Consider the following 72,089-nt stretch of genomic DNA (forward strand, 5'->3'; position numbering starts at 1 on the left):
ACTAGGGGATTAATTTAGCGGTAGTCTCACGGGAGAAGCACTGATTTGAAATTTGCCTTTGCCTACAGCTGAGGAAAATGACTGGTGAACAGGTGTGTTTCTGTCTTACTTTATCTATAATTAACCTTTTTAAGGTTTTCTTTTGCAAAATGTTATTACATATCTAGACAGAAATCCACATTAGCACTTAGTAGCAATTCACTCTCTCTAGGATAGGGAAATCTATAAGCTGAAAGCTCTGCCATTATATGTTGTTTTTGTTTGTTTGCGAGTCGAGTTTTCCTTTGCAAAGCAGATCGAGTTTTTTTGCAAAATGCTGGATTTGTTTGTTTAATTATGGCACAATATTAACTCCATAGGAGCCGCAGCGACGACTCCCCGCGAAGCAAGCAGGGACCCTGAGGGCTGAGGACGAGCTGGTGTGACCGAGGGCGGAGGTGATGGCGGAGCTTGCCCAAGCTGAAGGGGTGGAGGGGCGGAAGGCAGCGGACGGCCCGCAAGTCTGCAGCGGAGGCGTGGCGAGGTCTGTTTGCCAAACAGCCGAACGGCTGGAGTCTAAGGAGGAAGGTGCGCAGAAGCCAGGGCAACGGGCCGAGGTGGATCTGAGTGCTCCGAGACTGGAGGCGGAACCACGGGCTCATACCGCCCAGGAGGGATTGGCTCCTCACAGGTCCAAGGTGGTACCACGCCACTGAGAGATAAACTACCTTATACAAGTTACAAACATTTCAGTTTTTATTTGAGTAATTATAGCCTACCTACAAATAAATAGTGGTTGAATATAATTGTCACATTATGTTCTGTTTAGTGTTGTTTTCATGGTCTTTCAGGTTGTTGTCATTTGTCACGTCTTCGTTCAGATTCCCGCCACTCATCTATCTCCTTGGTTACAGTCATTAGTTAATCCGTGTCAGCTGTTTTCTATTAATTATCCTCGTTTGTGTTTGCTCTATAAGTTCATCCCTCACATTCATTCTCCGTTTGGTCTACGTTTCAAGTTATCTGTGTGTATCCTGCTGCCTGTTTAGACTCATACCTGTTGGGATTATTCTATTAAACTGTGTGTTGGAACTTTATTCATCCTTGTCTTCATCTGCCTGTCTACACGCATACATTACAATAATAGCTCTGTTTTTATTTTTTTTATTTTGACTTCTAATATTATAGTAATGTACCAAATGAGAGGGTTTCTTGTATAGTTTACAGCATTAGTTAGGAGAGACTCCCTCCCCTCCTTATCGGTAGGACCAGGGAGTGAACTGATAAAATGTGTAGTGTAAGTGACTTTAAGTGTCTGCCATATCCATAGTGCATGTTTGCAATTGCATGGTGGTCTAATTACCCCTGCTGGTACATGCCATGAGTACCTTATTTTGCAGGCAGAATGTGTGACCTGGACATGTTTTCATGAGATTCACCCATTTGGAACATGCACTTCTAGTAATTAAACAACAGTGGTGTCTCATTCTGAGAAGAGATGTATTTGTAAAGACAGTAGATAATGTGGCCAGTGAACACTAGTGATCACGTTTATCAGAATTGCTTATAAATGTAGTTTGTTCCCCTGGTAGAAGCAGGTCACAAGGTCCAGCTACAGTGGCAATGTCTTCATGACTGTGGACTTTACAATGACCGTCTTCCAAATGCCCCCCCCCCCCCCCCCCATGCAGAATGCCTAATTGGAGTAATTATGACTGCCTCCCTCCGTAAGCATGTTAGGGGGAATTTGTTTCATTGATTTCTAATCCCTTAAGTATTCGACTGTAAGTACAACAAGAAAATATTCCGTTCTCGTTGACTCGTTTCACCTTTCGAATGTCAGCCTTGCCAATCAGCCGCACCTCATCTCTTAATTACAATTCCGTGGTTGTTTGGCAGGAGGTTAATGAAAAGTCTTCTGATTCTAAATTTTAAATGAACATCCCCTTCTAAATTGTCTGACACACTTCGATAAATTATTCAGAGCTCTTGTTTTACCTCCAGGGCAGGTTTATAGAAAAGTGCAATTAAGAACTAGCTTGAGCGGAGCATGTGCTGAGGATGTAGGGACAGGACTTTGAAATCCTAACCATTCCCAGGTCATGTTTGCAGGGAGTAAACATGGAGTGATCTGTAAGCAGAAGCACCATAGACCTATGCAATTAGAACTGTATGACTTCAAAAGATATTTTGAAAATCAATGACTTGCATTGTATGGACAAATAACATTGAGACATTTAAAAAATATATATATATATATATATTTTGTTGCTTAGAAGAAAGTCATACAGGTTTGGAACGACGTGAGATTAAGTAAATCATCACCAATATGTTTATTTTTGAACTATCATTTTAATTAACATTTTAATTAAAATGAGCAAATGCAAAAAACTTTTTTGGTCACATATAATTTACATTTATGAAATTAAAGTGTGCTTATTTTCTGTTTTATGTGTTTTTTGTGCAAGAAGACTTGTTTGTTGGCATTTAGAAGAGATTTATGTATAATGTGCTTGTGCTTCGGTTGAGGAAGGACTAATGTAAGTACAAATTGTTCTGAGTTCTGCTTTAGTTCAAGAACAGTTTCCGTTTTGTGCTTTGCTCCAACTCCAGAATCTTTATGTGGTTATTTTATTATTTTGCATAAAAAAAAGACTTTTAGCATAACGTGCTATCACTTCATAGTTGTAAACTGCAAAAGATTCAAATAATTTAGTTTGACATCTCTAATTTAATTGGTTTACTCAATTTAATTTCGTCTACAAAAGATGTCCATTTTAGTGTTACACAATGTTAAAGGGGTGATCGGATGCACATTTTCCACAAGTTGGTGATTATTTGGGTCTTCATGTAAAGTTTGTAACATACTTTGGTTAAAATTACTCAATGGCTGTGTAAAACAACACCCTTTTTACCTCCTCTAAAACAGCTCCGTTCACAGCGACCTGTTTCGGTGCATGTGTCTTTAAAGCGGCTCTATGCAGTTTTGGCAATTTATTCGCTTTTTGTTCGCAGGTTTCTCTATAGAGCTCCCCCTACAGCTTCGGAATAGATATTTGACAACACTGTCGTAAAAACTCGTTGGCGACTCTTCCCCCTCCCATCTTCTCCCTCTGGTCATGTGCATTTGTTTTCAAAAAAGCCGGCGAACGCACAGAGCCATGTCCACTGAGGTATGGATGATACACAGAAGGCTAGCATATAAATGTATATGTGTAGTGCCGTAAAGCAATTTGTTACATCGTGAGACCTGATATCACGCGATACTTCCGTGCTCGCCGGCCCAAAGTTGCAAGGGTGGTTTTTCCACTCACAGGCACTAGGGGGAAGCGAGACGGCCACCATTCAATAACCATTCCAATGAATCTGAAGCTGTTCAGTTAAGGTAAATTAAGCTAAAAAAAAAATGCATAGTTCCCCTTTAAATGATAATGAGCAACTGGTCACCCCACCCCTCTCTTCCTTGGGGTGTGTCGACACAAGACACGTAAAGTGCTGCCTTGGCGCACAGTATACAAATGGCTGAGGGCAGAAATATGCTAATACGGGACAGTCCGTCAGTGGTCGTGGGCGGAGCATGAGCAATATGACATCATATTGCTCAGAAAATCCAAATGGCTTGATTATTGAGTGTTTAGGCTTTTTGAGGATTAAAAAGAAAGGAGTGAATGGATTTTTTTCATTGTATGGTGGTTATGTCCACACACTGCAAATACACATTTATATGCAAACACCATATATAAGTGAATTTTGCATCTGATGACCCCTTTGAGAAAACCTGTTTTTAATGTGCAGGACCTTAAATCCAATTTTAGCCAGTTATGAGTGACATATCTTCATTACATTGCATTGTTTTTTTTGTAATGCTATTCTTTTTAGTTTGAACCTCATTGTACATGATCTTAATGTGTCTTACATCATGTGAATATGGTAAACTGGGACAAAAGTTTCCTTGCTTTTCTCAATGATCGTACCTTATGTTTTGAGGCTCCTTTCATTAGTGATATTTTCCTCCTTGCTCTTGAATTAAACATCATTCTTACTGTGAAATACAAAAACACTGTACTGCTGATCGAAAGAAAGCAAACAGAGACTCCTTACAGTTACACTTTATTGTCATTGTGTCATTGTTACAGTGTAATTATATATTTAAGTACTGAGTAATAGTGCATGTACTTACTTACTATAGAGTTAGGGTAGGATTAGGGTTTGGTTGAGGGTTAGTTGAATGTAATTATGCATAATTAACTGTTAATACTATTGTAAGTACATGTAACATAATGTAACAAGGACACAGTAAAATAAAGTGTTACTGTCTTTACTAGAAAATCACAGAGATCAGAAAAAAAAAAAAAAAAAAACATCAGGCAGACTTCTGTCGATAAATAAAAACCCAACAAAAGATTAGAATGACTGTAATGTAATACAATAAAAAGTTACTCCTTCATGAGAAGTGATAATGAACAAGTGAATGTGTTAAACTAAGCTTTAACTGACATGAAAACAAGAGATCTAACTGTAATAAGTAAGACTAAAAGTGCACTCACGTCTGGTCATAATTTCTGTGATAAGTGTAATAGTTTATACAAACGTCTTTGTCAAGCTCATAATCACAAGTCACTTGACCGTCTCCTACTTGATCGATGTGACGCCATTGCATTGGCTATTCAGGGAACTTCCTCTGCACATATATAAGCATAAAGATGACTTAATGTTTGAAGTATTTTCCTGTTATCAACACTGAAGCTGCACATAGAGCCCTCTACCAAATAATAATTCAGCCAACGATCTGGGAAAAAACAAAACAATGCACAAATACCCAGACCTCTAGCATTTTCTTGTACATCATTTTTCCTGGTTCCCATTGTGCACTGATCAAAATCAATTTGTTGACTCATTCAGCACATAATTGATCTGGATCTCTTCCCAACTTCTCCAGCTCCTGCAAAGAGAGTGAGAGGAACAGAATGAGAGAAAGAAAGCTTAGATCACTGTTATTTTATATATATATTTTTTTATATACTATTCGAGTATTTGTTAATATTTTGAAGTCTCTTGGCTATTTGAAGTCTCCAGCACTATTCTCAAGTGGTTATATATAGAATATATTGGATTAAAAGGGTTTATTTCTTATCAGTCTTTAATGTGTCCTGTAACAGGACATTGGGTTCTTTCAGTGTGTTAGCTTCATTTGGGATGTTAGTTTTGGAGGAAGTTTCATAGACCTTTGTTGGGAGAGTGAGTTTACTGGATTATTCATTAAATATGTGTCTGATTGGTCCAGATGCTACATTAAATAAAAAAAAAAAGAAAGAAAGAAAATTAATTTTAATAGTTATAGTTAACAAGGTTAGATTAGCCTTAGACGGCACTGCCATGGGTGACCCAAAGCCCGTTTATTGTTACAATATTGGCTGGCTTTACGCAACTTAACACCGCATCATTTCCACCAGGACTTGACAAAGTGTCCAAGGTTAGTGGCACTTTGTAGCAAGCTAACTCGATATCTGTGTGCAGAACTGTATATTCAGCTTTCATTATTCTTACTCTTATTAGTTATTTCTGTGAAATAGTCTGTACTTATTACCTATGTTAAGACTATACACATTTTACACTATTTTTATGGTCATTTATGTACAACCGCCCACTATCTGAATTCATTTTCATGCACTATGTTATTATTCCTGTCTAAGTTGCTGATTTTTAGCTGGAATAAGCTGCAATGATGACTAGACTTTTTGACAGTTTTAGACTATAGCCTACAAGAATACCAAGTTTCAAAAACAGTTTGTCTTCTCTGTTTCAGTAGCGTTTCAACGCAGCCATCCTGGAATGTTGGGCAAATATGTTAAAGAGGATCATAAATCATGTTATTTTTTAATATAGGCAAGGTTCAATATGAATTTTTGGCATTACTCTGTTGAAGACTTTTGCTCTTTTTTTAATGATCCATACGACTCATACAGAACAGCACAGAGAATAAAGCTATACAACAACAAGAATCAAGATTCTTTGTTAAAGAAACTCGACTCGCAGACAACATAGTTCAAAGATTACCCTAGAATAGATAGATTCTCCTCACCCAGAACTTTAAATGATCATAGGTCTTAAATCAGATTCCCAGGGGATTCTGGAGAAGCAGAATTGGTGTGACTGAAATTTCGTATCTCTGCACAAGTCTGTTTTTAAGCTAAAATAAGCCTTCAGCACCCCAGATTTCACTTTAAGTCTTACCTCACTCCTTTTGTTCCTCAGTTTTGGGACCCTGTAAAATATGAATGACTCAGAGGTTTTAAAGACAGCATGTGACTCTCTCTGGACGCATTGTTTTCCAGGACTGCACATAGCGTGTCTTTGTTTATCAGACGCTTTGAGTCAACTAAGGAGAGCTGTCATTGTTTTAAAATAGAGACGGCTCCTTTTGGTACATTCATTTTTTTAAAAGCCTCCTGATTTTCAGCTTCACTTCCTCCAGCTCATCCATCCAGGCACTTGGCTTGGTTAAAACCAGATTTTGATCTGGATCTGGTGGCCCACTAGGGAGGAATGGGAAAATATATTGACCCCAGGGAGCTGGTGTCATTTGTAAACTATAACCTCGATGGAGTCATCAACTTGACCAATCTGTTCCTCTGTCCCGTCGTTGCCAGGAAAACAATCGTAGGAGAACAACGCCAGCACTTTTACTCGGAATCAGCACGGCGGACGGTTCCCCATGTACAGCTGCTAGAAGCTAATGAGCAGCAGATGCTAAAAGCGCTGAGGTTTGTGAAGGAGAAAGAGGATTTATTTGACTAGCGAGTTTTGGATATGCAGAAAGGAGTGCTTTGAAGAAACGATTCCATTAAGATGCTGAAACAATAGCATCTGTTTTTGCACAAAGAGGGGAATCTATTTTTGTTCACGCTGTCTTGTTAATGGTTTTTCTTCAAAGGGGATATCCTGTTGGGAAAGTTTCTTCAAGCAAGGGAGCTCTTGTTTGAGGCCAAGATCTCTCACTACGATAATGTCCATTCTTTATCAAAGAATGTTTCATCATTTGTTGAATCATTCTGGGGTTGATCTTTTGTGGAAAAATCATGATATAGACTGAGGTTTGGGCTAATTATCAACTTACAAAGTACAGTATCTCGACGGGCAAGACCCGACGTATCTCTCCCAGATAAAACCCAGCTCAGATCACAAAACAGGAAGACGAATGTTATCCCACATCTGCTAGACGGTTACAAAAACTGCAGTTGCACTGTCTGAAAGACTTTTATATCCACAGCCTAGACTTGTACCCGCTCAGACAGGAGCTGTGCCTCCACGGTGACTCAATCTTCATTAACGCCTTCCATATCTGCCTGCTGTTTATGCCCTTTTCTCAGCTTGATTCTCCCTCCTCCTCCTCTTAAATACCTGCAGAGGTAAAGGCTAAGTGATTGGATAACTGACACCTCTTTTGCAATCACGGCCTGCCATTTTGAGCCTCAAACGCTCTCTCTAATCAGGGCTGGGTATTGTTCTCATTTGTTCACCAGGCCAGGGACAGTGATTGCTCTTTGATTTAGACTGCAGCTGGCTTTTGCAGGGATGCAGAATTACGGCAACTGCCTGTTCTGACTCCATTCTCACAGAAGCGCAGTGGCTCATGCATATTAAGCTTGATTTTCTCCTCCTTTTTATCCCCCCCTCCCTCCCTCCCTCCCTCCCTCTCTCCCTCCCTCTCTCCCTCCCTCCCTCACAGTGTTTTTTCAACTGACTTGAAGGCGTTGAAACTGTTTTCTTTATTATCATGCACATCTTTTTTATAGTATGTGTGTGACAGAAGAAGGGAACATGTTAGTCTCAGATGGTACACCCGCAGACTGATTTATGCACACAAAAATGGCAAATCTTATCAATCTTACAAACTCTAATCTGAATAGGCTGGCATTTGGAATCTGTTCCAGGTGTTTTTGAGCAAATCGATGAGCAAAAGAGTCAATGACTGGCTCCTAAAGACCATCACCACCTACTGGCTGTAACTTGCTGAAACAATCGAGAGGGAAAAAAAAACCTATATAGAGTACATTTTTTTTTTTTTAAAGAAATTAATACTTTTTATTCAACAAGGAGGCTTTAAATTAATCAAAAGTGACAGTAAAGACATTTATAATATTACAAAAGGTGTCAATTTAAAAAAAAAAAAAGCTTTTCTTTTGAACTTTCTCTTCATCAGACAATCCTCATTCACAATTTCCACAAAGATATTAAGCAGCACAACTGTTTTCAGCATTGATAATTAAATGTTTCTTGAGCAGCAAATCAGAATATTAGAATGATTTCTGAAGGATCATGTGACACTGAAGGCTGGAATAAAGATGCTGAAAATTCAACTTTGCCATCACAGGAATAAATTACAATGTATTAAAATGGAAAACCATTTGTGTAAATCAAAATGATTTCACAGTATCACTGTTTAATGTATTTTTGATTAAATGAATGGACCCTTGGTGGGCATAATCATTTTTCTTTAAAAAAACATTTAAATTACAGACCCCACATTTTTCTCTAAAGGAATTATGCAAATTCATGATGCAATTCCTGTAATTGCTGGCTTGGTCAGACAGTATTTTAATTTTGAAGTGGTGATTCTTGGCCAGAACAAACTATTATATGCTGATACTTAAAGTCCAACTGAAATCAAAATTGACCCTATTTACTTTGTTAGCGCATATTACTAGTCTTGTGGTGAAAAATGAATCCGTGCAAGTTAATACACAGAAAAAAATTGTTTGCCATCGTAATCTTTAATCAAAGTCTGAAAAGTTACTTCCGGTCTGAAATGGCGTTCCTTCTCTGATGATGTAGGTTTGACGGCTTGGGTTGGGAAACGCTTAACCACTCCCCTCAAACCGTTAGACTGCTATGAGCGAGAGATGGAGAGGAGGAGCGCTAGAGTAAAACCCTGCCCTCTTTTCAATATTCCTTTTCACTGGGAAATACGTCACAACACTGGAGAAAAGTCGTTTGCAACTTCCAGTTCACACAGACTTTAAACGTGTAGACTAGCAACATATTGTGATTGAAAAATGAGTCATGGTGACTTCATTGGCATATACCTTAAGATAGGCTGATTGCAGGGAAAGGGTCTGTGAGGATCAGGATCAGGGGTGTGAGTGACAGTCTTAGTTCTCAGGCTCAGACAAGATCTCATCTGCTCCTCCTCATCACTGGTGGCTTAAACTCAGCTCAAAGTACTTTTGCATGCTGTGTGCAAGGAACATTTTGGTGTGTACATCTTTTAGAAACATTAGTTTTCAAGATTCAGGATTTAGAATAAAATCAAATTTAATTTGTATTTATATACATTTAAGATTGTATTTTTAAAATACAAAAATACTAGTTCAGGCTCCCAAACCCCAAATTTCATGTCCGTGAGCTGCAGCTGTATGACTCCATCTAACATTGGGTGAGCGAATTTTCTGCATTAATAAGGAACAAGATACAGTGAAGATGTTGTGGTTGATTCTACTTGTTGATTAAGTTTAAAACGGAACATCATTCAGATATATATATATATATATATATATATATATATATATATATATATATATATATATATAGTAGGTTATATAAAGTGTGAGTCAATGCAACTTTTTCTCTATCCTTTATATATCACAGTATGCAAATATATCCATGCAGGTGTTCTTAACAAGTAAGAGCGATAATGGAACATGGACGAATGAGTATCAGAGAGCAGGACATGCTTGGTGTTAAAAATAGTTATTAAAAGTGCAATATGCCACAAAAGGCAGCTTTCTGAGCTTTCTAAAATATCAAATTCACACAAAAATATGTGCAAATTTGAGTATTTACATGAAAAAATCAGTTTATATCTTGAGTGAAGGTAAACAGTTGGGGAAAGCCAATATGTTGAGTATGTGCTTTAGCTCTTAAAGTGACTGTAGCCTAATATACATACAGTGCAATGCATAAGTGAATACACCCATGCTAAAGTTGACTAAAAAGAGGAATAAAAAATCATATTTTGGAAATTGAACTTAATGCCTTAATTTAAAAAATTAGGAAAAATCCAACCTTTAAGGACACCAATTTTCTTTGTGAATGAATAATGTATCGTAAATAAATAAATGTTCTTCCTTAAAATACATGGTGCATAAGTGAGTACACCCCTATGTTAAATTCCCATAGAGGCAGGCAGATTTTTATTTTTAAGTATTTTTTTTTATTTATTTTTTAGGATACTATGCATCCTGATAAAGTTCCCTTGGCCTTTGGAATTAAAATAGCCCCACATCATCACATAGCCTTCACCATACCTAGAGATTGGCATGGTTTTATTTCAGTTAGCCTAATAGCTAGTTTGATTTGCATTGAGAGATGATCTTATGGAAAGTACCCCATGCCAATCTCTAGGTATGGTGAAGGCTATGTGATGATGTGGGGCTATTTTAATTCTAAAGGCCAAGGGAACTTTATCAGGATGTATAGTATCCTAAAAAAAAATATAAAAAAATACTTAAAAATAAAAATCTGCCTGCCTCTATGGGAATTTAACATAGGGGTGTACTCACTTATGCACCATGTATTTTAAGGAAGAACATTTATTTATTTACGATACATTATTCATTCACAAAGAAAATTGGTGTCCTTAAAGGTTGGATTTTTCCTAATTTTTTTAATTAAGGCATTAAGTTCAATTTCCAAAATATGATTTTTTATTCCTCTTTTTAGTCAACTTTAGCATGGGTGTATTCACTTATGCATTGCACTGTATATCTAACACCAAAAGACAAAGAGAAAATCACTCACTGATCTTGAATGAATAACTTGCTATAATAAATATCAATGTGTATTTAATTCAGATTGCAGTTTTATTTTAGATTTGATAACTTTTTTCAATTTATGTTGTATTTCTGTCTTCTATACCTACCTGAAAATCACTCTTTATTTAATTTGTAAATTTGTTCTATTGTATTTATTTGTCAAATTTTGTTTACCGATTGTTTACTTGTGTTCAATATTGCTTGAGAACTTTTTACTTTAGTTAGCCTACTATTCATTTTTGTCTGTGGTATCGAAACGTCTCGGGTTACGTATGTAACCCTCGTTCCCTGAGTAGGGAACGAGACGCTGCATCGATACTCGATACTTTGGGGAATGCCTTCGGCATGAAGCGTCTGAAGTCAACTATGGAACTATTGCAATCTTGATTGGTGCAACGTCACCCGTGACGTCGCATGTGACGGTGATCCGGAAGCTACAAAAGGGTCACAGGAACCAGGAAATGTTAGCTTCTAATTGGTCAAAGCAAGTCGTTCTCAGGGGCGCGAAAAGTGTGGCCGAGGGATGCAGCGTCTCGTTCCCTACTCAGGGAACGAGGGTTACATACGTAACCCGAGACGTTCCCTTTCGTAAAGGGAACTCCCGCTGCATCGATACTCGATACTTTGGGGAACGAATACCCACGCCGCCACACTGAGAGAAAAAACGCCCTGGTATAAAGCATCTGGTACACTCACGGACGATAGAATGAGTAGAGGGCAGATCCAAACTAGCTTGTCATAAGATTTGGTGCAAGAAGGGGAGGTCTGGAGCCGGAGGCTCGACTGACCTCATGGCTGGGAGCCCCAGACAGTAGAAAATATTAGATGAGAGGTGAAGGCAGAAGCGCACCTTGTACTTCAAATATGAGTGGTTTTAGATAACCAACTGTACTCTTAATAAAGGGAATAGCTCCTAACCCTTGATACATAACTAGATGGACTGACTCCTCTCAGCCTGAGTCCTAATGTAGGAACCTCAAAGGCTACGACCTTGACCATCCGACACATGCGATGGAGGATGGAATACCTGAAGAACCTTAACATTGCCTACAAGTACCTCAGTACCGGGCAAAAATAACGTTGAGTGGCTCCCACGCTAGCAAGTAAGAGGGGGCAGCACCACCACTCTTCCAGGGAGTAAGACGAGCAGGAAGCAGACTCAATAGATTCTCCTATATATACTTATATATCTCAAATATATATTTGTATACCTCACCCACAGGACATGATGGGTGCCAGGGATAACCCATAAGCCTGATGCCAATAGGCTGGATGACAGGATTCATCCTCCAATCTACAGGAACATGGAGTTTCAGTGGGAACGTCCTTTCGAGAACACCCTTAGAGGCTTGCGGAGGGCACTGAGGCCGCCACAGAGGCCCTAAGCATGAACAGGAGATCCCGTTAGAGAGCGGGATGGAACACCAGTACTGAAGCCAGTGGGCAGTAATAAACTGGGTTCAATGCCCTCCCTAACTTAATTGTTTAGTTCCTAGTAGAGTGGGGTTCTAGTATGGATGTCCTGACCACCTCGGTGGAAAGGGCAACCTAATTATGGGTGGGACCCCCTCAGGGGCCAGACCCATAGTCTCCATAACTCTGGTCGGGGATGAAATAATATACCATCAGCCTGAGACAGAAGATCTCTCCTAATAGGAATTTTCCATGGAGGACTCTCCAAGAGACTAATAAGGTCCGAAAACCAAATTTGGGCCGGCCAGTACGGAGCTACAAGGAGTAGTCTCACTCCGTACCTCCTGACCCTTTCTAGAACCCCAGGGATCAGAGCGATCGGGGGAAAAGCATACAGATGTGACCACAGCCACATCTGTACCGTGGCATCCAAGCCCAAAGGAGCTGGATGTGAGAGAGAGTACCAGAGCGGGCAATGAGAGTTCTCATGAGAAGCGAACAGGTCAACCTCCGCCCGGCCAAACTCTCTCCATATAAGCTCAACCACTTCAGGGTGGAGCCACCATTCCCCGAGCCTCGGCCCCTGCCTCGACAGGATGTCTGCTCCCATATTTTCAACCCCAGGCATATAAATAGATCTGACAGAGAGAAATTTGTCCTGGGACCAAAGAAGAATTTGATGCGCCAGTCTACAAAGAGGGCGAGATCTCAAACCTCCTTGGCGGTTGATATAAGAGACCACCGACATATTGTCTGTTCTAACAAGAACATGATGGCCTCTGAGGTCTACAAGGAAGTGCCTCAGGGCAAAAAATACAGCCAACATCTCCAAGCGATTAATATACAATGTGAGATGATGGTCTTTCCAAGTACCTCGGGTGTAACGGCCCTCCATAACCGCACCCCAGCCCGTGAGGGACGCATCCGTGGTCAGAGTTTTTCTCTCACATGGTGCTCCCAAAACCGGGCCCTGAGACAGGAACCATGGTTTCTTCCATACGACAAGAGAACGAAGGCATCTGCGCGTAACTCTGATCGTACGAAAAGGGTTTCCCAGAGGAGAAAATCCCTTGTTCCTGAGCCACCACTGCAAGGCCCTCATATGGAGCAGACCAAAGGGTACTACCGTGGAAGCTGCAGCCATAAGACCCAAAACTCTTTGAAAGTGTTTGACAGTGATAGCCTGGCCTAACCTAATACTCTTCATTGTGTTTAAGATAGTATTTATACAAGCAGGAGACAATTGTGCCCGCATTGTGACTAAGTCCCACTCTAATCCCAGGGACGTAGTCCTCTGAAGAGGAGTTAAGGAACTTTTCTTGACATTGAGTCTCAACCCCACGCACCTCAGATGGCGCAAAACAACATCTCGATGTTGAATTGCTAGTTCTTTTTGACTGAGCCAAACTGAGCCAGTCATCTATAAGATACGGACCCCCTGAAGTCTCACATTTAGTGAAGGTGCGAGGGGATAAGGCTAGGCCGACTGGAAGAGTCCAGAACTGATGCGCTTTTCCCCCCAAAAGCGGATCTCGGAAACTTCCTGTGATGGGGTTAGAAGGGAAAGAGGAGTTAAGGAGCTTGTGGATCTATCAAGACAGACCAGTCCTCGGAGCTGGTCTGACTGACAGTCGGTAACTTGAATCTGAACCCCCTCGGAGGTTGATCCAGTACCCTGAGATCCAAAATAAGGCCTAACTCCCCCCCTCATAGGAACTATGAAGTGCCAGCTGTAGAACCCGGGCTCCCGTAACCAAGGAAGAGCCCACTTTGAGGTTTCCTGTGTTAAGAGGGACTAGACTTCCTGTTCCAAAAACCGACCCTGCTCGGGGCTGGCCGACATGTGAACCACCCTTAGTAGATAATATTTGTATATTAGCTCCACCATAAGCAGGACCCCCTAGGCTATATTTTGAAGACCCCTCGGGGTGTCTAAATATGCCATTATGGGGACCAGTCCCTCGAGACTGGCCTCGGCTATAAATTTCCAAATGGCTTTGGTGACCTGAAGCAGCTAACTGGCAGGAACTAACCGAAATATGCTCTCTACAGACCTCCTGAGAGGCGGCGAACTCGACAGTGCCGCAACGTCTTCGGGCAGATACTGCGATTTGTGTTCGCTGGAAGCCGATGTGTCCCGAAGCGCCATCGGCGGCGGGAAGCAAACATCGATTTCCTAAGGGCTGCATAAGGGGGCGAGACTCCTGTACTCGCTCTCCTGGGGGAACGCCCATAAGGGTCTGCGTGTTACGACAAGACCTCTTAGTTGAAGCCTTCTTAGCCCGAGAGACAATCCTCAGACCTGTCTTCGGTATGGAGAGCTTCGTGCGAGAATGTTTCTTCTGGCCCCAAGCCTTATACGGGGGGGCACGAGAGGAAACCTTCTCAAAATATGAAGAGCTGGCGGCTGTCCCATGAGGCTGCCCCCTGGCAGCAACCCCATGAGACCTGGACTGACAACTGGGGATAGCTGATTGTCGCTCTGCCTCCTGAAGCCTCTCGACAACGGTTCTTGCCGCGTCGCCAAAGAGGCCAGAAGGTGAAAGGGGAGCATCGAGAAGGAAAGCCCTGTCTTTCTTCCCGATCCACAAGCGAATAAGCCATAAATGTCTCTCTGAGACGACTAGTGCTGCCATAGAGCGGCCAATAGCACGGGCCGTCTCTTTAATAATACGGAGAGATAAGTCAGATACTCTACGATATTCAGTAATATAGAGTGAGACCCTCCCAGTTATCATCCACCTGCTTGAGGAGGTCAGCCAGGTATGCCTGTAATAACCCCATCGTGTGTGGGCATGCAACAGCTCGACCACCGCCATATATGCTTTCCCTAACAAATTCGATGTACGAGATTTGGAGGGAAGTGTCTGAGCTATCAGGGGTGACGCAATGTCGGGGAGAAAATATTTCGCAAAATATTCCTCAACCCGAGCCATCACCTAATAACCATTTTCATTAGATTCCCTAATGGATGAGTAAATATATACATGGGGGGAAATAATTGAGATGAAAATGGATTTTTCCACGATCTTGATACCTCAGTATGGAGATCAGTGAAAAAGGGAAAGCTCTGACACGAAGATTGTGACTGGGTCTGCAGGAAGCGCTCATTCATTTTATTTTTCTTAGTCGCTTCCTGCTTATTATATGGCCATTTAACATTTAATTTAACCACTGCCCTGATTACAACCTCCAGCAACTCCTCACTAACGGGAATATGGGGTGGCGAATCCCCCTATCCACGTGATTCAGTGTTAATAGATAATATCTAACTCCTCGGAGCCAGATAAATCAAACGCTGTGTCTTTAACACGGTCGGAAGAAGCCGCAGCGCGGGCTTCCGAACCGTGCGCGAGACCAGTGGAGCTGGTTAATAAACACTGAGAAAGGGTCGCAACCGTCTCAGTATCATATGCCAGGCCCACGTGCGAATCACATGCATACAAGCGGCGCGCTGCCTCAACAGACGCGGGACCTGATGCACTGGAAACGCGAGTCTGATCTAATTGATCGAACAAGCTCAAACGGGAGCTGAGCTTTTTCATTGAAAACAGTTTGCACAGACAGCGCCCTCGAGCACCGCCCGTGCATGCTCCACTCCCAGACAAACTACACAAAGCGTGTGTGTGTCATCCTCGCTTAAATAACGTGGGCAAGGGGACGCACACTGCCTGAATAGCTTCTCTTTTTTCGCCATAAATAATACTCTTTTCACGGGACAAACAACACCAAATAGAACAGACAAGATGACATAGAGCGCTTGCTGAAGACCAGAAGCTAACATTTCCTGGTTCCTGTGACCCTTTTGTAGCTTCCGGATCACCGTCACATGCGACGTCACGGGTGACGTTGCACCAATCAAGATTGGAATAGTTCCATAGTTGACTTCAGACGCTTCATGCCGAAGGCATTCCCCAAAGTATCGAGTATCGATGCAGCGGGAGTTCCCTTTACGAAAGGGAACTGTATATTCTATCCCCTTACACTAACCCTGCCCCAAACAGGAAACTGTTTTCCTCCTGGGGACCTAAAATGTCCCCACAAGGACAGGATTTTGGATATTGCCAACTTTGTGGGGACATACACATTAAAAACGTTGCAAAATAATCCTAATTATTCCAAAATTTTGACAGGTCATGTATATATTATTAATATAATTATAGAGTTCAACTATTAATATTATTTTACAAACTATTTAAACTAATACATAGTTTACTGACTATATTTTTAATGTCGCACAACATCCTAAAAATGCTGCAACATCCAGAAGCATTCATTTGAATGCCTGTGGTTGTATTGGCCATGAATTTAAGGGGATACATTTAAAGACAATTTTTTTTAAAGGGTTTTAGTCAACCATCGTGAGCCATCCCTAGTTGAAATGCAGTTACAGTACCCAAACTGTTTAAAAATTGGTGGCAACCATTTTCTGAGGCTCCTCTATCCTAAATTATGCCAATTATCTCTCTCTGTGAGACAGAAAATGCGGGAAATGACAGATAATTAATAAGACATGGAGACCTTTGATTACACAGCAGTATCCACTGGTGGCATGGAGACACGAGCCTCCATTTCACCCTGTCATTATCAAAAGAAATCTTCTGCCGTCTTGAGGAAAACTGATTGTCAAGTCACCTTTATTTATATAGCGCTTTATACGATACAGATTGTTTCAAAGCAGCTTTACAGTGATAATTATGCATTTCTTATGAATTTAGGATGTTGTTCAGTCAGTTGATTCAGTTGTAAAGATCATCTATTATTAAATTAGTTCTGCAGCATCAGTACAGACAGATCAATATTGTTGAATATTAAGTGTCCCCAACTAAGCTAGTCAGAGGCAACAGTGGCAAGGAACCCAAACTCCATCAGGTGACAGAATAGAGAGAAAAAAACCTTGGGAGAAAGCAGGCTTAGTCAGGTGTGTTCTCATCTGGCCAACGAACAAAGACGGTGTGATTATGATTCAGGCTGCATCACAAGTCAGAAATTCAGATTTTTCCTAAAAATTGTTTTAACTTTGTCTCTGGAAACATGGCAGGACATTATTAGTGTAAAGTGCTTCAGAAAACTTGGAGTGTATCAAACGGGAGAGTTGAAACTAAAATTAGCTTCATGTCAGAATGACGAAAATCAGCCTCTCCTCTGGTCATGCTTTGCAGCTAAAACCTTTGACAGCTTGTGAAATGAGTTCACAGGGTTTATTTTCTTGCCTTAAAGCAATTCTGAAGTGAACAAGGGTTAAGTGTCTTGGCTGTTGGCAGTTGTGAGTGGTTAAAGGACAGTGTTCTGGATGGAGGCACATTTTCCGCAGAAGTAAAGTGTCGCTAATATAGGGTTGGCGTAAGGATCTGTATCGTTTAACCGACAGCTTCACAGGCAGTGTCAAAAAAAACATCTGAAGCTGCACACAAATCTTTGAAATAGAAGAGAATGTATGGTTGGTAAAGTACACAACAGCTTGTTTACTTAATAGCTATTTCTTTTGTGTGATATTTGTTACTTAACAGCTCTAATTGCAAGCGAAGACAGTTTTACCTTTGGCCTCACTTCAAATCTCAGATTAATCCTGCAAAAAATTAGTATTTTGTGATCCAGCAGGATCTCATTAGCATTCGTAACTGTTTGTACATAGTGGGAACATTATTTACAAATCCTTTGTTGGGGTTGATATAATATTTTCTTAATGTAATTCACTACTTTTTTAAGAACTATCACAATAGTCTGAATCTTTATGAGAGCGTAAACACACTCACAAATCAGTATAGGCAATGTGTTTCACTTGTTGAGCTTTGATAATACCTTTAATTAAATTCAGACATGCAAAGTGGACAGATGAATTTACATTTATTAGTCCCATTTGGATGTTGTTTATTAATAAATATGACATTAAAAAGTCAGTCTTATTCTGACTTGTTCACTCCATTATTTACAGATAAATTAATTGTCAGCATCATTATTCCAATCTTCAGTGTCACATGATCTTTCAGAAATCATTCTAATATGCTGATTTGGTTCAACATTTCTTATTATTTTTATCAATATTGAAAACAGTATTTTTGTGGAAAACCTTATTTTTTTCAGGATTATTTGTAATAATTTCAGTATTTCATTGAAATATAATTATTTAGTAACACTATAAAAGCCTTTACTGACACTTTTGATCTGTTTAATGCATTTTGCTGAATAAAAGTATTAATTTCTTTAAAAAAAATAGTATTACTTACCTCAAACTTTTGAACTATAATGTACACACATTTGCATGTGTTGTCAATATGTTTATATTGTACGTTTTCAGTGTAACAAATATTTAGAATTACCTATGGCCTGGACATATGATCATGTACAGTATGTAAACCAGAAAGATCTTGCAAACGGGTTATTAGATACAAGTGATGAAAAGCAATGAAAACAACAAAGTTGACAGTTTAGCAACAAACATAACCCCAGAAAATGGAAATTGTGACATCTAGACACATGGTCATGAAATCCTCATCATCACCATCATGTTGAATTGCTGCAGTGACATAATCACATCATCACATCAGTATGAATTAATGATGGTGAGTTTTCCCTGATGATATCAAGCGGTTCATGCCTGCTTTAACTAATCGTCACTGCAGTAATCGCTAACCCTACATGAAAAGAATAAGAAATGAATAACAGTCTTACCCAAGACCAACTGGACATTCGAGATCTATGGATGAAGAGGGACGTTTCTCAATTTTGCAACTTGATTATGTCATCAAGTCTTTTAGTGGAGAATTCTGGCTTCATTTTGCGGCTGTCGTCTTGATTAAATGTCAGAAAGGCACACTGTTTTAGCACAGTGGAGTCGGGCACGCACATATGACTGATTGGCTGTATGAAAGTGGGTTATATTTGAGCGTGTGGGTGTTTAGCTGGAATGTTCAGTGCTCCTCTAAGCACACAGCAAGCTTTCTAATATTTCAATAATTTATTCGATGGACTAGTATCTAGCCAGCTCTATAAGAAATGTACATATTTCTCTCCCTCATATACTTGGACGTGCAAAGCAAGTGAATGCATGAAAATGCATATACTGCAAATATGGAATATATACAGTGATGGTGGTGGTGTGAGAATTACCGCTCTTTATCATGTAGACTCTGGAATGATGCCATCTTTTGCTGTGCGCTATAAAAAGAAAGACACTCTGAATTCCCTCAGCGCCGGGTAAACAGCTTCCCCAACAGCATGATTACCTGTAAGGTCAAGGGCACTTTAATCCAAATGTATTTTCTGAAATCCAGACACAAACAAGCAGCTACGCACATGGATATGCACTGTATGCCATCTCTGTGGAATTATAGTTAACACATTTTTGGATTATCTGTCTGTCTATCTATCTTTTTTTCAATAGTACATTGCAAATATACTAACAAAAATCTTTAAATGCATTAAAAGTATAGCATCATGCCTTTACCTATTTTCGCAATACTTTTAACAAACTTTAAAATAATTGTACTTTAGTATATTTTCTAAAAATATATTTTAGAAAAATATATTTGAAGTGGAAATTCAGTTTTTTTTTAAAGTGTATTTATTTGCACTTTATTAAAAATATATTTTAACTGTGTGCTGGAAAAGATCATTGTAACAATGCATTGAAATTATATTTTCAAAATACATTATAATATATATATATATATATATATATATATATATATATATATATATATATATATATATATATATATATATATATATATATATATATATATATATATATATATATATATATAAAGTAGTATTTTGTACAAAGTATAGCTAAGTTTTATTTGTCTATTAATGTGCATTTGTTATTGAAGACAAAGTGTGCAATTTGTAGTATACACTTTTGGCCGTCGCCTATAGCCTTGTGGGCAAGTGTGCTGATATGTAGTGCTGTTGTGTTTTGGGAAACCCGAGTTCGAGTCCTGGCTCGTGGACCTTTCCCAGTCCCGTCCCCTCTCTCTCTCTCCTCACTTCCTGTCTAGCAACTGTCCTATCCTAATAAAAGACAAAAATGCCAAAAACTATATATATATATATATATATATATATATATATATATATATATATATATATACAATATACACAATATGGTATATTGCTTGTATGTTTCAAAGACTGTAACGTAATGTACTTGTAACACAAATAAAGTGTCAGAGTTTTGTCACTTCTGTTTGGGTTACATCTTGGGTTGGTGACAGAGCTCTGGCATTCCCGGTCTGTCATGCGTTGGGTATAGTCTGGTTTGTTGTGAGCACATGGCTTGTCTTGTTATTCCTTTCCTAAATCTTTATTTCCTGAGGGTATGAATGAAGAACTTGAATTTTCTTGCTTTTTGTAGAGGAAAAGGAAAAGGGAAAAAAAAAAAAAAAAAAGAAAAAAAGTGTTTTTTTTTTCTCTCTCTATAATGTCTGTATTGTTGTATCATTATTTGAAGCTGTAGCCTACATCTGAAACATTCTGCTATATGTGTGTAAGATGAAACTTGCTTGGAATTCTACTTGACAATTGAGGTTTAACTGAGCTAATTGTATTCAGCTGATTGTCTTTAATTGCTGACTTGCTTAAAAAGGGTGAATGTTGTTTGCTAAACGAGCACTGAAGATAGCAATGTGCTGATACGTTTGCTTGCTGGTATCTGTTTTTAACTCACATGCACTTTGCACTTTTTGCACTATGCAATTTATAAAATAATAAAAAATGCTTTTGTAGACTTTCAGTCTTGAGTGGATCAGTGTGCGGCCAGCCACCTTTTTTGTTCTTGTTTTTCCTTGTGCCATGTGCTCTCCTGTCAATTGTCTAGCCCCTCCCATCTTGTTACCTGATTATTGATTAATTTGCCCCACCTGCCTTTCTCGTTACCCTCTTTTGGTTTCTTCCTATTTAGTCTCCCTGTGTTTGCAGTCCTGTGCTGGTTTGTTGTTTAAGTTCCCTTGTGTTTCCTGTTGATGCCTGTCCTGTTTTCCCCCATGGGGAGTTTTTGTTTGTAGTGTTTTATTTCTTTCGTTAAAGGTCCTGTTTTTCCTGTGTTTTTGAAGCTTTGATTGTGTTTACAGTGTGCAATATAACATGTGTTCATGTTTCGCGTGTAAAAAAATACAGTATTTTTCACACAATTTACTTATCTGTATACCGCTGTTTTCACTGTCCTAAAAATGGGCTGATGACTTCCTCGTTCTATGAATTCCCTCCTTCAGAAATACGTAACGAGTTCTGATTGTGCCAGCGGTTCCTGTGTTGTGATTCGACAGCAGCTTAGCGAACGTTGCCCGGAAAGGTCACGCCTCTTACCATAACGTGGAGATGCATGCGCTCAGGGAAGGCCAAACAAAGGTGATTTGACTCCGGGATGAAAATAACAGCGTCTCGACGACATGGTGACAAACACACTCTACAAACGCAACTCTTCCTCTCCTCCTTGGGAGCGCAACAAGACCACGCCCCCTTTTTTTGTGTATTCCTGTGGGCGGAGGTTAGTCAAAAAACTGTTCTAGTGACGTCATTAAAACAGGAAGTAGAGGGATGTAGTCCAAACCGGCCGTTCGCTGTAAGCTTTGAAAGGGGACTTCTGTTAAATAAAATATCTCGTTTGGCATTGAACTTTGAGCTTTATAATTTTACAGGTATATTATGCTCTAACAGCAACATTACACACTAACTAAAGTTTGAAAAATGGGATCACGAAGAACAGGACCTTTAATAAATACCCATTTGTTTTCTGCACTTGAGTCCTCGCTCCTTTCACCAACCAAGTCTGTGACATAGAGTACACTTTAATATCACTTATCAACCATGTAATTATTCCCTACACAGGCATATACTTAAAGTATACTAAGTATACTTGAAGTTGGTCCAATTTAGTACAGAAAAGTACACTAAATACACTTAAAGTTAACTTATCATTAACACACTTAAAGTATACTAAATTAGTCTGCAAGTATACTTAGCATTTTTTTCCCACCATGGGTATCCATCCATCCATCCATCTACATACCTACCTTCAGTGGTCTTCCAAACAGACCAGAGGGACACAGATACTAGGCTTTATCATCTAACAGTATTCAAAAGCACCGGCCGTGCTCACCTTATAGAGACCATACATAATTGCTGTGTGTGGATTTGCACTCCATTCTGTGCAATGTAGCATATCATATCTGTCATTTGTTAACAAAGCACAGTTGTAGTGTTACACTTTTGGGGTAAATTATCCTATAAATGGTTTGATTATATTTGAGATAGGAACAGTTATTTTAATATTGAAAAAGGAGTCACCTCTGGCCCATTAGGGGTTAAATGATTTGCCTTAGGACACAGTAGGAATGTAAAGGGAAATTGGGATCAAACCTGCAATTATGATGTTTTGCAGTCTGTAAACAGACGGGCAGATTTCTGGGACAGTTTGTTCACAATTCAAACTTTCAGAAGTTCAGAACCATCCATGGTGTAGCAGTTAGCACATTCTTGAACACATTGTATAAATATTTGGTAACACTTCAGTTTAGAGTCCAATTCTCACTATTAACTAGTTTCTTATTAGCATGCATATTACTAGGACATTGGCTGTTTATTTGTACTTATAAAGCACATATTAATGCCTTATTCTGCCTGACCATATTCTACATCCTTAATACCTAAACTTAACAACTACCTTACTAACTATTAATAAGTAATAATTAGGAGTTTATTGAGACAAAAAGTACTAGTTAATAGTTAGTTAATACTGAGAATTGGACCCTAATCTAAAGTGTGACCATATACATCGTATGTCGTATGTTTTGTGCACACAGGAGAGTAGACAACCTATGGCCCTGAACCTTTTGTACCTCACTTCCTAATGGTCTGTTTTCCCCCCACATTAATGTGTAAAGAGAGATGTATATGCTGTATGTCAGAGACAGGGCGTCTAAAGGGAGTAGAAAGGGCCAGAGACACAAAGAGAACAGTAATGAAAAGTACAAAGCTATAGTTCCCTGTGTTTTACGTTCAGTCTTGTGGGTGGGTGGGTGGGTGGGTGGGTGGGTGTGTCTTGTGGGTGGATGGGTGGATGGGTGGAGATGGCAAGTGGCCCAACAAGCATTTCTGGACTTAGTCCCAAACAATAGTTATGGCACTGCTGGAGAGAACAATGGTTTGTAATTAGCGTTTGATGACCTGATTTTGTAAATCTCTGTAAATATTTCACAGTTGTTGATGCGAAATATTACAGTCTCTGTGCATTTGTTTAGCTCCTTCAAATCTCTTGATTGCACTTCAATCAGCAATTCCACAGCGTTCTGTAACTTCCATGCTTCTCCTGTTATGTTGAGTTTTTTATTTTCTATTTGTTACTAAGCAACAGTGCATTGACAATTTATGTTGACTGCAAATGTTCTGTTTAGTTTCACAGGTAGTCACAGGTAAAATCATGTATATTAGCCTACTCAAAAATACTTTATGCAAAGTATAATTTCTTTTTCTTTTTTTCTTTTAAAGTTTTCCCTGGATGTTTCTTTAGTTTACTGTTTTTTTTTGTTTTTTTTTTACTGTTAAGTTCATAATATACCCCCTACACTATTGGATAGGTATGAGCTTACTGTTTGAGATTCCAGTAAAAGCTCCTCTGATATGAATCTGCATGTGGTTAGGTTTTATCTTGTCTTGCTGGCAAATGGCTGAGGTTAGGAGTGTCATATAAAACTGTAGAATGATGGATCTCAGTTAAGCTTTAATATCAGACTATAATAAATCACTTATCTACTGGGACATATGACACTTAAGTCAATTTGATCTGATATACGGCAGCTGGTGTTTCATGTTGCCTCTGGAAGTTCGGTTTTCTATGCCTTTGCAGACTCAAATTTGAATCATTCAGTCATATTTCTTGGTGTCTCTCTCACTTTCTATATATTCATCCATCCATATAATTGATCTTGTGTTTCTGTATATTCCCATTGGCAGCACAATAGACAGGGTGGTGAAGATTTGTGGAAAAATAACAGGTTGTGGCAAATAATGAAGGAGGGGTCTAAGCTCATGAATATTAATTATAGGGGTGTGACGGTTAGTATATAACCGAGAGAACGACGGTTATAGTTGAACACCGTCATTAGAACTTTATAACCGCCAAAACCGTGTTATTAAAATATTTTTTACAAACATTTTATTATCATAGAGAATGTTTAAATACTAATTAAAAACAATTGTTAACAGTCTGTTTCATTAATGGTCTACGTCGTTTCCAACTGTATTTGATTTTTTGCCAAGTAGCCTACCAACGCAAGTTTTGTTTTGTACAAATTGTATCTTAATTTTAATAAATGTTTCATCAACCAATTGCATGTATTTAAAAAATAAAAAGCAAATATAGCAGACAATATATTAACCGTGACATTGAGGCGCAAACACGCCGCGTTCACTTGCATTGCATTGTTAAAAGCCTTTCTTTAAAGCGAATTTAGTTTTGTACAAATTGTATCAAATTTTAATAAATGTTTCATCAACCAATAAATGTATTTAATAAATAAAAAGCAAATATAGCAGACAATATAATAACCGGTGCCGGTGCGCCGCATTCACTTGCATTGCATTGTGAACTAGAGCGCATCTCATCATAAATGAATGAAACTCACCGTAGGCCTAAGCCTCATAGGCTACGTTAGCATTAAATATATTTTCTGCATCCTTTCTAGAACAGACAAGGGCTTTCTTGCGGCTCGCATCAGCAGAGCATTGCATCGTCCATAGACCGCAAAACAATCACACGGGCGGGTGGGTCTTTGAAATTTGGTCAAAAAACGTTGGTGCGGATGATGAGTGCGGTTGCGGATGAAATAATACCCCGTCCGCGTATCTCTATCGATAACATTGAACACTACACAAATATTATTATTATTTTTTAATTTAGGCGATCAAGTAGCTAATCAGTGTCTGCTCGTTTATTCAAACTAAGTTGTCAGACTATAACAGACGAACGTCGCAACCCGCGGCGGCGGTTATGTTACGAACCGTCACATTTGACTCACTTCATAACCGTCATCACCAATTCTGAAACCGGCACACCCCTAAAGCTTGAGAAATTATAATTAGCTAAATAATTAGCTTAAAGTTGTTTGTGTTTCACACTAATTTGACATTGAGATGTGATACAGTATCAAAACACAGTACCTTTAATTGTTCATTTATAGTTAATCTGGAGATTGAGATATTATAAAGATGCCAAAAAACATTTAAATGATTAAAATAGTTACATTTGTGTTGATTGTTTATTAAAATAGTGCATTGATTGAGTATTTATTTATAAACAACACAATATTTTTTTTTCTTTATTCACAATTACTAATTACCTTTAATTATTTATGTTTAACTTGAAAGATGCAACACAAATGTAAAGTTAAGTTTTGCATGCTAAACACGTGGAGATTAAGCATAGCACGGTTTAGTAGTATTCTTACTGAAAACAGTCAGATTTCTATCTGTATGTCACAGGATATTCTTTTTTTTTTTTTTTTTTTGTATAAAAGGCACTTTGACTTGTGAAACTACACAAACTACACAAAATTGTAGCCTGTATCTGAAATGTTCTTTTAATGCAAGCCAGTAAAGGTACATATTATGCTAATTATCAGCGTTTCCGACACACATGACAGTCACTGTTTAAAAAAAGACAAAGCCACATGAACTAGGAGTATATAGCTTGTTTTACAGGGGAAACAGAGAGGAAAAACCCACAGATTTTCTCCTTGAGAGTCCTTTCACATCTGAGCTGGAGGAGAGACAGCAGTGGCCCCAATTGCAGCGTGAAAGACACCAAAAGGGCCTCGACGTTCACATGGACTACAGCTGCATTACAATTACTGATGCAGTGCAGCAACAACAACCCTGAGCCTCTGCTAAGGGCATTTATGACTGAGATATTGAAAAAATAAATCATTTTTAGCACATTCGGGGATCTTGAAAATCAGAGTTTTATGGTGATAGAGCAAAAGGTTAATCCCCATGTATGCAAGAAGAGATTAGAGTCAGGGTACAGTCTCAGACCTATTCAGAGTCAGATAAGACTAAGAATCATGGGAGATATGAGCCAGATAGGTCTGTGCATTTGTCCCATAATAGATTCACACCTGCGGTAGATACTGTGGCATACTTTACTGACATTTCTAGACTGATAGCATATTGACTCAATTCCTCACTATCGTTCCTTTGACATCAAAGGAGAAAGGACGACTATAACTGAACAATATTCCCCTCTGCCTTGTTACCGCTCTGTCTAACTCTTTTCTTTTTCCTCTATTCAGCTTCATTGGCAATCTCTATTTTGCCTACAAAGTATTATCCGTTTTTAGCCCATCTCTTACATTGGCCTCACAGAAAGTCAGATGGAAAAAGGCAGAATGAATAAAACCAATTTCCAAAAGCTTGATATAGAATTCAAGGCCCTGCAGATGAGAAAGCAAAGCCCAAACCCCTAAGGAAAAGCTAAAACTCATTCATTTAAATATTTTTGCACAGGAGTTTTCAAACCTTGTGCCTCGTTTTAAGCAAAACGTGAAGCTTCCTTCTGCATGCATGTCAGGATGTCTGTATTGAACAGGTTCCTGTCTCACATTAATCTTGATCAGAGAAGATGCATTTTTTTTTTCAAGTTGTTGAACAAACACAATCCACAGGTTGAGGGTACATTTACACAACAATGATGTACCAAAAAATGGAAGAGATGGAAAAGATGACAACGTTGACGACTAAAGGGCAGATTTACTAAACAGGGCAATTTAGTGTGAGAGCGCAATTGCAAAAAAGCGCAGATGGGAGTGGAAGGTTCAGCGTGTGACGGTTCAGCAAATTAAAGAACTCAGACGCAGCCGAATCATTTCCATAATGACCAACGCAATCTGCCAGATAGCGTCTGGTATAAATCGTGCTTTTTTTTTTTGGGCAGTAAAATAATGACGCACATACCAGTAAATTGACGAGCGCAAACCTTAGTAAATCACCTTGCGTGATACATTTAAATACTCTCCTCCCATAAATTTTGCATATGAAAGGGAAACTCCTACAAATGCATACGTAATAAGGTCAGCCGCAAAAATAATCCTCGCCTTTTCAGCGATAATTTTTCACTGCGTGTCTGTAGTAAATCCTGACAGCAGTTTTTTAACACCAAATGAGGGTTTGCACTGGTGCAAACTGTTAGTAAATCTGGCCCTAAACGACTAAGAACGCTGTATTATGCATGCCAGTAGTTGGCGATGTCACTTTAGTAAAGAAACACGCATGACATCACCGGTTTCACAAATTCGCGTTTTTGTAATTTACACGGAGACAATAACGGTATAGTTTTCAGAAACTTCCATTTTGAAACCTGTTTTCAAAAGTTTGCTTTGTCAGGTTCCCAAAATGCCATTGTCGTGTAAATGAACGGCCAAAACGCATACTTGAATTTTAGTGTCGTGTAAGTCAGATTCATCACACATTGCCAAATGGCCGAAAGCTGGATTTGAGTCTTTACTTGTGACACGCTTATTTTAATTTGTGGATAAAGTGAATATCTGGAAAAGATAACAGTATATAGTATAGACAGATGCCAGTATGCATGTGTGGCTGCCAAGATGACAAATTATTTATAATTTGTTCTTGATATTAGTATTACTATGGTCTTAAAGTTTAATATAGATTAATATTCAATTAAATTAACAGTAATTTAATGTTATTTAATTCAACACCATGGAAAAAGTGGTCAATTCTGCTTATAATATCATCATATATTATGTTTTTTTTATTTTTTTATTATTTAATGATGCAAGAAATGTCAGGTCCACTTGTGCTGAACAAAAGCAAAAACTATCACCTATGTATATACATATATACATATCACCTATGTCTATCACCTTTATCTCCAGGATCCATCTGCATTAGGGGGATGTTGTCTAGGAACAGTGTATTAGATTTTGTGATGATGAGGGTATGAAGTTCTAGCCTGCTAATTGGACTTGGGGGAGAAGCAGCCCACCCATCAGAATTTTGTCCTGACAGCCAAAAAAAAAAGTTGTTAAGATACAAGTAAATTTTATTTCAAGAACAAAATGTTCTGAAATGGTCTTGCACGAATAAAACTTTACAATATGTGTTAATGCATTAAAATAAGTTCTTGCATTTATCATTAATGACATTTTTTTTACAACACGTATCAATCTTTAATCGTTTAATAAAAAAGAACGTAATCCTTATTGTAAAGTTTTCCAATGCATATTATGTGATTACATGCAATGTGGATGTTTATAGAAGACCTGCTGTCAACGAATGACAATTAGTTTGTTACTGCAAGCTCAGTGTGAGAGAATAAAAGCAAATTTGTCTTTTATAATAAAAGCCAACTTTTTTTCTTTTCTTTTTTTCAACTTTTGTATTAATTAAAATAAGAAATTTGGCTTCACTTTAAATCAGGGACATGGCTGCTAAAGTGTTGTATCTTGAAGGATTGTTTTTTTCTTTTAAACTTTAAACAAAATTGTCTTAGCTTGGTAAAAAAGGAATCTCTTACTTTCAAAGCCCAGTATGCACTCTTCTATGGATGAAACAACATTATTTATACGTTTCTTTTATTTTACCCCTCTGTCTCACGTCTTTAGATGTAATCACAATGGTAAAGGAATGATTCGCCCTGAAGCCTTCATTTTGGGTGGTATAGTTCTCCACTTCTGCATTGTATGCTATTAATAGAGCTCCGAAACTGCAGCAATAAATGGGTCACGGTGAGACGGCAGCACATTCAGTCTCGCTCCTCCGAGGCTCTCAAATCTTGCGTTTAGTCCAGGTTAATTAGGTAGCATGAGACTGGAGTGCTGGTTTCACACCACAGCCAAACTTAACACCATCAGGCACGTCTGCTGCTGCACCGCATGCTTACCAGAGAGAAAGAAGAAGATGAGCTAGAGACACTGAGGCATGGAAAAATAAATGGGAGGGTGGGGAATATTAAAGTGTATATTAGCATGTACACATGAATTTAAGAATTTAGAATTTAATATTAGCATGAGATCTTGGTGATCAGAGGCCAAACAATGTTCACTGAAGGAAATGCATTGGAAGTATGTTATAAATAATCCATTGAATAATCATAAATGTACAGTGACCGGAAGGGGACATGTTCGGTTCACTTAGTTTTGTCGTGTCCACAACATATAAACTCGTGGGAACGTCATAATATCTCGTGGGCACGAGATTGTATGTTGAGCGAACGACATCCGTTTCTCGTGGCCACGACTTAATATGTTGAGGGAATGGCATCCGTTTCTCGTGGCTACCAGTTTTATAACATGTGGGAACCGAATCTTCACACGCAATACGGGCTCCTCCTTTTACCCCGGTCATAATTTACTTTGTTATTTGTTAATTTTAGTTTCTCATAATTTGTTTTTGTTCATTGCCTTAAAAGGAACTTTATTCGTGACCCGAGTATTTCATTTAAGCCAGCAAATTTCTGACGAAAAAGCCCATTCAACTTAATAATGCGCTTCAGGTGTCTTTCACTTACGTACCCATGTCTTAATACCAGAGGCCGCACTAGCCTATATCTTTACATGACATTCCTAATTCAAAGTAAAATGTTATTTCATCAGTCATCTCCATCTCCTACTGCTGTATTGACAGTGTTGTTCCCTCAACATAACTCGTGGCCACGAGAAAAATATATCGTTCCCTCAACATATGATATCGAGGCCATGACTTTACATCGCGTGGCCATGACATAATGATGTCGTTACCTCAAAATAATGATCGCGTGGCCACGATTTATTATCATGTTCCCACGACTTAATGACGTTCCCACGAATTAATATATCGTGGCAACAACATATTATCACATTCCTAGGAGTTTATATGTTGTGGCCACGACAAAACTAAGTGAACCGAACATGTCCCCTCCCGGTCACCGTATAAATGCAAGGAATGTATGTCATAAATAAATCCCTAAAATAATCACAGGTAAAAATAAATAATTTCTAAAATAATCACAAAGCATTGTTTATTAAAAAAAATCCAGAAAGACGCTTCAATTCAGAACACGAGAGACTTGAACCTGGCGTTTTTCTCTCAATCTTGGGATACGCTTACATTACAACGGTGTACTAAAAAAATGGAAAAGTTTTTCCTTTGCATTTTCAAAAACAATGTCGTCAAAACGATCCCCGTTCATACGGATCTGGCGAAAACGTCTAAAAGCGCTGTATTATGCATGCCAGGCCAGTAGTTGGCGATGTCACTTTGTAAAGAAACTACGTACCTATAGACTGAACAAGTAATACGCATGTGCATGACGTCACCATTTTCACAAATTCGTTCAAAATCCGTTTGCACATACTATTCTCCTATATCGCTTCTTTTCTTTATTTTAAGAGCAGACTTCATATTTATCTATTTTGGGTCCTAAATAGGGAGACGGCGAGCACATGAACCATTGTGCGATGCTGCTTACAGTATATTTATCAAGCAGTAAAAATGCCCCATCCCGCACCCAAAACAAGGCCTTTAAACCACCCTTTACAATCCGAATTAAATTTTAATCAGATTTGGGAAATTTATTCCGATCGATGGTTTACATGTGACTTTTTTATTCCGACTGTGCTAGTAGTCCTATCACAATCGGATAGGATCCATGTAAATGCAGCTACTGAGACGATAATTGTATCGTTTTAATCCCATTTTCAAAAGTTTGCATTTTCTGGGCCCCAAAACGCCGTTGTCGTGTAAATAAATGGCCAAAGTGCATAAAACGTTTTTAGTTGAAACCGGTGTAGTGTAAACTGCCTCTTAGAAAAAAAAAAAAGGTTCAATGGGGTTCTATACACAACCTTTGCATTCTTGACTAAATTTTAAAGAGCACTTCATGCCAAAAAGGTTCTATGTAGAAATGCCTTAAATTATTGCGTAATACTTTCATGTCTAATGGATTATTTCAATTTTGTTCTAGTGATAAAGTCTGTTTATGAGCTGTTTAATTCATAAAATGTAATAAAAAAATAAAAATGAATTAAAACAATATGTATTAATTAAAACTAAATTCACGAAGTGGTGGTTCCATGATGGGAACCCCTAACCCCTATATGAAGCACATGACAGAACCCTTTAAGGTTCTATTTAGAACCTTTTCTTATAAGATTCTAAGAAAAGGAAGAGTTAAGGCCCGTTCACACCAAGGACGATAACTATAAAGATAACGATAAAGATATAATTCTAAAAATCGTTCTCCATATTAAAGAATAACAGAGTTCACACCACAACTATAACGATAAAGATATGAGGAACGATATCGTTGGGATCACTTTCAGAACGATTTTTTTCCAGCTGTCGAACGATAAAACACTGACAGCCAATCAGAATCCATTCTAATTTAAAGGTCTCGCGCATTTAAAATGGATCTGGATCATCCGGGCGCGCGCGTGCTTAGAATAAAAAGACCGTTATCGGTCGTTGGTGTGGACGCATATATAGTTATCTTTATCGTTATCTTTATAGTTATCGTGCTTGGTGTGAACGGGCCTTTAGAGTAATTTTAAATCCATCCATATTCATCAATCTTGTTAGAGGTCATGCCAATATTTCCCAGATGCAATGTCTGAACGCGGCGCATGTCACAATCTCTGATTCATGAACTAATGATGACTCTATGAATTTAATGATTCATTAATGATGAGTCGATCAAAATGATTTATGAATTTGAACTCGATTGTGAGTAAATATCTCAGATAGTGAGATAAATGAGATAATTGTCCTTAAATGAACTAGCCTGACATCGTCATACTCAAATTCTAGTCAGAATATGCTCTAATATGGTCTGATACTGCTCCATTGGGCTGTGATTAAGGGGCGTGTTTCAGGAAAGAAAATGCCTCTGCACTCAATTGGATAGACCTACAACCAATCAGAGCAATGGAGTAAGTGATGTATGTTCTTCATTCATCTTTCCGATCGACAAATGCCTTGATCTCGGTTCTCTGTTCCTCTTTTAAAATGAATGCGCTGAGCCTGTCGATATCTTAAATAACAACACATTCTCACACCCAAGGCGTCACTTTTTGTCACTTTCAACCATGCTTCAATATCTGACGCTCAAAGCGCCCCCTAGCGTCCATATGTGACGCTTCGGTTATGGGTAGCTTTAGGCGTCATGTAACTGACGCTTTCGGAAGCGTCAATATTCGACGCACAAAGCGCCCCCTAGCGTCCATATGTGACGCTTCGGTTGGGTAGGTTTAGGTCTGTGGTAGGGTTATGCGTCTCAAATGGACGCTAAAGGCTGCTTTGAGCGTCAGATATTGAAGCATGGTTGAAAGTGTTAAAAAGTGACGCCTTGGGTATGAGAACGGCCTGTAAATAACATGCAATGCCGGAATCTACACCTCAATTCTCCAGCGGCAGTCATCTTTGTTGTAAACGAATTCAACCCAAGCGCTCTTTGGTGACGTGGATAATTACGTTACTGTTGATCATCTGTCCACTATCGTATAAAGCCCGCCCTGACAATTTGATTGGTCCGAACAGCTCTGGTTCAAGCATAGTTGCTCCACAACGGATCAAGTCCAGACCGAACTTCCCGTCCTCAATTGTTGTGGGCGGGGCTAAGTTCGGCTGGCATCCAGGCTACAAATGAACAGTTGCTGTGATGTAAATAATTTGGTTTTGTTGTTGTAATGAATTAATAGTGATATTCTGGGGGGAAAAAGAAGAAAAGAAGAAAAGAAAAAAAAAAAACTTAAAAGGTTGTTCTTGAACACATGAAGTCACCTTATACTCCCTTTGTACACCTTTGTCTCCCTTGTTTCCCTTAAGTTACAAAACCATTTAGTGAATTCACCTCTAATAGCTTGGATTTGCTAGACAGTGATGTGTTACTTGAAGCTCTTGAGTATTTCAAGTAAAACCAGATTGTAGTGAAATTGAGAAAAATAACTGATGCACACTTGAAGAAACAAATGGGGAGTGACAGTGATGTAATCCACTGCAACAATGGTGAGATGCGATGCAATGGGATTGATCCTAACTGTTTAATATTAAACTTTGGCATTGTTAGCATGACTTCACAGAGTGGCCTGTGGACCAAAGACATTGATCAGTCACATCTTTTCCTGCTCTGAAATAACAGAGAATTTAAAATATGGAGCATTGCATGATTTCAGCACTGATTTTCACATTCCTCTACAGAAGGGCCATGCCCAGTCAAAGCTCACATTTTGAACCAAGTAGATTTTAAAGGCAACTTCCAAAAAGTGTTTTTGAAAATAAAAAGTTGTTTATTGGAGATGTCGAATAGATTCCTTAGGCGTGCCGAAAGAACACTACAGATACAGTGTAATCACCATGGGAAAATCTCAGAGTAAAACTGGGAGCTGTGAAAAATATGATACACCAGTGTTTTGCCAGATGAGAAGTTTATTAGAAGTTAGAAGTATATGAGAAGTTTTTACTCTTTTAATTCCTTTTATAACTTTTAATTTTCCTTGCTTTCATTTTGTGATTATTTTAATTCCTTTCTGAGTAAAGCACTTTGAATTAGTGTATGAAATGTGCTATATAAATAAACTTGCCTTGTCTTGTGTAAAACGATGTGCCATAAATCGCACGTTCACATGTGTAAATTTTATCAGAGCAATCACGTCACACCTTCTGCAGATAATTTGCTCTGTAAAGCAAGAATTTTGTCATCATCTACACCATCACACTCTTGTCACATTAAACTCATATTATTTTTTATTTTTTTATTTTTATTTATTTTTTATTTTTTTCTGTGTAGGGGTGTAAGAATACACTCGGCCAAAATAGAGTTAAAATGGAATGCTTTTATTATCATTTTATTATTACTGCTAATTCATAATGATTCATTAAAATGCTAAATTTGGTATTACATCAGGGGTGGACTTGAATAGACTTGGACTTGGTCTTTCTCCCCCATTCACATGGACACTAAAAAAAAAAAAAGAAATATTCAAAGCTAAAAAATTATCTTTGCTCCCCCTGACTACATACATTTAGAAAGTTTGAAATATGTTTTTCTTTTTTTTTAATTAAATATTGAGTCTTATTTAAATGTATTATTAAAGTCCCCCTGTGGTGAAAATCAAGCTTTTAATGTGTATAGGTCTATGTGGTGTTTTTAGTATGCTTTAAGACAAACCATGTACAAATTCATAAGTCAGCACCATTGCTGAGTATTTTCTCCTTAAAACTGCAGTGAACGTAAGACAGTCTCAAAAACGTGGTTTGAAATCGCGGGTGTTTCTGACGTCACCTTGTAACCAATCACATTAACGTGAGATCGTCAACGAGTGGATCTCTGAGCTGGTGCGAGTGAGTGGAGGCGGGGCTAATTTGCATATTCATAGAACCACATATACTAAATGAGGCAAGGGGGTAGAGTTACATTTAAGCTTTTAGACTTACATTTTTCAAGGAACAAACATTTACATTTTGGTGATCAAAGATGAGTTTTAAGGGATATAATTATTGACTACAGGGGGACTTTAATAATTAATAAAACATGGAAGCTCAAATTCCTTCAATATTTGATGTGCTGTTACCATATTTGATGTTAAATTAAATCTGCCAAAGCTTTCATTTTGGGTGAACTATGATACATATATGGTGGAGTAAGCTACATACAGGTGTAAACTGGGCCAAAAACGTTTTGAGCTTCCACACTTCCAGAGGTAGCAGAAAAAGCCCATACATTTACCCACCCATAAACCCTCCCCTCGAAGAAATCTGGAAAAAGTGTTTGAAAGTGGACATAAGAGACGCTGTCTCCCTTGTCTATACTTGTGAGCCGATTGACCAAAACGCATCTTAACACCTACACCTACAGTTTTAGTTCCTTATTTAGAGTATTATTTCATAAAATTTCCATAAAAAAAAATAATTAAAAAGGTATATTTCACCCAAAAATGAAAATTCTGTCATCACAATCATAGCCGTTAAAGCCTGAAAGTTTATGTGTATAAATTCTATGTTGCATCTAATCTATATATATATATATATATATATATATATATATATATATATATATATATATATATATATACTGTATATATATATATATATATATATATATATATATATATATATATATATATATATATATTTATTTATTTATTTATTTATTTTTTAAGCTACTTTTTGTAATGTCTATGATTTTCTAATGTAACACAATAATGACTTTAAATTGTCTTTTGGGGGTAATGTCTCTTCCAGATTTGTTGTGTGATTAATTTGCGATTAATTAGGTTAATTAATTGCCACATCATGTAATTAATTGCTTTAAAAAAAAAAAAAAAAAAAGAATCGCTTGACAGCCCTAATTGCAATGTATTGTAACAATATGTTGTTACACCTCTAGTTTAGTGGCATTTTCCTTGGTTAATTTAAAAACATATGCATGATGCCCTTGCTGCTTTGCCATTAAAATGCTATTTTAGGTTTTGTTTTAACGTAACTATATTTAAACCTAATCCAGCACAAGTCATGCAGAGTATACGGAGACGACATACTGTGCATGGCGATTCTGCTAATGTTGCTGCCTAGCTTTTCTTTAATGGAAACAATCTTTCCTGTATTTATGCAGAATTTGCAATGTATCATTTCAGAATGCATTCGATTACTTTCAGAAGAAACGCATTAGTTATGTGAGTCACATTTGCAAACAAAAAAATAATAATTCCATTCCAATTCTCATTCAAACAGTTAAATCATTGGAAAGTGCTGGTATCTTGAGGTTAATGCTATGATATGAGAACCACAATGATCATGTGGGTAGGGAAACACTATAACCAATACATAAGAACGGATGGTGCTCGTGTTTGGAGGAGGAGATCTTACGGGAGATCTGGATGGGTCAGACTGGGATAACGGGCCTTATTTTGTGGACATAAGCAGGCGAGATGTTTTTCGTATGCGGGTCTCATCGGCATCGCTCACTGTTTGCCGTGGGTAATGAATGCAGAAGCCTGTTATGAACCGCCCAGCAATAAGTGTTGGCAGATTGATTGTTGCTGGGAATCAGAGATGACTTTGCTTGCACTTATCCCGTAGAATAAAATAATGTTTCTCATCACAATGGATAATCTCCCAGTTATCCATTCCCCCTCCGAGCATCGCAGATTGTTGGCAGCGACAAGGAGCAATCTATCTCTGTGTAAAGGAGGGTAGAGGAGGGGCAGGCAGAGGTGCGAGAGAAAGGAAAAAAGAAGAAGAGAAGCAGAGGACACATGACAGACGTTCTCAAGGTCTTGGGCCGAGGGAAAGAGCAGCTTGACACTGCCTGACTGTCAGCCTGATCAGCTGAATAGAAGAATAACTGTGATTTTGCTGTCTGGTAAATAAAGAACTGTAGTCAATTCATCTGACCAGAAGAGAAACATTGTCAAGAGAATCAAGCAGTTAAGAGATTCCTATGTTGGAGTAGATGTCAGATAAGAGTTTAAGACTTAAACTTAAGTGGATGAAGAAAGTAGATGTTGTGAACAGTGGTGTAAGTTTCACCAAAACCTTGACAACTTAACCTTCTCATAAAATTGTGACGGTTATGATTGATGATTCCAAAACTGAATTTTCAGCTCAATCTAGTCTTCAGGGTCACATGATCCCTCAGAAATAATTTGAATATGCTGAATTTTATGCTCAAGCAGCCCGGTCTCATCCCAAAACGTCATATACTGACGGGTCTTGACCATACGGCAACATACGACGAAAAGGGTACCCCTAAAACGTCCATATGAGACGAAGACATAAGCTCACCAGCAGCGCCTCCTAGCGGTACCCTAACGCATACCTAAACCTACCCATAACCCGAATCGTCACATATGGACGTTTTAGGGGTACCCTTTTCGTCGTATGTTGCCGTATGGTCAAGACCCGTCAGTACGTGACGTTTTGGGGTGAGACTGTGTTAGCTCAAGAAACATTTCTTCATATTATCAATGTTGAAAACTGCTGCTTAATATTTTCGTGGAAGCTGTGAGACAGTGTTTCTTGTGTTTTCAGGTGGTATAGGATTGAAAGGCAAAATGAATCAGCACTATGAACTCATGAGATGGTAATAGCACTATAATTATATAAAAAAATAAATTTTTGTCACCCAACAAAACTGTAATGTCTTCCTCTGAAATATGTTACAGCAAACTTTTCTCATTCTGTATTGACTCACTAGTAGTAGGCTGTTTTAAAGTTTAAATTCATGCATTTAAAATCATGTTTTTATGTGTTGTTTCTCAGGAGAATTCAATACTGTAGTAAACAGTACAATGACTTTCTCTAGAACTGAGGAAGAAAAGCAAACAAGCTCTATCCAGGTTCTGAAGCACTTTTGGCAGCATGCATATAATATTGATTACCTCAGACCCTCAGATATTCAAAATGAATTATAATAATGTTAATATAAAATCATAATTTGAATCATATACTGGGTTTTGGGGCTTTATGACAGGATTAATAAAATAAGTAATGTCTCTATACTTTCAAAAAAAGTGTTTTTAACATTTATCCCAGGTACAATATTTCATGCCCCATTGAAATTGCATTACTTTACACACAATTTTTGCTTGTTTTGAGTAGGAGTCTTCCGATTGATCGGCCACCGATCGATCGGCCACCGATCGCTATAGGCTGGTAATCGCATTGGGAAGTTTGTTCGATGGTCTCTAAAGGTTGATCTCATAAACGGATCTTGTGCTGACGACGCAATAAAGACGCGAGCCTGCCTTGAGAGATATGGCATGACATGCAGTGGCACTGTATCAATCTCTGGTCAGTCTCTGTCCGGCGTGGGTAAAATACCTACAATGCTGAAGGTGAGGTACAATTCATATTTCTTTACTTACAAAGTAATTTGAAAACTTTTTGTGAGATGTAATTTCACAAACAGCGTTAGTGAATCACTATCCACACTCTCTCTCCATCTCAAAATGTGCAATGTCTTCATATCACCACTTTGCGTCTGCACTATAAGTGGGCTGCAGGCTGCACAGTTGAGAGGAATTGTAACTTGCACAATCGAGGCAGTCGCATTGTCACTAAAGTTTATAATTTGCCTTTCTTTTTAAGTATTGCAGTATTTAAACCACTCAGCAATTGCAAGCTCTCCTAGAGACAGTTAAGGCACACATAAGGCCGCCTTACAAACAGCTTGTAACTGTGCTTAAATGGTCAAATACATGAAAATGTATGTACAAAATTTACCATCTTAAGTATGCACATAAACAGTCAGTTTTGTCTTAAGTGAACAGTTGAGAATGTTGTGTAACAGTATATTGGATCCGTGCAGCTCTTAAAGTGACAACAGCCCAATAATCCTGCTGCTGTCTCCGATTTTTTTCTTTGTCTTTTGTTGTTTGATTGCACTCACTGCTCTTGAATGACTGACTTTTGTAACATCAATTGTAAGGATTAATCTGTATTTCATTTATTCAGGGAAGACCATCAAAAGTATTATTTTACATTAGATTCCTTATTAAATTTCTTTAGTATTACTTGCCTCAATACTACTGTTAGTTACTACTGTATTTTATTTTTTATCTTTATTCTATTTTATTTATTTGTGCTACTGCTTTTCAATTGTTTCTTATTTTATTACTGACTATTTAACTTGTCTTTTTTGTAAATTCAATTCTGAGATTTAAACCAGGTTTGTGCTGTCTATATAAGCTATTGTGCAACAATTGTAAAAACTTCCCCTTCAAATGAATTCCCCCCATTGAAAAATTAAATTCAGGCCCTGAATGAATGTCTGTAAAAATCCTGATTGGAGCATCCCTACAAATAATTCTACATGATAAAAGGAAGGCTTAAAATAGATCGGTATCGGAGATCGTATTGGCTTCCTGCATTCCACAATCGGTGATCAGCTTAAAAAAAATCCTTATAGGAGCACCATTAGTTTTGAGAGTTGAAATTATGTTGAAATGAGTTTTCTATGATAATTAGCATAATACATATCCTGTTAATATAGAGAGTATAATTTGAATTGGGTCAGTAAGACTTAAAATATCTGTTTTCCACATGAATGTTTAAAAATGTAATTTGGGATTGCAAAACTGAATTTTCACATTTTTAAATTACCAGTCCTCAGTTTGACGATCAATCAGAAATTATTGTAACATTAAATGTATTTACTTGCGCACTTTGCATCCTTGCTACATAAAAGTATCAATTACTGACCCCATACATGCAGTATATATGTGTGTGTGTATATATATATACTGTATATGTCCCAATATGCTAATGTGTACTGAGAAGGTTCTCCAGTGAGCTAGAGTGTGATTGAGCTCAGTAAAACTGTGCGGTGGGAACTATGTTAGGCCTGTTAATGTATGGTAATTCTACAGCTGCTCGCTAACAGAGGAGCCGGTATTACCCAGCGATACCTTTGAACTCCCAACATCTCGCCAGATGCATAATTAAGAGCAAAAGAGCTGCAGTTACATTTGCAGGAAATGGTAATTATGGTTCCCTTCTTCATCATTTACACTCTTAATCATCTCGCTCACCTCCAGTCATCACCTCTGTCACTCTGTCTCTGTTTCTAACTCTGTTTTTTGTCTCTCTCTTGTTCATAAACACACACATATACACACAGATTCGTGTGTGGGCTGTCATTTCATCAGATCGCTTTGTCTCTGTCATTCCCCTTCCCTCTCTCCCTATCTCCCTCGCACACACACTCAAACAGAGGTCCATTAGTTTCTCTAATGAGGGCCCTCACACACGGTTGCCGTTATGGCCTATAATCACCCCATTGGCGAGTGGCGGTGAGAGGCAGAGCTAATAAGCCAGTGACCACCAGGAGTGGGGGTCTCTTCAAACCCATCAGGGCAGAAAAGCAGAGCCCCAGGGTCAAAACACCTTTTCACATGTTTCCTCCATCCTATTCGTTCACTGCTTTATAACGCCATCCATTTTCTCAAGCCCATTGATCCTCAAGGGATGAAGCCTGTAGGAAAAACACACCACTGACATTTTGCATGTGACTGCACGTGTTTCCATATGCAGCACGTTTGTTTTCGCATATCTACACTGAGAGGGAGCTACACGATAAATGCTTGCAATTTCACATTACACGCTTAGACAGCTATTAACTGGAGTGATTTGGGTGTTGTTGTTTACTCTTACAACATTCTTCCTGTGAGCTATAGGAAACTAGCTTCAGGTTTGTTTATTGTCAAACACAGCTACTTGAATGAATCTTCCAGGTTTAAAACATTTTGTTCTATATCGACAGTGTGTGGAATGTACAAGGTTGAAGAAATTAATATTTTATTCAGCAAAGACACATCTTTAAAACTGTCTTCTGAAACATTATACATGTCTGTACTTTTTCAAATAAATACTGTTCTTTTGAACTTTCTATTTACTGTATTATAGATTTATCATGGTTTCCACAAAAATAATAAGCACAACGTTTTTTTGTTTTTGTTTTGTTTTCTCAACATTGGCAATAAGAGATGTTTCTTGAACACCAAATCAGCATTTGTGTTAGTTAACCTTTATTTAACCAGGCAAGTCACTTGCAAGACAAGTGCAATTATAGCAAATCAGCCTGATTTAGGATTTTGGGTCAAATAGAAAGACTTTCAACTTGATTTGTTAGAAAAGGACAATTGTTTGTGCTGCAGTGACATAAAAAGGACTAAACAATAAATAACACTATGAAAACATAATACAATTTAATACATACATACATACTACTACTACTACTACTACTAATAATAATAATAATAATAAAACAAGAATTGTTCATTGATTTTATTGATACAATACCTTTACTCAGCTCACATATTTCCTCTGTGAGAGAATCACATTTCCCCCAAAATATTAAAGGCATAGTTCACCCAAAAATAAAAATTCTGTCATCATTTACTCACCCTCAAATTTTTCCAAACCTGTTTGAATTCCATTGACTTCCATAATATGAAAATAAAAATAAATAAATACTATGGAGGTCAATGGGATCCATCAACTGTTTGCTTACTGACATTCTTCAAAATAGAATGAACTAAAAAAATTAAAAAAGTGTGTTCAGCAGAAGAAAGAAATTCATATGGTTTTGGAACAACTTGAGGGTGAGAAAAAGACAGAATTTTTATTTTTGAGTGAACTGTCCCTTTAAAGGGATAGTTCACTTTGAAATTAAATTTTGGTATGTTTTAGCTTACCTCAAGGGCATCCAAGATGTAGGTGTTTTAGTTTCAATTTTGATATTTTTAGGTCAAACCGTTCTTGTCTGTCAGTCGTATAATGTAGGTCTATGGTTACTATCTGAAAGAGCATGCACAGAGAAGTCCAAATTAAACAATTCCCCATCGTAAGTACACACTGATGGCCTAAGACATGAAACGAGCGCTTTGTGTGAGAAAACGAACAGTATTTATATCGTTTTTACCTCTTGTACACAACCACATCCAAGTGATCTGAGGGCACGCGCGCTTCAGGCGCTTTCTTCTTCTTGTTTTTTTTTTACGGCGGATCGCAAACAAATATGTGCATTACCGCCACCTATCTCAGAAATGGACCATTGACACTTTCCTATACTTCTTTAACCTATCAACCGACATAAATTCCCCTTATTTACCCGCAGAGAGGCTTCATAGAATTTCATCCGGCGCTGCGGAAAAATGACCATTTCCCCCCCCATGACAGGAAACAAAAAACCTCATTTAATTCCGGCGCTTGTGCAGCGCGCACAAGTCACACACCAGGAAGCACGCGCGCCCTCAGATCACTTGGACGCTTGGACGTGTTTTTTTTTTTCCTGTCATAGGGGCTGAGAGTGGACGGAGGAGCTGAACACGCAGCGCCGGATGAAATTCTATGAAGCCTCTCTGCGGGTAAATAAGGGGAATTTATGTCGGTTGATAGGTTAAAGAAGTATAGGAAAGTGTCAATGGTCCATTTCTGAGATAGGTGGTGGTAATGCACATATTTGTTTGTGATCCGCCGTAAAAATAAAAAAAACAAGAAGAAGAAAGCGCCGGAAGCGCGCACGCCCTCAGATCACTTGGACGTGGCTGTGTACAATAGGTAAAAACGATATAAATACTGTTCGTTTTCTCACACAAACCGCTCGTTTTGTGTCTTAGGCCATCAATGTGTACTTACGATGGGGAATTGTTTAATTTGGACTTCTCTGTGCATGCTCTTTCAGATAGTGACCATAGACCTGCATTATACGACTGACAGACAAGAACGGTTTGACCTAAATATCAAAATTGAAACTACTGCGGAAACAAAGACACCTACATCTTGGATGCCCTTGAGGTAAGCTAAAACATACCAAAATTTAATTTCAAAGTGAACTATCCCTTTAATGTAAAAAAATAAAAATACACTAAAAATGTTTTTTGCCGTGATAATATGGATACACTATTGTGAGGTACAATATTGCATTACTTCCAAATAACAATTCCCCCAGCCCTAGCACTTACTAGTCTAGGGCCCTGTTTCACAGACAGTGATTAGATTAAGCCAGGACTAGGGCTTAGTTCAATTAGGGCATTTTAGTAGCTTTTATAAACATGCCGTATAAAAAAAAATAAATAAAAAAAAACCTTACTGGTGAGTATCTTGAGACAAAACAATGCACTGACATATTTTAAGATATATCAGTGCAAGTTGCTTTCAGTTAAAGCAGCTCAAACATGCATTTTCGTATAGGGCTAGGCTTAAGCTTTGAAACCGGGAGTAGAAGTGGAAAACTAGTCTCAGACTATACACCAGAGTCATGCTAATATGTACAGGATACAGTTTAAATATTGTGGCTGTACTTTTATAACAGTATTTATTTTAATGTTTACTCCCTGGATGGCCTTTGTATACTGTTTAAAACTGAGGGATGAATCAAAATTATTTTCTGTACTAATGTACATTGATACAAATTTGGTTGATAGAGCTTACTGCTATTGAAGCCCATTCCTTTAATGAGCCGTGTGGTATGAAACAGACTTGGTATTAGTTACCTCACACAATCTCAATAATATCATATTTATGATGTGTATTATTGAGTTCGTAATGATATTTTCTGTCTCTTGTGCAGAATGATAAAGCAGAACACTGATTCGTGTTATAGCCAGTCAATTGGGAGAATCAATGTTTGTTGAATCATTTGAGTTATTGGAGCTGTGTTGGTGTAATGCTTTTATAGCGTGTCTATAGAATTGTATCTGTTGCAGCACATAATAAACCCATATGGAGTTGGCAAGTGATTTTACGTTTCTCGAGGGCACATAAGTCCAAACATCTGTTATATCATCTTATGTACAATTCACAGGCAAATGTATGTTTCTGCTGGTCGGTGACCACACTCCAGACACTTTTTCTCCATACGATGGTGCTCTTGATGAATTCATTAGGCTACACAAAAGTAATTTGTGTCTCACGAAGCAAATACATTACCAACCAAACAAAAAACTAATATTCTTTTCATGAGTGTTTTCGCGAATCGCTCTCTCGCTATTCAGCTGATTATTTTGGAGTTAATTACTTAAAATGCAATTTATCATTGTGCAGTGGTGGCATGGTGGCTCAGTGGGTAGCACTGTCGCCTCACAGCAAGAAGGTCCCTGTTTTGGCTTTGAGCCAGGAGGCCTTTCTGTGTGGAATTTGCATTTCCTCCCTGTGTCAGCATGGGTTTCCCCCACAGTCCAAAGACATACAGGTTAGGTGTGTGTGTGTGTCAGGAAGGGCATCCGATGTAAAACCTGAGCCAAATCGAGTGTGTGAAGCGGACCCTGCAAATGAGCGGGTATAACGCCAAGGAAGAGAGAGCAATTTATCATTGTGCAAAAAAAAAAAAAAAAAAAAAAAAAAAAAGAAACCTTTTGTTTCAGGTTGTTATGTTGTAATGATAAATATAGCGGTAGAATTGTGTGTATTACCAAAGTCCCTTTAAGGCAAGTCGTTTCACTCGGCGGCCATCTTTAAAGCGCCTCTCAGGCTGCTATTTCAGTCATACAAGTACAGCTCCTATCTCTTTGAATGGGGAAACATCAAATTCTCCAAAGCTTTTCACCAAGCTTACGATTACATTTCATATTTGAAATCACCAATGAAATATGACAACAACTGCCTCATAAATTTTGTTTCTAAATGCTCAAATCATGACAATTTTTTTTTTTTTTTAGGTTGGACCAGCCAATGGCGTTTAAGACTGTTTCTATAGCATCCGGAGCATCTAAAGGCAGGTGCAGTGATGCAATGACATTACCAACGCTTCCAAATGAACCCCTGATATATGAACGCAACACAGATCAAAGACATCTAAATGAACCAAAAACATGACGTGGTGTCACAAGATGTGACCCTAAAAAGGACAGAATGCTAAAGCATACCTGTTTTTTCTTGTCAAAGGAGCTACGTTGCCCATTACAGTTTATTACAGGCATCAGAACCGCGTCTCCCTGCAGCAGATCTTCATTTGTGTGCAAAAGAAAAATTCCTGCCGCTGCTTCGACTCCTTTACACATTTTATAAACACTTCACAAGTTCTCAGCTGATAAAAAAAAATCCCTTCTTATGTACGTACATCCAACAAGTGCAAACTTTAGCGTGACGCAATTAGTCACGAGACATACGAGAGCCAATGCCATTTCACAATCAAAGCTGACATAATGCTTCTTCTGGCAGCGATTTTTGAATGTGTCAGGATCTTTATGAGCTTCATGGCAGTGATCACTTTTGAGTCTGTTCCTCACACAAATCAATCGTTTGCCCTCGGAACTCTTGGAATATTTTTACTTTTTTAATAAATTTATATAAATGTTATATAATGTATTGTATTGTATTATATTGTATAAATGGGTAGGTTTAGGTTTCCATGCTCAAACATGTATAAAGAGTAAATAAAAGATAGTGTAGATAAAAAATTAATTTCAACCCCAACATATGTCATAATAGCAAAATTATACACCAATACATATTTCATCATGGTGATTAAAATTCCCATGCGCATCGTGTCCGTGTATTGATGGCAAAGGTTTCTTATTGAAAGCAATGGAGTACCCTTGCATGTCGAAAAACGGTGTACCCTGTCCATTAAAAAGTGACACAGAGAGGTCACCAAAGCATCAATATGCGACGAGTTGGGAGTGAGAATGTGTTAGCCTTTGAGATGAATGCTAATGGAAAGCTTCCACCAGATATTGATGTAAAACCATAATAATTAAAATCCCTAATTGATATTAAACTAGGAACCCTGCAATTACATGAGGCTTAATTTATTGCGGTCATGAGTGTGTGAACACTTTTAAAAACCAGAGAAATGTTGGTTAATGTTTCCTGTGTTGGTAAAATTAATTGGTTTGAACGGCATTACAAGTTTAAGATCAAGGGGTCTTGGAGTCAAACCATCCCCCAGTCTAAAGTATGCATAATTAAAAACTCTTTCATTGCACTATACTGCTATTAGTATGTATTTTTGATGCCTGTAATTAGCAGAAACGTAACAGACATGGAATATAAATGAGGACTACATGCAACTGGGGCTAGCGATCTCTTAGTGGAATTACAGCCTAATGTGATGTTTTTCTTTTTTTTCTTCCTGATCTGGCATATCTCATTAACGTGATTTGTTCCTCATCATCAGGAAAGTATTCGTCATTTTGCTAGTGATTCATTTCATCTCTTTTCTTTTTCTCTCTGATATTAGTTCCACACATTATAAATTGCTTCACTCCCATCGTACTCTTGTGTACCACGACAGGGAGTTCAAATCAAATCAAATCCAAAGATGTATGAGGGATAATTTAGCTCTTTTCAAAATGCATACCTTTGTTTACATATACGCTTGGTTATTCTGAAACAAGATTAATTTTCTGTGAAGAAAACCATTTCCTGTCAAGATCAAAAGAGAAACTGAATTGCATTGAACCTGTGTATTACATTAGGACAATTTTGTTGTAGCCATATGCCAGTGAAGAATGGAAACTCACTTTTGTGTTCAAGCAGGCTTTATTGTCATGCGCTTCATCGTCTCTTCAATACTAACCTGTATTTTTTTTTTTAATATATTACTTTTGGAAACTGCACTCAAACTGAAGCAGCACTGTTTTCTTTCTTCTGTTTTCCAGGCAAAAAAGCTCTGGGCATAAATGTAGAACAGAAGAAATCTAACGGCTGCATTTTAAAGGGTACATAACATGCACAGTTTCACCTAATCTCATGTTAATCTTGAGTACCTATAGAGTAGTAGTGCATCCTTAATATCTCAAAAAAGTGTTTAGTTTTATTATATTTAGAAAAGAAAAATACAGCTTTCCGATTCTCTCCGGAAAAAGCCGAGGTCCTGGAGGCGGAGCTATAGAGTCAAGCGGTAGTTCTTGATTTCCAGCAAAAGACAGAAATCTGATCCAGTTGTACTTACATGAATGGGGTCTTTTATCACTGGGACCGCTCCACGTTTTAATAGCAAACGATTTGCAAATCCAGCGTCGACCTGAGCCTTGTTAATAAAACATTCGTCACTGAAACGACCAGAACACACAACCGCACTTCCTACACTCCGTTGCTGCCCCGGAAAAACAAACTGCATCCACTGTTCCTGTAACACTGGGTTCTTTGGAAAACTGAACACGGTAAGCTTTCCCTCACATCCAAATACACACTTTTTTGGAGACATTCTTGAACAAATCCTATGCAGCGCTGCCGATGATTTCCTGTTGAAGCGCGTTGATGTGCGCGGTCTCGCTCTCCTCTAGTCGACGTGCGCGCGGGCGAGCTTTTCCGAGAGAAATGCTCATATAAGGAGTTGCACTCTGATCTACGTCATTAGATCCACGATCTAAAAAAAAACAGCCGAAACTTGTACCAACCCGGAAGTAAGATTTTCAGCATAGAAATTCTCTGTTATTCGTCCAAAATATTTTTTTAAAACTTTGCCCATGTTTAGCATGAGAATCTATCTCTTTAACACTGTAAACAACTCTGAATACATGAAACACCATTGTACCCCCCCTTTAAAAGATTTGGTCACATACCACATGATTATTTTTATTCATTATTTTATTTAATTTCAGTTTGACTGCTCTGGGTATTTTTATGACATTTTTGCCATTTTATTTTATTATTTTTTATTATTTGACTTGATCTATTAATTTTTTTTTAATTAAATTACATTAAATTATTTTATTTTATGACATACTACACGATTATTTTTATTTATCATTTTATTTCATCTCAGTCTGACTGCTCTTTGACTGCACTTTTTCCCAAAAGCATCGTTAGCCAACTATGTTCGCAAGTTCCTTCGTTATCACCATAGTTCAACGAGTTTCCCGAAACCATCGTTCTAACGAACATTCACAAACAGCATCGCAAAGTTGTGTAGTTGGAACGACGGCTCTCGACCTGTGGTTAGAAGCATAGTTTCTAGTTTGCATGACATGTGGACTTAATAAATCCTTATAGCCTAAATAAGCAAGCTGACGTTCAGCACAACCTGTGTCTTTTATTAAGAAAACATACAAATGTAATTTACGTCTTTTAGTTTAAGAGATTTAAAGCACCGTTTTTGAAGACTGCGCATGTGCGAACGTGCTCTATGTAAGAACGAGCCTATGATTGAATCTGGAAATAAAGCAAAATAACTGAGAAAAATGAGAAATAGTCCTCAGATGTCAGTAATTTATAGCAAAACATCTAGCGTTTCGATCTCAAATAGATTCGTTAAAATAAGTTATTACACCACGTGCGTTACGTGGTTGAACAAACACTTTGCGACCATACGGTTTCGGGAAACAGTCGTGACTATCTGATTTCTTCAACAATTTCTTCTACGTCGTTGTTCGGGAAACTTAGTAGGCTACTTGGTGGAGTAATAACTTCTTTTAATGAATCTGTTTGAGATCGAATTAACACTACATGTTTTGATATAAATTACAGACATGGCATTTGAGGACTATTTCTCATTTTTCTCAGTTATTTTGCTTTATTTCCAGATAAAATAATTATGATTTTTTATTTTATTTTATTTTATTTTATTATTTTATGATATACTACAGGATTATTTTTATTTTTACCTTTTTTTCAGCTGTGGGTACTTCAGTGTCATTGTTGTGTCATTTTTTTTAATTTATGTATCTCATCTACAATAAGTTTAGACAAACAGATCTTAAACTCTGAGATAGAAGTTTTTTTTTTTTTAAATGAACAAAAAAAAAAAAGTCATTCTTTACCTTGCAGCATTTGTATTTTTTAAACAGCATAGTACAGTATTGCATAAAGGACACAGATAAATCATTTGAAGTGTGACCTCCTAGTGTGAATCTCAGGGTCAGTACACCAACTGCCACTCATAACATTTCATCCTGACTGCGTGAGCTTCTGATTGATACCTTCACGGACAACTGAGACAACATGTAAAATAAAGATGAAGCTTTAAGGGGAAGTTTGGCTTGTGGAACATCACACGCTGTGAATACACACCATTTCCTGGTATGACTTGGGAAATGCCAGTAGCACTATCAGTCAGATTGCATTCCAGTTCGAATGATGGCCGAAGAATACCGCAATTTAACATGCAAGTTAAATTTGAATCTAAATTGACTCCATATTAACGATTAATTTCCCAAGGTATTCACTAATAGAACATAATAGATTGTTTGATAAATGAATCACTGGTTGATGAAAATGAGCTCATCAAAATGCAAAAACCAGACAATCTCACACGCAGAAAATCTCACGCAGACACACTGATCATTTCTGTTAAATACTAGAAATACACTTCATAACCTAATGTTCACTCTAATGAGCTCGAACTGTTTAGTTTAGTTTTTTTTTTTTTTTTTTTTTTCAATCAATTTCTTTAGTATTCTTGTTAACACTCCGGGGATATTAATTTGATATCCCGTGCTCTTTTGTGATTCAGGAAATGTCGGTTTTCAGTGACATCAGTGATTCTTGCAAAGAGATTAGGCTCATAGATAAAGCACTTAACGGTGCATGAAGCGAAGTAGCTTTGCAAATTAAAATTTTCATTACATGTGGATGGAGGCTTGACAGAACTTGCAGATTTCTTGTCACTTCCTGACTGTCAAGTAGGGCTAAATTAAATTGTTTTTTTTCTATAGTGACTTAATCTTAATGGCACTTGCATATCACAGAATTAAACTGGATTTATTGAATTTGAATGCTGGTTTGTGCGTCTATCATTTTATGTACATATTTGAATTTGAGTTCATTCACGCCAGCAGACTTGTTTTGTATGATAAACACAATCTATTTGCTTGTCAAACATCTTTAGTCACGAGGATGCAGTCATTTGAAGGACATTGGTTTCAAACATGATGCATTTATTTATTTTTCCCTGGGTACACATATTCAAATGTTGGTTGAAGGGCTGATTATTTCCATTCATGTTCAGGATATGCCTGCATCTCTGAGCATCATGGCTGTCCTGGCAGATGCTTTTAACCTGCTAATTGCATTAAGGAGCTTTATGAGCATGTTAGTTTGGAGGGATGCGCAATTATGCTGAGCCTCCTCATCAAAAACATGACTTAATTCTTAAAAGCACATTAACGTTTTGTTGTTGTTGTTGCTGCTGTTGTTTGCAAATATAAATACATGATTGTCATCCATCTCAGAAAAAAAATAAAAGAAATATCTCATGCGGCAAAGCTGCAGACAGGTATGATAATGTGTTTTTGTCACTGAAAAGTGGCCTGCATCCTTCATTACCAATGTTTTACACACGTCTCATGAAAATTTGAGTGCTATAATCGGGTCCCCGGTGCATCTACCAACCCAGAAAACGTGAAAAGTGACAACCCAGTAACTTTGTTTTTGATAGCCTTTCTCTGCAAGCATGTCAGAAAATAAGCAGATCAGATTTCGCTCCCCTTCTGACGGAAGTATTCTTATTATAATATAACCGCCCCTTAATCTACACGTTTTCACCCACGGCGACACCATTACAGTGTAACCAGTTCTAACACAATGGTAAAAGTTCAAGCAAAGCATGCAGACTTTTCTGTCGTTGGCTGCACAGACGAGCACAGGACACTATTTGACCAAAAAATGTCATATAAAGACCTCAGGGACAGAGATGGGAAGTAACGAAGTACAAATACTTTGTTATGTACTCAAGTAGATTTTTCAGATATTTTACGGTAATGCACACTTTAAGGGTGTGTTTCAGTACTAGTACACCTGCTGTATTATCATTACAATGGCACATGAAACAATAAATACAACTCGTCAGTCCAAAAAAAGTACCGCACGAAAGAATTCACTTACCACACTCAAAAACAGCTTTAACTCCAAAACGGCACGAAGTAAAGAAGAAATGTTTTCACGGGTATGGTAGGCATTGCGTGCTGTACGTGCTAATGAAATTTGACGTACATGACGTGAGTGGTTTTCAAGGAAATCTCAGAGTTTCATCCGTCCCGCGTTTCAATCGTCCCGGCTCTCCCCTACTTTACTATTTATTTTTGTTCCGACTTATTACTCTTAAGGCCTGTTCACACCGGGACGAATTTCGCGCGCGATATTCGCCGACGTTTAACGCCTCGTGACTAAACAAAGGGCGCCAATGTGAGTGTGCACACCGGCGCGAAAAACGGCACGCGTAAAAGCGTAATTTTTTTAAAAACGCCTCGGGTTCGTTTTTTTGGTTTGACGCGCCGCGTCAAAAACTATCCGACCAATGAGATTGGCGCTTTTGTTCACGTGTCTGGAGCTTCTGAAGTTACAGTAAAACACAACTTGGGGGCGCTCAAACACAAAACGGTCTTGCCGAGCACACATACCTAACGGCGAAGAAGATATACACCAAGTAGCGTCTACACTGCCGGGAAGAAATAAGACGAGGAAGATGCAAGGCAAGATGATTGTAGAGCTGCTGGTCTCGTTGGTGTCGGAACATAAAGAACTATATGACAAACGCGACAGCGACTACAAAAATCTTGATAAAAGAGAACTGTTATGGAGTGGTTTCTGTTTTACATTAAGCGCCATCTAATGTCAGGGAATGAATTTGCATGTTCACTCGGCTCATCGTCAGCGAAAATCGCTTGGGTGTGAACACAAAAAACGTGTTGAAAAACGCTGGCGAATAACGCGCGCCGATATTCGTCCCGGTGTGTAGGGCCCTTTACTCCTTACATTTTTAACACGCATATCGGTACTTTCTACTCCTTACATTTTAAAAAATTGGCTCGTTACTTTAGTGTCAAATAATTTCAGTGGAGTTACCATTATTATTTTTCGCGTCATCAACCCTTTGCAGGGAGTTTGATTGACAGGCGATCTGACCAATCATAATCCACCTTCCGCCATTTTGTCCGACAAAGCAGTCGGCAGAGCTAGTAGATTAACATTGGATTTAAACTTGAAAAACGAAGTGTACCGACATCTTTCCGCAGTTAAAACAACATTCCTTCTTATGTTCCTTCATGTTTATTTGATGCTATAAATTAACTAGAAGGAAGAGATGATCGGTTCACGAGCAGCTTTAACTGATCGATCTGTCAGACACAAAATGGTATTTGTTAAAATTTCTTTCAAAAATGACTAAATTTGAAAGGTGAGACTTTGTTTCATAAAAAAAAAAAAAAATCTGGTCTGTCCTGTCTGTCAGTGTGTTGCCAGTGTCCTCTCTGCTCCGCGATGTATTTTTCACAGCTGAGAACGGCGTCGCTTGTCGGACATAGCAACGGTAACTAAAGGGGGCGGGTCTTTGCGAACTGTCAATTGGATGGGAAAATACGTTGCACTTAACGCACCACTACAAGACGACTCGACAGATTCGGCGGCATTCATTCGCGCCAAATCATTGCATACATGTAGATTCCTTTAAATGTTAAGGGGATGTTTAAAAAAGAGAAACTGGATCTGTGAATTCTCACCGAATCACAATTGAACTCATATCTTGCTACTCAGTCAGAATCTTATTAACCTGGAGTCCCAGTCTGTCACAATAATAGGCTATGTGATGTTTTAGGCCTATTGGCAGACATCCATTTAAAATGTAGGCAATGGCATATAAAGAACCTTTTTTTCCAAATCCACTTAAGTTTCTCAGGTTGCACTCTAGTAACATTTGTGTGGTCCAGGTAGCTTTGCATAAAAAATGGTTGTCATTCGCAAAGCTACTTTTACTTTTATACTTTAAGTAAATTTCCAAGCCTGTACTTTGTTACTTTTACTTGAGTAAAGTTAAATCAGTACTTCTACTTTTACCAGAGTATTTTTTAACACAAGTATCTGTACTTCTACTTGAGTACGGGAAGTGAGTACTTTTGCCATCTCTGCTCAGGGAACTGTGTCAACTTGTGTAAAAGTTAAACATGACGGTACAGACAAGTCGATGAGATGAATTAATGTAACTCCACAATAATTACATACATGTATTACAATTCAGAAACGTCCAGGTTCAGTCTAAAAGCTGAGATTTTGGATGAGTAAACTTCGCATTTTGTTATGGTATATCCGAAGCTCGTGTAAAGGATCGGCCGTCTTCTGAATGGAGGCGGGGAGCAGCCGCTCATTTACATTTAAAGTGACACACACTAAAATGGCGCGTTTTTGCTCACACCCACAAAAGGGGCAAATTTGACAAGCTATAATAAATGATCTGGGGGATATTTTGAGCTTAAATTTCACAGACACATTCTGGGGACACCATAGATTTATTTTATATCTTGTGAAAAGTTGCATAATATGTAACCTTTAAATACATTATTCACGTTTCTCAAATAATCTCTCTTAAACATAATTCTTGATTCATTCATCATCTTAATTAGTCACTGTTGTCTATGTTGTCATTAGTAAAGAAAATACATTTTCTGCCACAAGAAAATAAAATATAGAAATATAATTTCATGCTTTTTGTATAATTTATTTATATAAGTTTGTCTTATTGTGACATTGCCATTCAGACAGTCTAAGCACTCACTGACCAACAGAATATTGTGTTTGTTATTAAACTAGTTTTACTATAATAACATCCAGGCGTACAACATCTGTGAATTTTGCAGCACCTTCAGGGCACAACATGCTATGGAATAAAGTGAACAAAAAAAGAAGAAAAAAAAAATCTATCTAATCAAAAAAAAAAAAAAAAAAAAAAACACATACCATATGATTAATGGATGGGGATGTCACCGGTTTAGGTCTGTAGGTGAAAACGAAAGGAGGTGTGGAGCATTTGTGCAGGTGGAGACGTTCTATAAAAGACAGACTCAGTTTATTAGCACAGTGCAATCATTTATCACAGTCCTTCAGTGACAGCTTTAAGAGCTCATGCTGTGCAGAAACGCTATCTGAGAATACTACACAAAGAGGGAAACCGTTCGAGAGCGATGTATTAAACCAGTGGAGTTTGAAGAACCTCACGCAAACTTAGTATGACCACTTGTCTTTATTGCTCTCGATTACCATGCGGTTAAAATGCACCTAAACTGAATTCTGACAGTGAGAACGCAGCAAGGAAAGGTCAAGGTTAGTGATAATGGATGCACTGGATACTGAGGAGGTAGAAGGGAGCACTTAGCTGCGCTTGATCATTTTTACGTCGGCATATTTCTCCGAACAGCACGTCTGCAGTGCATCTCAAAGAGAAAAACTGTGCATGATGGAAACAGAAGGGCAGATAGAGCTACGCAGCATTATTTCAGAGTAAAGGTGTGAAAATGTAACCGATTCATTCGGTTTTCTTTTGGCTAGTTTGATTACTGACATTTGCACAATTTTCAAAACAACATTGACTGAACCAAACAAAGTCTTCCGTCAAGTCTTTGTAACGGTCATGTAAGGAGACATAAATTAGACATTTCGAAGCAACTCCATATAATAGTTTAACCCAATCAATTCGTATTTTTACAAGGTGGCTAATACGAAAGATTTTTGCTAAATTGCCAATTTGTATGAATGACCTACCCCTGACCCCACCCCTAAACTAGCCACCTCGTACTCACTCAAATTTGCACGAATTGGTCATGAGATAGCGTTGATCAGTGTTTAAGTCATTGTATTACTACAAGCTATCTCTGCATGAAAAGAGCTGCATGAAGCATACAGGTTTGGAAAAAAAATTGGTGAGTGAATAATGAAAGAATTAAACAAACAAATACAACACCTATTATAATTCACCACACATCCAATAAAACCACAGATAAACTGTCAGGAATTCTGAGGAGGAAGACCCAGATGCAGAATAAGCAAGGGGTGTTATTTATTGACAACAAATAACTGCACAAGATAGGTGAGGGAGGGATACAGTCCAAGCAGTAGGGCAGGGCACACCACTGGAGAACAGGTAGGTCGAGGGCACAACTGGAGAACAGGTAGTTCGAAGATGAGACAGCAAAGGAATGACGGGCAAAGATGGAGACAAGGCAGCGGCTCAGGGAATCAGAGTCTTGACAGTTGGTGATGAGACTGGACGTAGCACCAGGCTAGCTGCCAGACCAGGAGAACCAAGGAACCAATACGAGACAAGACTGAACAGGCCAAGACAACAAGTAATAAAAGCAAAATAAAACTGATAATGAGACTAGAGATAAATAAAGAAACAAAATACTGAAAAAACAGGATCGAGCAAAATAAACATAAGATCTAGATATAAATATCTGAAACTTTCAAAAAGAAATAAAACAAGACAGCAACCGTGTAGGGAACTAAAGAGAAAATAAATAAAAGATTAGGTAATCAAATCAAAAAACAAGCGAGCAACCAAAAATAAAACTTGGAAGATCTACAGGTGCTGGTCATAAAATTAGAATATCATAAAAAAGTTGATTTATTTCAAGAATTCAACTTAACAGGTGAAACTAATATATTATATAGACTCATTACATGCAAAGTGAGATATATCAAGCCTTTATTTGTTATTATTTTGATGATTATGGCTTACAGCTTATGAAACCTACGAAATCAAAATCCCAGAAAATTAGAATATTACATGAAATCACACAGTAATTACACAGTGATACCATGGTCATTGAAGCAGGTTTTGGTTCTTTTGGCAGTGTGGGCAGGTGCAAATCCTGCTGGAAAATGAAGGAAGCATGAAGTGCTCTGGACATGTCCTGGTAGACGGCTGCGTAGACTCTGGATTTAATAAAGCACAGTGGACCAAAGTCCTCTTTTCTGATGAGAGCAAATTTTGCATCTCATTTGGAAACCAAGGTCCCAGAGTCTGGAGGAAGAATGGAGGCACACAATCCAAGATGCTTGAAGTCCAGTGTGAAGTTTCCACAGTCTGTGTTGGTTTGGGGAGCCATGTCATCGGCTGGTGTTGGTCCACTGTGTTGTCCACTCAACGCAGCCGTCTACCAGGACATTTTCAGAGCACTTCATGCTTCCTTCAGCAGACAAGCTTTATGGAGATGCTGACTTCATTTTCCAGCAGGATTTGCACCTGCCCACACTGCCAAAAGAACCAAAACCTGCTTCAATGACCATGGTATCACTGTGTAATTACTGTGTGATTTCATGTAATATTCTAATTTTCTGGGATTTTGATTTCTTGGGTTTTATAAGCTGTAAACCATAATCATCAAAATGATAACAAATAAAGGCTTGAAATATCTCACTTTGCATGTAATGAGTCTATATAATATATTAGTTTCACCTGTTAAGTTGAATTCTTGAAATAAATCAACTTTTTGATGATATTCTAATTTTATGACCAGCACCTGTAGATCTTGACTAGACTTAAAAATCTGGATGGATGGATGGATGGATGGATGGATGGATGGATGGATGGATGGATGGATGGATGGATGGATGGATGGATGGATGGATGGATGGATGGATGGATGGATGGATGGATGGATGGATGGATGGATGGATGGATGGATGGATGGATGGATGGATGGATGGATGGAAGGAAGGAAGGAAGGAAGGAAGGAAGGACAATATAAAGGGACCAGAGCACATGAGGATCAGGTGAGCACAATTAGTGAAACGAAGACTAGACGTGGACTAAACAAGGGGGCGTGGTAACAGGAAACAAGGAGGCGGGACAAGAGGAGCACATGGCAAACACAAACAAAGACAGACCCACGTGCTCAAACACAAGACAAAACTAGGAAACATGAAACAAAGACAACACAACCCTGACATAAACGGGGTTTGCCCAAAGTAACCAATCGAACCCTGTGCCTAAAATGAAACAGGCCTAAATAATGTAACATTCAGTTCAATTTATCTTTTTTTCACCTCTATTGAAACTAACTTGATGTCTAAAGCCCCATTAGCTGCTGTAAATGTCAGTCATCAATATCGTGATGTCTCCATCCTATCTCTCTTACCATTTATTGAATGTGCTATTTCTAAAGCAATGCTCTCCAGGAACATGTATCATGATCATTTTCCTACAGCCCATTGCCCCGAGCTCCTCTGAGATTGAGGTGTTTTACTACATCAGATGAGTGTTTTCTGGGTCCAATGAGGAGCTTTTTGTAGAGTGAGACAGAATGGCACGTGTGGACAGGTATACTGAAATCGTAAAGATGAGAAATAAGACAAGAAAAGATGCAAAGCAGAGTTAAAAAGGTTATTTACTCATTATTTACACACCCTTATGTCATTTCAAAACTGTATATATATATATATATATATATATATATATATATATATATATATATATATATATATATATATATATACATAAAAAATATTACATTAATTTATAATAATAATGATAATAATAATAATAATAATAATAATAATAATAATAATACAATGTCCCCATATTTATTTAGAAAAGGTCTCTAAACTAGAGTTTGCACAACATTTAAACTGCTATGATGTGTTTGATCAAGACAGCCACACCGTAATGCATTTCTTTTTTTCTGGATCTGTGTTATTGCCTTAAATGGTTAGTAATGAGTTAGCCAGACTGAGGTATCATTATCCGCACCACTTGAAGGCCTAATAATGGATTCACTGTGAGCAGTTTCTGATTTAATTGCAGAGTGTATCATTTAAATGTGTTATATTACCTTCACTTCTTTTGTGAGGTGAACAGTGGAACGGAAATTATGTAAACTACACCAAAGTCATAGAAAAGCATGGGAATCTAACAAATATTAAATATACAGTCAGTAATTTTTGAGTCATAATAGTATTGAATATGCTATTTTGTTTAAAATGATGTACATTCACATGAGATGAAGACTTCATAAGGTCCTCATGTTAGATCACATGAATATTACTAACTTTGGGCCCTATCATACACCCAGCGCAATGCAGTGCCAAGCGCGACGCAAGTGTTTTTTGCTAGTTTCAGTCCGACACAGTTATCATTTTCACTTCCTGCGCCACGTTTTTGCATTTGCGCCTATTTATGCGCCCAAGCACTGGTCTGAATACGAGATTTTATTGATTTATTTATTTATTATTTGTTATTTAAAGAGCGTGTTAGTAGGCTAATGTGCGCCTATAGGCGGGTCCACAACGTGCGTACACTGCTTATTACACACACAGGGATTCGCAGCAGCACACAAACTAGCCAAATATTAAAAATAAAAGAATTACAATGTAAAAGATTAATATTGTGTACATAAAGATATGGTGGAATCCAGCTTGTCCCGTAGATGGTCTGCTCGTGCTCTTTAACCTCGAGCACGAGCAGATCCGTTTGTGCTCTGGAGAAGCATTCAGTCTTTCTGCTTGCAAATTCCGTCATATAAATAGCGATCCGCCAAGGCTCGAGTGCAACTGGATTTAAAGGGAATGGGAGATGAAACTCTGGTTGGTTTATTTCACGTTACGCCCAAAACACCCATTACTCATTAATGGCTCGTTTCCACCGAGCGGTACCACTTTTTCGGTACCTTTCCGTTGGGGTACACAGTGGTACGGTACTAAAGGGTGGAGCTAGACTCACTGCAGAATGTTGATTGGTTGACAGAGTATCGTCACTTGCGTGTGCTACAAGGGGAATGAGAACATAAGAAGCGCCATTTTTTTATATACAGTTGAAATATAATACTACTGTTATTGTGTCAGGAAATGTAGTTTTGAGTTTTTCAGGCGAGAATGTAGTTGTTTAAAGCTCAAATCTGTGGTTTATTTATAAAGATTTAATACATTTTGATCCAGGTTGTGAGATCCAGGCGATCACTGGGCGCTCGGCGCTCATGTAGTTAGGCTAGTCGTTCTGACGTTTGCCGCTGACTCTGACATCTCAGTTAAACATGAGATATAATTCGTCGATATTTGGTCTCGTGAATCATTTGTTCCCTGACCTCTCATTTTGGCTGAGGGCTAAGTGAAGTTTCATAACTTCATATATTTAAGATATTTAACTTTACCGTTGTAAGATTAGACTAGAGCGCTGACTTTGTATGTTTGACTGAATTGTTTGCTTTATTTCATATTGTATAGCTTCTTGTACATTTTACTTATACTTTTATAATTGCTAATATTGATAAAACTGAAATTTGACAAAAAGAGACTGGGTTGAGTTCCCCTTCGAGGGAACTCGCACTGCGTCGTCGTCGTGACGACACTTTGGGGAACGCCCCCAGCGTAGCGCATCTGAAGTATGAATGAAATCTGTCCAATCCTGATTGGTGCTGCGTCATGACGTAGTAGATGACGGCATAACCGGAAGATACAAAGGGACACCGGCACAAACACACGTTAGCTCCTTTGCGATGAAGCAAGCGCTCTGCCCGTGATAGGTGTGGCGACGAGACGCAGTGTCTCGTTCCCTTCTCGGGGAACAAGGGTTACAGTCGTAACCCGAGACGTTTTGTCATTTGTAATGTTGTTTACTGCAACATCTGTTGTTTAGTACAAATGCACATATTGCCAGGGCTGCGTTCTCCGAAACTACCTTAACGCTACGTCGTTCTTAAGTTGTACCTTAAGAAGTACCTTATCGTTAATACGTGGTTTCCGAAACCTTCTTAGTTAAGTATACCTTCTGTAAGTCATACGTTCGTAAGGTTGGTCTGGAGCGCTCTTAGCTATACCTTATCGCTGCTGACGGTTCATACCGCTAGTGGCCACCACTACGCAAAAAGCTTTTTTACATCGCAGTTTAATTACACATAGACAATTTTATATGAACATTTAATATAAAATCTGATTTAGTATTAAAATTACATTTTTACTTTACTTTAAAATTTTACACATAAAATACTTAAGTTGTTATAGCCTACACCCAGTGTATGGAAGTGTTTTCATTAATAAAGTTTCCACACTAATGGTTGTTAGCTTTTTTAATTAGGCTACTATCCTAAGGCACATCAGCTGGCGAACCATTTGACAGAAAAGGCTTAGGAATCTATATAAAGAAAGATGAGTTTACACAAACTTTATAGCTATGGCAGCAAGACAGCGAGTAATTGTTTTAAATCAAAGACGGCGCCGTCCGCGGAACCAGTTAGTGTATGTCAACTACATGGCTGGTGGATAATCAGCATACGTTGTGGAAAACATTAACACACTTAATGGCCGTAAGGGTTTGGGATTGCACACTTGCTAAATTATAAACACATACTCATATTTATTTCTGCATGTACATATTTCAATGAGCCCCGATAAATGCAGTTTGTACTATTTCTAAAACGCTTCTTTATAAAGAACATTGTTTTCTCAATACTTTACCTATACCGCTGTGAAGGAAAGAGCGCACAATCGATCATCGAGGCATCGATATCAACCTATTCAGCGCCTCCACCATGGACAGCGCCTGCTAAGGTCGAACTTAAGAAGGCTTACCTTAAGCAACATCCTAAGGTATAGTTCGGAGAACACACGTAGGAAATGTATACCTGTAGTTAAGGTGTACCTTTTGAGTCTTCGTAGCGCGCTAAGAGACAACGTTATCGGAGAACGCACCCCTGGACTATATTAAAATGTTTAATATTTTTATATTATATTTAAACGAAAAGAGGCAGGGTTGTGTTTTATATTTCGTTTTGTTATAAATAGGCTAATATTACATGCAGTGAATATAATCAATACGCGTTGCTTAAGTTTTCTTGAAATGAAAACGAAAAGAGGCAGAGTAGTGTTTTATAACATATTTAGTTTTATTGTTGCCTAAAATATACATACAGAGATAACCGGAGTAGCAGAGCGAGCTGAGTGACGCTTTCAAGAACGCGCTGTTCCATTTGCAGAATTACCGGACTCGCGTCCTCGGGAGTCATTCTCCTGAGTAGGACTTGGCAAGTCCGAACTTTGCGTACTTGGTATTGAGAAACGCCTAATGTCGGCGCTTGACTTCTTGTGGCAAACATGTCGAGAAGCAAGAACAAGATCTGATGTATGTCATCCATTGTTGTTTATGTCGCTTTCTTCTTCGCGCGAAAATGACGTCGATCGCTTCTTTCCGACATAGGCTACACCACGCCTATCAAGTAAGGGTACTGTTGGCAGTGGAAACGCAAGCCGATTCATGGTTTACTGACCTGAACCTTACCGTACTGTACTGTACTGTACCATACCGTACCGCTCAGTGGAAACGAGCCATAAGAGAATAGGGACAACTCTTTTAGGCCAAGCGCCACGCGCACCTACCATTTTTCCCGTCGTAGCAAAAGTGGATTCGGAAGTGCAATTGCGCCATGCGTTTTAGACAATGCCCTTGGATCGTTAAAATACGGCCCTTTATCGCCATAATCCCTAATTATTGACCACTTCTGATTATGGAATAAATTTATTAATTAAATTCAGTCTGTTTCTCACGCAGACCTTCAGAAGACTTGTACAGGCTATACGTTTGATTTAATTGTAGTGCTTTTTTGTTGTTTTTGGGGTTTGACACTGCAAGATACTTCAATGTTTTTTATTTTTTTTTATTTTTTTATTTTTTGTTCTATGGGAAAAATACCAGCATATGCGTTTGGTATAAAATGAGAGTGAGTAAATAATAAAATAATTGTCATTTTGTGCTGAAAAGTATTCCTTTAAACCTGTGTTAGGTTTTGATACCAAGAGTTGTGATTAGGCCTTTGTCACGGTTCATGAATTCACTGGTTTCTTCGTGTCTCGTGTATTTGTTGTTTTGTGTGTGTGGGTGTGTGTGAGTGGGCGTGGCTGCTCGTTCAGTTGATCAGCACTCCACCTGATCTCATTCCCCTCATCAGCTACCACCAATCATCTCTGCTATATAAACTCATCGCACTCTCCTTTCCCTGTCAGATCGTTGGTTTTGGTGTCCTCAGTGTGTTGTCGTCGTCAGCTCTTCCGGTTCCAGTTCCTGTTCCAGTTCGTGTCCTGTTCGGTGTTTTCATGGTGTTCGTCGTGTTGGATGTTCACTTCACTGGATTCACCGTCACCTGTCTTCACCTCCACGCTGACCATCAAGTCCCTGCGCCACCAGCCCACCCGTGTGTTATTTCTGTGTCTTCTGACCTACAATAAAGAGTTTACTTGCATATTGCTTCCGCCTCTGAATTATGACAGCCTTGTGCATAATAGAGCTGCTTATTAGTTGAAATCTCTGGGAACACTTCAACACCAAGTAACCTACAGTCCTTTGAGCAGTGCCAGGTCTCTAATCTGATGAAAAGAAAATAAGAATGTCCCAAAGACAGAGGAGCAATACAAATTATTTAGTGGGACAGACTTTCACCTGGCTTAAATCAATGTCCCAAATGAAGGAGAGAGGAGAGATCTACAATTGACATATTCTATATCAATGACCGGTCAGGAATGATTTAACACACATTCAGTCCCCAGGGCAAAAAGCAGGGCCCTAAAAACAGAAAGATGGTTGGGGGGTCCAGCGAGACTTATCGTAGTGTCTTGTGAGCTCTGAAAGAGGCAGAAGATCGATAGAAAATCAGTACTGAACCAGAACTGCTGGACAGACTGCAGGCAGAGACGAATGAGATTCCTCTTACATCACAGCAATGGTTCACAACCACAAATGACCACAGAACTGCATGACTCTCTGATTCAGTCATTTTATTGATAACACTTTAAATTACATATTTACATGTTAAAATGTTCAAATCTGATGAATTTGGCTTGCTTCTACCAAGAGACAATTGCACTAAAATACTTGAATTCATGAGTTTGAATTTGAAATGAATTGAATTTAATAATCAGGAACTTTAATTGGATTTTCAATTGGAATGACAGGAAAAGGAATTTGTTGATTGACTATCTGTCTGTGTCTGCCATCCGTCCGCCCGTCCGTCTACAATCTTTGCTTTCTAGTTACATTTATTTTCTAGTTACATTCTATTTACAATTAATTTCTTTTCAGTTTAATTCTAATTTCTTATATTTACATTACTTACATTCAAATTACAATATATAATACTGCATCCTGTTTGATACATTAACTAAAACTTTTTTTTTTTAAATGCATTTTCTATTAAGTTTTCCAATTCAAATTCATCTACCCAGCTTTCAAAACCCCATATTGTTCAATTTTGTGTTTGTTAGTAAATTGGAGAAAAATTGCTCCCTGAACAAGATATCCCCAATTTAGTGTACATTCTGAATCATTTACCACAGGTGAGGTCAGCTTTAGAAGGATGACTTCAGATTTTCTCCCATTGTCCTATTGTTTGGTTAATAAAAACTGTGGAATTGAAGATGGCTTTTTAGAATTTAATAAGTCATTTTTTTTGTGTACTATTTTGTGTTTTTTCCCCAAAGCAGGCATAACTATGTCTATTGCTCATGTTTAGGATTAGGGGGTGTTAAGGTGAGGTGTGTACTTTTCTAAATGATCAGACTTTTTTAATCAGTAATAAACCTAACTAGATTTTAAACTTCATGTGTGGCTGTCTATGTAAAAGTCACCGCCATGACGGTTGTGATGGCTGTATAGGCTAGTTGTTAAGGTGTTCTAATGTGTTGTTGTTGTGTGTGTTTGTTTTTACATGTTGCTATGCAGTTTCTAGGGTGTCAGGTAGTTGCCAGCACATTTCTGCAGTATGTGGTTGTTAAGGTGTTGTGCCAGGGCATTGTTATGTGCTTTTTATGGTGTTTTTAGCATATTGCTATGCAGTAATTTGAGCTGCTCTTTGGTAGATTGCGTTGGTCATTATGATCCGTGTTCTTTAATTTGAGCATTGTCATTAAAACACACAGAAAGAGCTTTTCCACTCCAATCTGTGCTTTTTTGATTTGCACTCACAGGCTAATTTGCCCTGGGCTGCGTTTCCTAAAAGCATCCTAAGTCTAAGTTGATCGAAGAACAATTGCCACCAATGGTCTCTACGATCAATTTAGGCTTACAATGCTTTTGGGAAACGCAGCCCTGTTTAGTAAATGTGGCCCAATGTATTCGGACTTGGGGTTGCACTGTCACGTTATAACTAAAGAAAACTAAGTGAGGACTCAAATGCAAAAGAATAATGATTTATTTAATAAAAGAAACATAAAGTAAAACAAAAACCCACAAGGGGGAAAAACATAATATAAAACAAAACAACAACTTCAAAAACAAACATACCAAAGGGTCATGGGAGAACAGGAGACGTATACAAGACAACGATCTGACACAGACTGCAAACACAAAGGAACTTATAAAAGGGACAAATCAGGCAGGTGATGAGGGAAAAACAGGTGGGGCAAATTAAACCAATAATGAGATAACAAGGAGGGTTGGGATCAAGACAGAGACCTGAACACAAAACACCACATGTGCTACACGAGACAGGACAGGCATGTGACATGCACAGACTATTTGACTTTAATGCTCTGCCATGGCGCTTTAAGTTTGACGTCGACTAGTCGCTGATCATGGCCTATAGATGGCGCAACAGGATAAGAAATCTTTGAAGTCCACTTTTATGCTCCTTTCCCAACAGTTAAAATGACAAATAAATGCATACTCAAAGAGCGCTCCAGAAGATATGTTTGATTATACGATCTGGATGCTCAAAATTGATCGGGTGAATGCACATTTCTAACAGCTTATTGTACAGGTAAGTTAATCTCTGTTCTAAACTAATGCATGCTGCATTGTAACACACACACACAGACAGTAGCGTGCACATCACATGCAGATCGCGCGCACACAGAAACATTCAGTAGCGTAGAAATGTATTTTCAACACTGTTCTGTGATTTATCAATAAAATAGCTTAGAAACTGAAAAGATCTAGCATCTTAGAAACTAATACCCACATTCACTCTCTCACATTCGAAAAAATTAAATTCGCTCTCTTACTAATGCATTAAATGTAATCTTTACTGTGCTACTTTATTGGGTTTTTTTTATTTATTTATCTGATTTAAAATGAGCAGAAATCTGTGAGAAATATAATGACCCAAAGATAAAAGAACTGTTAAAAATAAGCCATTGTGTAGGAGCAATAGCCTTGTGAGCAGCGCTGTCTGAGTCTTATATGCCATAGATGTGCACAAGAAAAACCGTGTTCGAGTCTCAGCTCGAGATTCAGGCTTATTTGTTCATTAATGACGTCATCAGCAAATAGTCAACGTCGATTCAATTTCCATCACATAAATGTCAACTTAAAAAAAATCGGAAGTCGTTCAACCCCTAATTTGGACATAGTACTCTTTTGTTGTACTGTATATCACATACAAATTGGTAGGGACATATTAAGTTTCGGACGTCAGCTTATGATATTATGGTCTTTAAATATTGTTCTGGTCTCTTTTTTGTCTTTTGTGTATTTTATCAGTATAATATCACTTAAAGGGATAATTAAAAAAAAACAAATTCTCTCATAATTCACTGTGGAACACAAAATAAGATATTCTGGACCTGTATTACAGAAACTTCCTTTCTGAAAAAGATTTGAAAAAGTTGTATTTCCTAAGTGAAATTACCAAACAGATAGGATATGATTAGTAGGATGTTTCTGTAATACAGGCTTTAAAGAATATGTTTTATGCAATGAAAGTAAATGTGTTTCAGTGTTGTTTCTTCAATATATATATTTATTTTGTGTGTGCTCTGCAGAAAAAAGAAAGTCATTTTTGGAAAGTCAGGTTTGGAACAACATGAGGATAGTAATGAGAAAAATAATTAAAACATTTTTTGGGGTGACTAATATCTTTAATTAAAAGCAAATTTTCAATCAAAGTGAAAATCTTCACAATTTGAAAGAGTTTGGCTGATAAAGGGCACTGTATGATCATTTCAGATTATAACTGCTGGACTCTCGGCAGAAGTCAGCATGAACATTGCTATGTCTCAAGCGATTTATTTGAGTCCGCCCGATCGCTTTTGTGACTCACGTTTTTTCTGTCCTTTCCTCCCGGCCTGGCTCCTTCTCTTTCCTGTCATTATTGATTGGAGGTGCCCATGTAGCCAGTTTCCAAAATGCTTCTCTTTAGAACCTAACATTATCTGAGCAGAAAGGCCGCTAATAGAAAACCTCTCTCTCTATCACCCCTGTAGATGTGCAGCACAATGAAGCAGTGGTGGAACATGAATATTTATGAATTTTCACTGCCATTTCTAAAAGTGTCAGGGGGAAGTAGAGCATTTCATGAGCTATTCCAGCCTCTGCTTTATCCAAAAACAGCATGGGACAGAGTAAGTGTGAGAAAGAGAGAGAGTGAGGTAGAAAGAGAAGAGATAGAGCGAGGTGAAAAGTGAGGACACAGTCATGTCACGCATCCTAAAAGATCTCAAATTTAATCAGACACACTAAGAAAAGCTCCCAAGAATGAGAGTATCACACCACAATCACAGAATAATAACATTCTCCTTCTGAAAACTGCAACTCTCAGGACATGTTTGACATTTCTGAAGGTATTTCTGATACGTTCAATAGGAGCACTGAAAATAAATTGGATTCTGGCTTGTCACTAGTGGGAATTTTTTATTTTTTTTGTACATTGTGTTATGTACTGTAATCCATTAAATGCCGTAAACACAATACCAACGCCTTCAAGTCCATTTGGTTTTGTTGGAATGAAAGCGTGCCCCTCAGACCAGGCTTTAAGACATCTTCTTTAAAGAAGTATCAATCAAGCATGAACTCCATCCCAGAGGAGCCGATGTGGTCAGGGAGAGAGGTAAGACGAATAGAAGCTGACATTGAGCTCTAACTGAGCATTATGTGAACTCACCATGATACATGATTCACATACAGCTTATGCTTGCTTGCAGCTTTCCTATGCCTTTACATCCCTGTCAATATTTTTATTCTAGGGAGTATCTGAAGTGGGAGGGACACATTCTTACCCTTATAAATCTGACTCATGAGTATTATTTAGAGATATCTTGCACAGGAGCAATGTGATTTGCTGAAAGGCATGCGGGTGCTAGTCATATTAGAAATGCTTTCTTGCATTCAAAGACAGTTAGATGCAGTGCAGTCATGTTTTAAACGAAGCACAAAGCCCACTCCAAAGGTATAAATCAGTGAGCACTGTTTCTGAACCCCCCTGAAATAGTCTTACGTTTTCTTCTGGGAACCTACATTTCACAATATTCCTCAATTAAATTATTCCGACTCAAAGCATACACAAAAAAAGGGAGCGAGTTGTGGTAGTAGCGTATTGTCGCCATGTCTAAGAGATGCTGTTTTTTCCACCCCGGGTCTAGGTGTAACTTTTCTGAAACACGCTCAAAATGGCTGATCAATCATATAACACACTAATCCAGCTGACCAATCAGAGATCATTGCATTTTTTGGAAGGAGGGGCTTCGTGGCCTATGTTCAGACTGTTAGTCCAAATCCGATTTTTGTGCATATCCGATTGAAATGAAATCCGTGAACGGCCAAAAATCCCATGAATTTTTACAAATCCGTTTCGAGCTACTTTCATATGTGGTTTGAAATCAAATAGCATTTATGGAAATCCATTTCTATCTGACTGCTCGGATCGGATTTCGCGTGGCTTATGTGACTTTCTCACGTCACGTAAAACGTAAAAATGTTGCTGTAGGAAACATGCTGAAAGTCGCTGCAGAAACAAGGTTATTGTTGCAAAGTGCCGGACGAGCAGAAAATGACAATATAACAGAGAAATGTTTTGAAACCGGCAGAGACGATACACCAGCCTCCTGCGGTTCTGCCGCTGCCTCAGAGGACTCAGTTGTCCAGCGTGGAGGCTATACTGATTCACAAGCTCAGGAGCTGATTGAGAAACCCATAGAAACCAATGCAGATATTCCGGAAAACTAAAGAACGACATGGACACACAAATCGGATCTGAACAGTTGCGATACACAGTTTGGACACCAATCATTTTAGATCAGATTCCAATCAGATACACAAATAATCATATTGGGAATGACAGTGTGAACGTAGCCATAGAGAAAGGAAACTAAACAGAGCGTTACTGACAGACTGGGAAGAGAAGTGGCGCAATAATGTGAAATATTTTAAAATTTTGTTTTTTGAACATTCAAGCATGAAAACCTATTCTTGCAGACCCCCAAAAAACTACATCAAGACTTTGCAAAAGGACATAATATGACCCTTTATAAAACAGTGCAGATGGACAAAATCTGCTCAAATTGCATTTGAAATCTGAATTAAATATAGTAATATGCACTGTAACAATGTGATATAAACACCATCGACATTTATGACAGACGTTTTTTGCATAAAGACCTTATTTGCATAAAGTTGTGCATTTTTCGCAACCAAGCAACCAAGGCTTCGGTTTGATATTGAAGTTTATGCAGCCAGCATTTTCTTTTCACCTTGGTAAAGCAAAACAAAGCTCTTAAAATATAATGATTATATCCCATGTCCTCCAGGTTAAATGGTTGCTTCTCCCCTCTTTTAATCCATTTGCAAGCAGTACCCTTTAGCACCATATCTATTATATCCTGGGTGATTTTTCGGAGGTTTCTGTGAAGGGCAGGTGAATGATTACAATCAAAAGCGCTTGTCAAGGACGATGTGTGCCGATAAAGCCTGAAGTCCAAATTATTTATTATTAATGCCTAACCTTTTTAAAGATGCACAGAGCACACAAACCCGTTAATGTGATTGTTTGCGTGCCTTTAACCAGTTATGGAAGCCAGCTCAAAGCGGTGGAAGAAATGACCTTGGTTTTTGTTCCTGTTTGTGTTGGTCGGGTGATATTTGAAGACGACATGTTGTAGCTTATGTTTGAAATAAACATAAATATGTGGCTATGCAAATGAAGACACCAGCTCTGTAAGTGCAAGACACTGTCATACATAATGTAGCTCTTGATGTGATCAAAGATTTGTTACGAGCATATAGGAAGAGTTTCAACAGAATTATTGTGAATGTACCGGTGCAAATTTGTGAAATGTGCTCTTAACAAGCCTGTCTTCAAGGCCACATGTCTTTATTATTTCATTTCATGGCTTGTGGTTCACACATATTGTCACCGGCAGATGCTGATGGGAGTTGAGAGGGTGCAGTAAGGACCTTCAGGTTTAATTTTACGAATGTCTGCAGCATTGTTTTGAAGATGGAATTGGAAGGCGAGAAAACAAATGCAGCATTTCCATGAGGAAGCCGTGTGTCTCTGCTCACTTTTCAAATTATGCATGGTTTATATTAAGACATGCCCTGCTGAAATGAAAATTAATTTCCATGATGGTCCAAGCTGGTTTATGCTGGTCTAGTTGATGTTGTAGTCTGTTGATTAGAAAAATGTCTTGCTGGTTATGAAGAAGCCTTATAGGTACACCTGTCTTCTAAGTCTTCTAAAGACATATGATGAAATTTAAAGTCTTTCAGAAGAGGAATAAAGCCCACCTATTTTTATGCTATTTTATGGTGCTTTTGTGCTGTTTGACTACCCTGGTAATCCAGAGTTCTCGCGAGAGCACAAGTTGAATTTTCTCAGCGAGTTACTCTGGTGTCGAGTAATGATGCTCATTAAATATGCCCCTCGATCTGAGCTGCACCAATCACATCGGGTTATCTGATCTAGGCGGGCCAGAGGCGAGCTAAACAGATGACGACAGCGCTGCGACGTCAAAGTCATTAGTAAACATTGCAAGATGCCTATGGATGAATACCAGTTGTTTGAAACGGCTTTGGCCGCTACAATGAACAAGTTAGACTTGGCTTTTTATTTAAAACAGGAACAGAAGACGCCGCTCGAATCGTTCCTTTGCAAGAAGGACGTTTTTGCTGTTTTGCCGACCGGATACGGTAAGAGTATAATCTACCAGTTAGCTCCGCTGGTAGCTAAGCGTATGGGGTTTATTGTTGTGATTGGTCGTAGTGTTATCCAATTGCGTGCAGTGAGATTTTCAAATGCCGACGCCAGACCATTAATCTTTTAGATTTAGGTCTGGATTTCCAGGCTACTGTTTGACAGGCCCACTTCTCCTTTAATTTCATTATATTCTAAAAGCAGTCATTAAGAAAAATAATGTTTTGTCTCATACATAAGACAAAATTAATGTCATATGGGTTTAAAAACGACATTAGGGTGAGTAAATAATTAGTAATAAGTAATGCATTACTTTTTAGAAAGAGATTTTAGTAATCTATTACACTGTTGAAAAGGTTATTAACTAGTAATTGATTACTTTTTAGAGTAACTTACCCAACACTGTGTATACTACTGACATAGTAACAAAAAAAACAGTACAAAGCTGAAAATCGGGAAACTCACCCAAAAACGAACTTTAGCTACTCAATTAATGTCATTTCTATAAGACTTTCGTTCTTTCTTCTGTGGAAGATTTTTATGAATGCTTGCCATAAAATATGTACACGTTACCTGTGATGAAAATCTGTCATTTTGCATCATCCAATGGACTTTTATTGACAAAAACACACATTAACACACTTTTGACATAGCACCAGGGATTTTATTAAAACTATAGATCAAACCGCATTTTAATTCCCACTCACAGACAGCCAAAACCCTTTTTTTTTTTACTCTAGTCATGTAACATGTAGCACAATTATATAAAAAAAAGTGTTTCAACTGCAGCCAAGTCTTATTAAAAATAAGATAGCAGTGAATCTTGCGAGCAGTGAATCCCCCTTTTAAAGTCACCATGAAATCAGAATGGGCTATTCTTATTTTAATGTAATACATTTACATTTACATTTATTCATTTAGCAGACACTGTTATCCAAAGCGACTTACAAATGAGAACAATAGAAGCAGTTAAACTAACAGTAGGACAACAATATGCAAGTGCTATGACCCTTCTCATTATTATATTATATTTATATTATATTTATTATATTATTAATAATATTGCTGTATTTATTATAAATGATTCACATCATTATTTTTCTTAACTTACGTGCCCTTGTAATCTTTAATTGTAATCACATGAGATCGCAGCAATAGAAAATGGCAACAATCCAATCAATTCCCAATTGACAAAATCAAGTCCCGACCTACATTTTTTAATGTTCGAGATGCCGTTTCACTTGTATACGTCACATTAGGGAAGAAAAGGCGTTCACAACTTCCATTATGTAATGATAACCAGCAGGAGTGCCCTTGAAAGCCTCTAGAGGGCACTCCACACCAGACTATCATATTCACTCACTAACTACATTTCCCATAACTCACTGCCCGGACTCATCATCACTGATCACATTCACCTGTACCTCATTCACTGATTGCATTCACCTGTCTCATCATCCTGTTAGTCTGTCTATATATACCTTGTTCATTCATTCACTCACCGCGAAGTCTTGTTAAGTGTTACACTGCATTTCTGAGCGTTTCCCTGGTTTTCTTGTTTCTTGGTTTTTGATATCTTGCCCTGTTCCCTGGATTACTCTCTTGCCTCTGGTCCCTGGATTACTCTCTTGCCTCTGGTCCCTGCCTGTTTTGTTTGTTTTGTTTGTTTCTTTGTTTTGACTACCTGCCTGTGTATGACCCTAGCCTGTACTTTGGATTACGCCTCTGGATTGCCCCAGCCAATAAAGCTGCATTTGGATCTCCTACTTTGTGTCTCTGAGCAGTTCGTAACAGAAGACTTCGCCACACTTCAGATCCAGCAGCTATGACCTCCTGTAATACAGCAGTACGGATCTCACCTGATCTTCCCAGCATGAGCCGGGAGTTCGCTGGACAGATCGCGGCCTTAGCCCTGGATAGCCTCGATCTGTTCCAGTACACCTGGGGTTTTTTCCCTCTCGCTGCCTCTTGCTCTCTGGGTGACGAGGCTATTAAGTTATGTTACCGGCTGGGGGCTAAGGAGGTCGACCCGAGGGAGCTCCCCGATCTCTCTGGTCTGGATTGGAGAGAGGCACTCTCCAGATGTCTGGAGAGCTTCCTTCCGTGGCACCCCCGTCCAGCCGAGCCTGCACTTCACGCCAGTCCAGCCGAGCCTGCACTTCACGCCAGATCTGCCGAAGCCAAGACAGCAAGCGACATGCCCGCCAAGCTAGAGTCTTCACTGCTGGTCCCGTCCAGCACAGAGCCCTCTTCACCGCTGGTTCCGTCCAGCACAGAGCCCTCTTCACCGCTGGTCCCGTCCAGCACAGAGCCCTCTTCACCGCTGGTCCCGTCCAGCACAGAGCCCTCTTCACCGCTGGTCCCGTCCAGCACAGAGCCCTCTTCACCGCTGGTCCCGTCCAGCACAGAGCCCTCTTCACCGCTGGTCCCGTCCAGCACAGAGCCCTCTTCACCGCTGGTCCCGTCCAGCACAGAGCCCTCTTCACCGCTGGTCCCGTCCAGCACAGAGCCCTCTTCACCGCTGGTTCCGTCCAGCACAGAGCCCTCTTCGCCGCTGGTCCCGCCCAGCTCAGAGCCCTCTTCGCCGCTGGTTCTGTCCAGCTCAAAGCCCTCGCCGCCGCTGGTCCCGTCAAGCTCAGAGTGCGCTTCTGCTGATCCAGAGACTGTTCACGTCACTTCTGCCGATCCAGAGACTGAGCTTCACGTCACTTCTGCCGATCCAGAGACTGAGCTTCACGTCACTTCTGCCGATCCAGAGACTGAGCTTCACGTCACGTCCGCCTGTCAAGTGTCTCGTCCCGCCGAGACTGAATCTGTTCCTGAGCCTGAAACTGATCCGGATACTGAGCTTGAA

The sequence above is a fragment of the Squalius cephalus genome (assembly GCF_949319135.1).
Source record: "Squalius cephalus genome assembly, chromosome: 20".
NCBI lineage: Eukaryota > Metazoa > Chordata > Actinopteri > Cypriniformes > Leuciscidae > Squalius > Squalius cephalus.